This window comes from Chenopodium album, chromosome 7 (assembly GCF_948465745.1).
Source record: "Chenopodium album chromosome 7, dcCheAlbu1.1, whole genome shotgun sequence".
Lineage (NCBI taxonomy): Eukaryota > Viridiplantae > Streptophyta > Magnoliopsida > Caryophyllales > Amaranthaceae > Chenopodium > Chenopodium album.
Genome location: NC_137840.1, coordinates 30,549,364 through 30,621,452, shown reverse-complemented (window position 1 = coordinate 30,621,452; position 72,089 = coordinate 30,549,364). Strand labels below are relative to the sequence as shown.

At 35.0% G+C, this 72,089-nt stretch overlaps 1 protein-coding gene and 1 long non-coding RNA gene across 10 annotated transcripts in view; one reads left to right on the top strand and one right to left on the bottom strand.

The window, feature by feature from the left end:
- Positions 1–19,360: 19,360 nt before the first annotated feature.
- LOC145641019 (uncharacterized) lies at positions 19,361–48,029 on the top strand. Its single transcript, XM_081692220.1, has 2 exons — positions 19,361–20,573; positions 47,193–48,029. Exons 1-2 carry the CDS (start codon positions 19,607–19,609, stop codon positions 47,690–47,692), a joined length of 1,467 nt encoding a protein of 488 aa, XP_081548346.1. The 5' UTR covers positions 19,361–19,606; the 3' UTR covers positions 47,693–48,029.
- Positions 48,030–66,276: 18,247 nt separating this feature from the next.
- The window catches only part of LOC145638981 (uncharacterized), a 13,032-nt gene continuing 7,219 nt past the window's right edge, over positions 66,277–72,089 (bottom strand). Inside the window, exons 3-5 of one of the 9 annotated variants that reach the window (XR_014114771.1) lie at positions 71,508–72,089; positions 70,922–70,965; positions 66,277–69,928 (exon numbers count right to left, since the gene is read on the bottom strand). The exon at positions 71,508–72,089 is cut by the window's right edge and continues 308 nt beyond it. This is a non-coding gene — a long non-coding RNA (uncharacterized LOC145638981). The remainder of the gene's footprint in view (positions 69,929–70,921; positions 70,966–71,507) is intronic. The other 8 variants (XR_014114772.1, XR_014114770.1, XR_014114769.1 and 5 more) reach the window with 8 other exon arrangements.

Sequence of the window (72,089 nt, the reverse complement as noted above, 5' to 3'; positions counted from 1 at the left end):
TTGTATTTTTATGTTATCGTAAATTAATTTGATTGTTATTATTATGTTAGTGTGTGCAAGGGAAGTGTGATACCAATTTTGCGCAAAAATTCCGTCATTTTTATTGTTGATGGAGGATATTATCCGACTCTCTCCCCCAAAAAGAAAAAATAAAAAGGCAAAGGAAACGGAAAAAATGCTGGGTTTTTTTTTTTGAAAATTAATATAAAATCCAAAAAAGAAATAAAATTAATTAAAAAATAATGCTATATTAATTAATTATGAAAAAAGATAAAAAAGATATTTAGAAAAAATCAAACGGTGCCATAAAGTCATTAACCGACTCAAGTTCAATATTAAAAACGCAAACTGAGCACGCACGGCTGCCCTGATGACTTGGCGCCAGCTGGCGCCATAGTATGGCGCGTGGCGCCAGGCGCTACGCGTAGCATGTGGCGCCAGGCTCTGGAGGGTGGCGCCAATGTCGGGGTTTTGACGCCAATTGACGCTGACTCCGTATTTCATTTAGATTAAAATTCTTCGCAATTTGTACATAAATAGCCCCCTGCTCAGCCGATTCTTCTCATAATTCCAGTGAAAAAATTATTCTCCTCATTAGAAAAAATAATAATCATGTCTTTAGCCACTAAAACCTTCACCCAATACACTCATGAATGGTGTCGATCTCTTAATGTTAGAGAAAGAAAAGAATTAGATTTATTTCACTTGGGGGGAATTTATGGCATCAAAGGGGTAGATTTAGACATAGACTTCATACATACCGCTTTAGAATTTTGGAATATCGATAAACATTGTTTTAGAATAGGGTATGATGAAATTAGCCCTTTGCCAGAGGAATTTGGTGCTATCTTAGGCTTCCCTGCAATAGACCTCGTAGTAATCCCTAGAGTAGATGCATACTATTATAAGGATTTTGAGCGCTTCTTTAATTTGAAGGAAAGGGATTTGTCAAAAATAATAGATGGCAATATAGTTAATTTGAAAGATTTCGCACGCTATTATTTTGATAAACCTCTTTCTGAATCCTTTCATATATATAGAAGAAGGGCATTCTTATTTTGCATGCTTAATCAATTTTTTCTTAGTAGTGGTAAAAATAACCAGGGTCAATCAATTATCGCCACTATACTAGAACAAATTAAATTAGGGAGAAATCCAATGTCATTAATAGTTGGAGAGACTATGATTAGTCTAGATGAATTGAAAAGGGACCCAAAAGCGCCTCTTCGCGGCTCTCCAATTTTATTACAGGTAGAAAAATAATATTTTTAATTACAGAAATCAAAAAATATATTTTTGTATTGTAATAATAATTTATTTGCATTGCAATTTTTTTACAGATGTGGCTAATGGAGAGGCTAGGATTAATTAGCCCTCCGGACGACATTAAAAAATATACTCCCAATTTCTTCGTGAGAAGGAAGAAGCGCATCCCTAAAATTGGGCGCCATGGGTGGAGAAAAGTCTTTGAATCACGTGATTTTGCTATCAAGTGGGTCATCCCATGGTGGAGAATAGAAAAGATGGTTGGTGTTAACAAGCAACCTTTCTGCCGTCTCCCAAGCTTGTCTCGTGTAACATATTATTATCTCTGCAGGGTAAAAAGACAATACGGCTTGCTTCAAAATATTCCTTCCGGGGATCTTCGCCCTCCCTATGAGTACCCCGTATCTCAAGAAGTAGATAGATTCGACACTTACTGGAGCGCTAGACCTTTATGGGAAGTGATTACCCAAAAGGTTCCCCCTTCTTTACCTAATGATGTAAAGAAGTGGTTGCTGAAGAAATCTTCAATTGATCAGGGTAGAACCGATGTGAAGAATCGTCTAGGTGACAGGGTGACACCGGCCAAAGAACGCTTAGGTGCAAGAATTGAATTCAAAACACCTACAATGCCTGGGAAGAAGAATACTACTAAAGACAAAGGGAAAAGGAAAGCTAACACCGCGGACAAAAAGTCTTGGGTGGAAAAGAATCACGGGTTGCTAGCTGAAGGGGAAACAATCGATTCCAAAATTGAATGTAGGTCCTCTAAAGGATGCCTACTAGCTAAAGTAATGGATGAAGAGGAGGAAATAGAAAAGAATTGGAAAAGAGCTAAAAAGGAAAAGAAAGATTAAAAACATTGCTTAGCTTTAGATTTATTAGATTGTTAATTTTTATTAAAAGTTAATTTATTTCAGCCTTATTTAAATTCCATTAACAATGTAATTTATTTTATTAATGAAATTTCAGCTTTCAATTAAATTGTTACTTTGAATTTATTTTATTAAAGCAATGAAAATCGAAAAAAATTAATTTTCCAGAAATTCTTCGAGTACGAAAGTCAAAAAATTTCCGAAAAACACCGAAATTCGCCTCGAATTTATTGCTGAATTGGCGCCAGTAATTGTAGTTTGGCGCCAGCTATTGAGGTCTGGCGGCAGGCGCTAATACCATCGGCTGGCGCTAATGGCTTCTGGCTGGCGTCAGACTCTGTTCTGCGACGCCGATAATTTGCCGACTTTGTGATGTATTTTAGCTGATTCTGGAACGCGGAGATGTCAAAAAAATAAAGTGGCCATACCCGTAAAGGGTTGCCTACGTATCCTTTCCTAAGGAATCAGGCCAAACATAGCTCTCTTGAATGTCTTACTCAAGCAATTATGGGTAGTATCTTTTAAGTTGGTCAAGATTGGTCATGTTTGAGAATTCATTGCCATCCATATCAGTTAGTTTTGTTGCACCACCTGATAGGATTGTTTTGACAATGTAGGGGCCAGACCAATTAGGTCCAAACTTTCCCCTTGGATCTAAAACATTTTTCCTTAGTGCTTTTAATACCAAATCTCCTACTTTGATATTTCTTGTCTTGACCTTCTTATTAAAATGTCTAGCCATACGAGTTTGATAGCACTGAGTGTGATGTAGAGCTTCTAATCGTTTTTCGTCGAGTAGGATCACTTCTTCATATCGTGCCCTAGTCCATTCAACTTCATCAAGTTTACTCTCTAGCGCAATGCGTAGAGATGGTATATCTAGTTCGACAGGTTGTACGGCATCCATTCCGTATACCAAAGAAAATGGTGTATTTCCCGTTGATGTACGGATTGACGTGCGATAACCCCACAGTGTGAAGTGGAGCTTGTTAGGCCAGTCCTTATAATTTTCTGTCATTTTCTCGATGATAGTCTTTAAATTCTTATTAGCTGCCTCAACTGCTCCGTTTGCTTGAGGTCTATAAGGGGACGAATGATGGTGTTGGATACCATATTTATGTAGCAATTCTTCACATTCGGCTTGAAAGTGAGTTTCATTGTCACTTATCATTTCATGTGGGACTCATATCGACAAATGATATTTCTCTCGATAAAGAGTTCTACATGTTTTGCAGTGAGTTTAGCGTATGATTGCGCTTCGACCCACTTTGTAAAATAATCAATTAATCAATTGCTACTAGAATAAATTCGTGGCCTCCTGTCCCTGGGGGAGTGATTTTGCCAATTATGTCAATTCCCCATGTAGAGAATGGCCATGGTGATGTGTAGGTGTAGAGCAAAGATGGAGGAAAATGTTGTAAATTGGCATAAATTTGACACTTAGGGCATCTTTTCACGTATTGATGGCAGTCCCTATTCATCGTAGTCCAATAATACCCTTCTCGCATTATTTTCTGAACTAACATTTTGTCATTTACATGAGTTCCACAGATTCCTTCGTGAACTATTCTCATTATTCTTTGTTCATCCACCTTTCCTACGCATAGGAGAGCTCGACCTTTAGGTACCCTTTTATGTAGCTCGTTGTCTATGAGTACATATTGAGAAGCCAAAAGTCTCAATGCTCGCTTTGCTCTTTTGTCAGCATGAGGAGGGTATTCTCCATTGGTGACATAGTTGAGTATGTCTGTGTACCATGGTTCTTCTTCTTGTTCTTCTTCTTCGTCTTGGGCTGAGTCGTCATCTTCTATAGCATGTATATATGCTGGTTTGTGCCTTTTTTTAATAGTTAGAGGCATTTGCTCGATTTCCGTGGGAATCCTAACCATTGAGGCTAATCTTGCCAAGGCATCAGCAAATTGGTTTTCTTCTCTAGGTAGATATGTGTATTCTACCTTCTCTAACTGATCGGTAAGAGTTTCCAGATAAGTTTGGTAAGGGGCTAGGCTTTCGCTCCTTACTTTCCACCTTTTAGATATCTGATTGATAATCAAAGAAGAATCTCCGAATATCCTTAGCTTCTTTACTCCCAATGCCAGGGCTGTTTCAAGGCCTACCACGCATGCTTCATATTCAGCAGCGTTGTTGGTAACATCGAAATCAAGCTTTATTGAGATTGGGACGTGTTCTTCTTTAGGTGATACTAGTAGCACTCCGACGCCACATCCCTTTTGGTTTGAGGCTCCGTCGAAATACAAGGTCCAAGTATCATCTTCGGTGACCATCAAATCTTCATCTGGAAATTCATTGTCCTATATTGGTGTCGAGTCTTCTATTGGAAAGTCTGCCAGAAAGTCTGACACCACAGATCCTTTAATAGCTTTTTATGGCATAAACCGCACATCAAACTGGGCTAAGTTGACTATCCATCTTGAAATACGTCCATTGAGTGTTGACTTCTCGAACAAATATTTGAGCGGATCCAATCGGGATACTACGAAAACGGTATGTACCAACATGTAATGTCTCAACTTAGTTGTGGCCCACACCAAAGCGAGGCACAATTTCTCGAGCGGTGTATAGCGTGTTTTGTATTCGAGCATCTTCTTACTTAGGTAATAGATTGTATTCTCTTTGCTTTCTACCTCTTGTGCTAGCATGGCTCCCATTGTCTCCTTGGTAATCGTCAAGTATAACCTAAGAGGTATTCCGGGAAGTGCTGGCGCTAATACGGGAGGATTTGTGAGATAGGCTTTGATCTTGTCAAAGGCTTTTTGACACTCATCATCCCATATTACTAGTACATTCTTTTTTAGCTTTTTGAAGATTGGTTCACATATCGTTGTCAGTTTTGATATGAACCTACTTATGTAATGCAACCGGCCAATAAACCCTCGAATCTGTTTCTCGGTCTTAGGCGGTGGCATCGACATGATTGCTTTAATCTTGGTTGGATCTATCTCTATTCCTCTAGAGCTTATGACGTATCCCAAGAGCTTTCCCGAGGTGACTCCAAAAGCACATTTTGATGGATTCAACCTCATATTATATTTTCTTAGCCTTTCAAAAAATTTCCTTAAGGGTACTTGATGGCCTGGACGGTCCTTTGATTTCACAATCATGTCGTCGACATATACTTCGACTTCTTTGTGCATCATGTCGTGGAGTAAGGCAGTTGCTGCATGTTGGTAAGTAGCACCTGCGTTTTTCAACCCAAATGGCATTACCGTGTAACAGTAAGTGCCCCACGGTGTGATAAAGGTTGTTTTCTCCATGTCTTTTTCTGCCATGAGAATTTGATTGTACCCTACATATCCGTCCATGAATGAGAGAAGCGCGTGATTTGCCGTGTTGTCTACCAGAATATCGATGTGTGGCAAAGGGAAGTCGTCCTTTGGACTTGCCTTAGTTAGATCTCGATAGTCAACACACATCCTTACCCTTCCGTCTATCTTTGGAACTGGGACGACGTTGGCGACCCATTCGGGGTATTTGGATACCTTGATGAAACCTGCCGTTATTTGTTTTTGAACTTCTTCTTTTATTTTAAGTGCTACGTCGGGTTTCATTCGACGCAAATTTTATTTTACAGGTTTCATTCCTGGGATTAATGGTATAGTGTGTTGAGCTATTTCTCTGTTAATGCCCGGCATATCTTCATATGACCAAGCAAATACATCGATAAATTCTTTAAGTAAGTTAATTAAATCGGTTCTTTCTTGTTTATTCAATGTTAGTCCGATTTTAACATCTCTTTTATGAGTTGAGTCATTTGAGATGTCGACTGTTTCAGTCTCTTCAATTACTGGTGTTTTCTTTTCAAGTGTTTCCATTGCTTTAATAATTTCTTTATCTTTTTCATCGTTAGCTAAGCAATGCTTGTCATCTTGGGTTAGGGAAGAACACGAGAAATAAGGAGAACGAGAAGTATTATTATACTCTGAGATCATTACATCAAAGAGTGATATGTCCTCAAGGACTGGATCACTAACTATCCTAGGAGAAGAAATAGGAAGGGGAGGTATTATTGCTAAAGACTTAGAAGATTCTAAAGGGAAAGACTCTGACTCGGACTCTGACTCCGACAACTCTTTGAACATCGGCCCTTGCCCTATCGTGATTGATATCTTCCTTCCACTCGGAGTAGTCACCTTGATAGTCTTGCGCCACCCTTGCAATGATCCTTCGGCTGGAGTAATTAGCTTCAAGGGGTCGAAGTTTTCACTTTGTAGGACCGTTTGAATTAGTGAGGAGTTATCTTCCTCATAAGCTGACTCATTCTTTTCTCGCCCAAACAATAATCCCATGACGTTAAAATCAATGCATGGGGGTGCTTTATCCTTACGGACGGGAGTTGGGATTTCATCAGTGAAGTAGCAATCCATGAAAATCTCGAATCCCGGTTGTCGTATGCCATTTACAACGAATGGCTCGAGAAATTCATAGCATGGATAGTCCTCTCCTTCTTTTATAAACTGACCATTAAGCGTAAGAGGGTATTGATCCATTGGAATTGCTTTCTTTTGAATGCGAGCGTCCCTACGTGCTTTCAACTTGTCCTGGGCTCGCTTGAGATCTTTCCGAGTCGGTTCGAAACCAAGTCCGAAAGTATCTAGTTTAGGGAGGCCAGGTGACTCTATTGATTTTGCTATCTCCTTCTTCTTTCCTAAGGTCATCCCAGGGAAGTGTCCTTGTTTCTTCAGCATGGTGTTGATAATCATGTTGGAATGGGGGTCGTGGCAAAGAGATGTCCTTTCATCCTCTTGGATTAAGGAGACTTCTTCGTTAAATCCCCATAGGTCTTCGTCATCTTCGTCGTGCTCCACATTGATGATTGGATTTTCTATTGATTTAATTCTCATCGGCGAAGCGTCAATAGTGATTGGAATTCCTCCAACTATGGCTTTCACTTGTTGGTGGAGAAATGAAGGGACGGCCTTTAGATCATGGAGCCAAGGGCGTCCTAACAACAGATTGAATGAGGCTTTGATGTCTACCACTTGAAAAGTAGTAGCATGTTCTATTGCTCCTGCCGTCACATTTAGTGTTATTTTGCCAAGAGCTTGACGACGAGTATTACCGTAAGCTCTTATTCCTTGTGTGGACGGAGTTAAATCCTCATCCCTTATGTCGAGCATCCTCGCAGTCCTAAGTGGACAGACATTGATAGATGATCCATTGTCTACAAGAGTCATGGGAACATTCATCCTTTTGCAGACTACCGTGAGATTTAACGTCTTGTAGTGTTTGTCACCTTCTGGGGGTAAATCTTTATCAGAGAAAGTGATTAGATTAATCGGACTAGGGAGGTCACTTGTGAGGAAGTTAGCTAGTCCCTCAGGAGTGGTGTCAGAATCTATCCCAATTTTATCCAAGGCATTCATTACAGCCAACCTATGTTCTCGAGATGTTGCCAGGAGCTTCCATACATTCATCTCAACTTTTGTCTTCTTAAACTGTTTAACGATGTCGTTGTCTTCGATGATAGGTATGGGAACTTGTTGTACAGTAGGCATAGGTTGTGTTGAAACGGGACGTCTATTGATGAATCTTCTTCAGCCCAAATGTCGTTTGTGGTGTATGATACAGAAGATGAAGGTCCTACTATGTCCTTTAGGTAGACATCTTCTTCATCACTGTCCCATACTCCATTAACAGTTATGTCCTCTTCTTGTTGAACTTGGACTAATTCCTTTTCATCAATCATTTTCTGCACCAAATCCTTGGATTTGAAGCAGTTTTCTATGGTGTGCTCCCCTGACTGATGGTATTGACAGTAATATCTATCTGTCCTTTTTAATGATTCAAATGGTCTTGGTTCGAGAGGTTTGACCTTGCCACTCTCGGAGAGCATTTCGAACATTTGTGCATATGGGATCCCAATTGGAGTGTAAACTCTATTGCTCTTCATGGGTTTTTCGGTGACTTGTAAGGGAAAATACTTTGCCTCATAAGTCGTTTTCACTAGTGTGAATTCTCTTTTAGGTTCTTCCTTTGGACATGGAAGTTCATCATATTTCTTGTGAAGTTCGTTTACAACTTTGAGAGTTTCACGTAATAGTTGCGATGTCTCCCTCATAAACAGTGTGAGCAATTGTATGTCTTCCTTGTTTGCTGGTTCTGGAAGGTTATCTTTGACATCGAAAAAGATCTCTTCTCTTCCTTCTTCGACATTGGTTGCTTTGACAGGCTTAATGAGAGATGAGGGGTCAACTTTGCTTTCTTCATTGGAGATAGCCAAAGTATGAGCTAGAGGTGCATTGTCAATACTTGGCTTCCTACTGGCAGGGGGCAACGGCAGTTTGTTACTGTCAATTAGGTCTTGGATAGCTTCCTTAAGCTTCCAACAGCTTTCAGTAGAATGGCCCCTACCTTGGTGATATTTGCAATGTGCGTTGGGGTTCCAGTTAGGAGACCTCTTCTCAACTGGTGGATCCCCGAATGGTCCAATGGGAGTTATAAGACCTTTAGCATTTAATCGATCAAATGCGGTGTCATAACTCATGCCAATAGGAGTGAAGTTCCTCCTAAATGGTTTCTTTTGTCCTTGGTTGTTCATAGCGAGGACTTCTCCTAAATTAAAGGTGCTAACATTATTTGAGTGGGCAGTTTTGGAAGAAGAAGGATTGTCGTTCTTCTTTCCTTTCCAGCCACTGTTGGAGCTATTGTTGGCAGCTTTAGATTTAGTCAAGTCATCTTCAATATTGATCCCAATATCATAAACAACCTTAAAGGTATGAAGGTTATTTTGATATTTAAGATGTTTGGAATATTTTTCTTGAAGATTTTTAATGAATAGTCTCACGGACTCTTTTTCACTTGGTACCTCGATCATTTTGGCTGAGGTTTCTCTCCATTTGTTAAAGAAAGCAGTGAAGCCTTCATTCTCTTTCTGTTTGAGGATTTCAAGTTCTCTATGGTCAGTTTCGACTTGAATGTTGCATTTGTACCTATCAACGAAAGCGTTTGCTATGGATTCCCAGGTAGAGGTCTTTTCTTTTTCGAGAGAAAAGAACCATTGTTGGCAAACGGTCTCGAGAGATAGTGAGAACAGAGAAGGGAAGACTTTCTTATCGATACCCTTGATACTCATTATTGTTTCAAATGCTCTTAAATGGAAGTAAGGGTTGTCAATTGCCCTAAATTTTGGGATGTCGATGGCGCTGAACTTCTGCGGAAGAAGATCTTTATCCACCGAGACCCCTTGGGATGTGAGTTCTTGAAACTTGTAGACACTGGACAACTTGCTTAGGCTCTCTTGCATGAGGTCCATTTGTTGTTGTTTCACGGGATCATCGATCTTAAGTGCGAGAAGCTTCAGTGTCTCAGTTATAGTAGCCAGTTGGTTCTTGAGATCATTGACTTCTTCTTGAGTTGCCATTATAACTCTTGCTTTCCTCTTGCGGGCTATAGGTCTGTCGAAAAGTTGGACTTGTACGAAGAGGTTATCTTTGATTAATCGTCCTTCCTTTCTTGACCACGCGCTGTAAATTAAGCCAATTTGCATTTTAATTACCTGACTCGAATCAACTTGACTTTATGGTTTTTGTTTTTTTTTTAAAAAAAATGTACATATTTTTAGGGAACTAAGTATTATTATTTATTGGAGGATTAATATCCGACTTAACCCCTTAAAAAAATGACGAAAAAAGCGCGCACACAAGACTCTCTTAATCATGGTCAAAACATGTGTATTGGTGTGTGCATTGAGTGTGGTGACATGCTTGGACTCTTGTGTAAGACCATGGGACTTAGTGCCTAAACTCGAACATTAATTCAATTAAGCATTCTTGTCAGCAAAATTAACCGAATTAAACAGAAAAGTGATTAATTAGATATTAGGTGATGACTCGACAAATAATCTGAACTGTCGGCCAAGCGACACGACTGGCGTCGCATTATGGTGATTGGCGCCAGGCAATTTAGTAAATGTCTGGCGCTACACACCATAATGTGGCGCTACAGCTCAGACTTTGGCGCCAATATTGGAGCTTCGGTCTGGGACTGTTTTCGGTATTATTAGTCAACTGGGGTATACCTAAAGTCGTACTAGGTCAATTCCGATTAAAAAAAAAGACTTTATTGACTCAAATTAATTAATTGATTGATTAATTAGGCAAAGTTCTTTAAGTCATTAATTCTCAACACAAATCAACAAACGGTTAAGAGAAACATAGGATATATATGCACAACAAATAATGCACAATTAGTCAAGTAGGCACAATATGATGCAATGAGTTTGCAACCTAACCATGGCTCTAGTTCTCTAAAGTTCGGGATATGGTTTAGTCAATAGAGGGTCCATGGTTAATTGTCCAGATGCACCGCGCGGAAGCCTAACCGTGAAGGGTTGGCGCGAGTGGATAGGACACCGCGAGTTTTAGAAAAAACTCGCTTCCATGGTTTAGTGAATTCAACATTCTCGGATGTACCCTTTGTTAGGAGCATTCAATCGGGTAGATGGAGCATGAATTCCCAGAGGGTTATGTCCATATGTAGAACACATATGGGTTTCAGAAAAGTGAGAAAAAATTCAATCAGGAAGTAGGATCGAGCAAACAATACAAAAAACCGGCCGAAATTAGAACGCATATTTCTGGCTCGGTATTGGGGGAAATTGGCGCCAGCAAACAAAGACTGGCGCCAACTTTTAACTGTAGCGCCTGGCCCCAATACTGGCGTCTGGAGCTACGGCTAAAAGTGTGGCGCCAAGCTCTGGCCCCTGACGCTACTTCCCACATGCCTCAGCAGCTTTCTGTGCTCGATAAAATCTTCCAGTTTCGCGTGGTGTTATTTCAGTCCTAGTTGTGAAAGATATTTCTCAAATTTCCTACGTGTAAAATCCTATATTTTTTACTCATTACGGATGGTCTTTCCAATGAGAACCTTTTTATGCATATGACAATAATGTTAATCAAAATTACGCGCATGTAATACTTAGAACTTTTCGAGTCTCATCCACTCATTCTAAATCATTGCCGAAACAAATTCAGGAATTAAAATAGAAATCCTCCCCAACAGAGTCGCCAAAAACTGTAGGGAATAATTCAAGCCTTTAATCCCACTAGCTTGAACCCCACTGTGATCATACACTAAAGTACGGTGGCGTCCAAATGGGAAGAAGATAGAGCAAAAGAGTCGCCAACAAGTTTTTTAAGGAACTTGTAAACCGTTCATAGGATGAAGGTTACACCCCTTAACGATCCAAGAGATCGTCAACTCCATAAGGTCATGAACCAAATAAGGGTTCGGGGATGATGGTACAAATCCAACCTAAAAGAGATTGAACCTGCCCTAATAATAGGCCTCTACTTTATTCTGATCGTATTCATGTGCGCTTTCTGATTAACATGCAATCAATAGGATTAACCTTAAACCTGTTTATCTATGTTGGTTGAATTTAATGCACAAATAAACTATTATTGGCGATCACTTGAATTATAATCACAATAACCCTAACAAGATTATTAATTATCTTATTAAGCGTGATTGTAAGTACCAAATTCCCTTTAACATGCATAAAGGTGATCAAGCAACAAATAATAAGCATCAAGCAACATAATAAATAATCAACATCATTAGGATAAACATGAATAATAAATATAATAATCATAAATACAATAATATTCATGTTAAAGCATAAAAGCAAGATCCTAGGCATGATACTAACAAGATTAATAACAAACCCTAGCATGTCACTAAGCAATAAAAATCAAATCTTTAACCCTAACATGATACAAACAATCATAAATATTAGGAAGAGAACAAAAGGCATCATAGCAATCATATTTAATATCAAAAATACCCTAGAAATGATACTAGGAATATCATAACAACAATATAAACATGATATCTACATCACAATATCAATAAATCAATTAAAACACTTACTTTGATGCCTCGTACCTCTTTCTAATAACAAAATACACACGTTAGTAACTTCAAAGAAAATAATAATCAAAACAATTAAATTAAATAATTGAAAGAGAGATTTGGGACCAAACCCTCATAAATTAAAACCTTTCACGTCTTGGGCGAAGGCAACTTCGAATATGGCTAGGTGTTTCTAGATCTTGTGAATGCGGAATTTTGTATGAAAATGCAAGGAAGAATTGAATGCTAAAGAATACTTGAGAATGAGAGAATTGGTGAATGTAGATGATGAAAACGTGAAAATTGGTGAATGAAAACGGAGTTTTTAATACGATATTTATAGAGAAAATCATCCAAAAAAGATAATTTAACAAAACAGAGTCTGACGATCGCAAAACAGGATTGGCGCCAACCCTGGCTAGCTGGCGCCAGGCACCAGTGGCTAGCGCCTGGCGCCAAGGCCTGGGGTTGGACGCCAAACTGGATTTCAACGCGTTTTCGAAAATCTGATAAATTTCCCGTACTGGAAGATAAAATAATATAATTCCTTCGAAAATGCTATTTGATCTTGATTAAAACTCTGAAAAGTCAACAAAGTCAACTTATCAATGCTAATTGAATTAGGAATGAAAAGAACCTTCTAGAAGATTCTAGAAGACTAAAATCATTCCTAATTGCATTATGAATGATAAATCATATTAGGCCCTCCCCTAGATCATTGGGCCATACATAAAGCTCAAACCGGGCCCAGTTTAGTAAATTGGCCATAACTTCCTCAATATTCATCGGAATTGGGTTTATAATATATCGCTGGAAAGGTCTTTGCAAGCCCCATCCAACTACACCACTATTGGACCCATATCATGGACCAACCAAACTGGATTGGCAGTTTTCTTAAAATAAAGTTTTCCAAAACAGGGAGAAGAGAAAAGAAATAAAACTTTCCGCAACACTAGACCTTTCCACACTTTCGTTTCATTCGATTATGATTCGACATGAAAGGTACTCATCACTGGGTTTGGTTTTGGGGAGACACAAATGGGTGTCTACAATAGTCAATATGCGTAAATGCAATAGGCTAACTGATACCACTGGAGGGAATTATAGGTACTACGCAGCGGAAAAACATGAATCATTTTCACACAGTACCTAATCCCAAGATCTAATGCATAACACATAAAGAACATATAATCGTACCTTTGTAGCGTGATTCCACGTGCGATCGAGCAAGAACAATGGGAGATAAAGAACCCCAAGCGTGATTCCTCTACTTGGTCCACGGGCACAAGTTAAACCTCAACTAATGCTAGTTAGTTGTGATTGAACGCTTCAATCAACCTTCAACGGAGAAGAGAGACACGAGCTAACCACAAACCACCACCACGAACACTACGAGCCACCACTAGGGGGGCGCCGCACGTACGGACGTGAGGGGAGAGGGTAGGGCCATGAGGTGAGGAGAGTGTATAGGGTTTTTGGGACATGGTTGCTTTGATGTCAAACTTACTGTAAGTTAATTATGACTTACTGCAACCCTAGGCATGGATCTTATTTATAGATCATATCTCTAAATAAGAGTCCATGTCAAGCCCAAACACCTTATCCCAAACACACTACTCTAGCCCAACACTCTACATGGTATGTCATAATCTCATGAGGCCCATTAATGGGCCTCTTACTTGTTTAACCCAATACCCTTGTGTGTGACCTCATAGGATCCATTCTATTCTATTGGGCTTTGGACCATTTAACTAGCCCAAAGATCATTTGTCATATCTAGCAACTAACAATGACTACCCTATAGAATGAACTAATTATCTCCATAATCGTGATCCTTGATATATCTAGTAATTGCACTTATCGAAGACATAACTCCTTCAATAAGATCAGTTAGATGTGATCCTTGATATTTAAAGGGCTTGGGCTAAAACTCCCTAGCTGGAACTCCAATTTGAGGAGTTTCTTGCTCAGTTCCTTCACCATCTGCTTCATTTTTCTTTTCCTCATTGACTTGTTCTTCATTTACCTGTTCTTTTAGAATTTCCTCTTGAGGAACTTTGGCATTTTCTTGATGATGATTCTCTAGAACTGCTGGCTCTTCTCTGGTTTGCTTTTGATTCACTTTTTCTTCATCTTCAGTCCTGTTTCTTACTAATCTAATTTCAAAATCATATTCTTCTTGTTCCGTAGCATTCATAAACAGGTTAGATTCATCAAAAATAAGAGGAATGCTTTCTTTAACACACAAAGAGTTCTTATTATAGACTCTATAAGCTTTACTATTTGAGACATAGCCAAGGAATATGGCCTCTTCACTTCTCTTGTCAAATTTTCCTAGGTTCCTATTACCATTATTGTGAAAAAACACTTATAACTAAAGGATCTGAAATGAGAGATGTTTGGTTTTCTCCCTTTGAATAACTCATAGGGAGTCTTGTTGGTGATTGCTCTTATAGTTATCATGTTTATTATGTAGCATGCTGTATTGATTGCTTCATCCCAGAAGTTCCTTTGCAGGGAGCTGATTGTAATCAACATTGGTCTTGCCATGTCTTCCAGTGTTTGATTCTTTCTTGTAACTACTCCATTCTGTTGAGGAGTTCTATGGAAAAAGAAATTGTTATTTATGCCTTGATCCCTGCAAAACTCATCAAACTTTGAATTTTTGAATTTTGTACCATGGTAAGATCTTAAGTGGATTATAGAGAATCCACTTGTTTTCTTCACATGCTTAGAAAAAGCTACAAATTTATCAAAGGTCTCATCTTTACTTGTTAGAAATATCACCCAAGTATATCTAGAGTAATCATCTACAATAACTAACACATATTTCTTACCAGTTCTACTTTGAACTCTCATGGGACCAAACAAATTCATATGAATCAATTATAATGGTTTTGTAGTGCTCACCATCTTTTTAGCTCTAAAAGAATTTCGAACATGTTTTCCTTTTACGCAGGCATCATAGATTTTATCATTCAAGAACTTGATAGCGGTTAATCCAACTTCCAAGTCCTTTGACCTGAGTTTATTAATTAGAGAGTAGCTAGCATGACCGAATCGTTTGTGCTAGAGTAAAGAGTCATATTCAATAACACTCAAGCATGTAAGGCTACTCTTTGGGATTGAGTCAAGGTCTACAACATAGATATTTCCTCTTCTCATTCCTTGTAGAATAACCTTTCCTGATTTGTAATTGAAGATGTGGCATTTATTAAAAGTAAAGCTTACTAAATTACCTTTATCACAAAATTGTGATATGCTAATTAGATTGTGCATCAAACCCTTGACTAAGAACACATTCTATATTGCATGGGAGGTTGACTTTCCAATTTTTCCTTTAGCAATGATTTCTCCTTTCTTGTTGTCTCCAAAAGTCACTGTTTCTCCTAGATAGGTCTCTAGAGAATGGAACTTTGATTTGTCTCCAGTCATATGCTTTGAACAACCACTGTCGAGGTACCACAGGTTGTTCCCCCTCACTAGGACCAGCAAGAAAACTTAAGCGTTAGTTTCAGGAACCCCGGGATCCTTGGTTTCCTTTGAAGTTGAGGCAATATCAGTTTTCTTTACCCAAACTTGCTTAACATTTCTTTTATTATGTTCCATTTACTTTCTACAATCAGGATGCAAATGTCCAGTTTTTCCACAAAAAGTACAAACTTTGCTACTTGGTAGATCTACATATGTTTTCTATTTACCCTTCCTTTTGGATTCATACCCAAGTCCTTTAGTTCTCTTGACTTGAGCATCTTTAATCAATTTAGGAGTAGCAGTAGGATCAATACTTCTACTTTTTCTACCTTGCAGTTCCTTTTCTAATCGATCCTTATGAATTTTCAAATTATTAAGATCTAGCTTGAGTTTTTCAAAATCGGCATTGAATTTCTACATTGAATCATTAGAGGAACTGCTGGAGTTAATGTCAGTATTGACAAGTTTATCATGTAGTTCTCAAAATCTAGTTTGAATATCATTTGCTGTTGTTTCTAACCAAGCACTGTGAACTTTCCAGATTTATGGAACCTTTTGACATTCATTCTTTTGCATGCATTCATCACTTAGATTAACTTTCATTTCAACAATTAGATCAATCAATGCATCCTTGGATAAAGTTCTAAGTTGAGCAGTATCAAATTTACTTCACTTACCTCCTTTTCAAGTTCCTTGAGGTATGCACGCCTATCATTTGATTTGACCATCAAGCACAGATTTGCAACTTCCTCTTCTAGTTGATCTTCATCTTTTTCACTTTCAGAGGCTCCTCATGCAGCTATTATAGCTTTCTTGACATCAGTCTTTGAAAAGGGAGTCTTGTATTATTCTTTCCCTTGTTCCTTGTTCCTTGGCCTTCCCTTTTCCTTTCTCGATGTCCCACTGAGGACAGTCTCTGATGAAATGATATGTTGATCCACATTTGTGACATTCGTAGTCTGGCTTGGAGTTGGAGGATTTCTTTTGAAAGTTTCTGGAGTTCTGACTGTTTCTGTTGAACATTCGCTTATAATGTCTTACCAGCATTTCAACCTCTTCTTCATCTACTTTAAAATCCTTTTGATCAGCCTTTAGAGCCAGCCCTTTGTTCTTGTTTCCTTCACTACTGCTAGTTCCTAGATGGAGCTCATGTGTCATAAGTGAACCAGCAAGTTGTTCAATGTTGAATGTTGTAAAGTCCTTTGTTTCCTAGAGGGCAGTCACGTTGGCTCTCCAACGTTCATCTTGAGGCAAGCTCCTCAACACTTATCTAACCTGTTCATATGTAGGAATTTTTCTACCAAGAGAAACTAGCTCATTAATAATGTTAGTAAATCTAGGAAGCATTTCTTGAATAGATTCTTTGGGTTGCATCTCAAAACGTTCATATTTGGACATAAGCAAGTCAATTTTTAAACGTTTTACTTCATTGGTTCCTTCATGGGTAACCCGAAGCAAATCCCAAATTCCCTTAGCATTCTTGCTCCCCATACACGATTGTGCTCATGTGGTTCGAGTCCACAGTGAAGTAACTATCCATAGCATTAATTTCTATTTTAACAAAGTCTTCCTTCTCAAATTCAGACATTGGTTTAGGAATTACCTCATTTTGAGCATTGGTTTTGGTTACTTCTAAATCTCCAACCTCGATGACTCTCAAGACTTGATAATTTTCTACTTTAACGAAGATTTTCATCCTATTCTTCCAGTATGTGTAGAATTTCCCGTTGAACATAGGAGGTCGTTGAGTAGAGTATCCTTCTACGAATTTTTCAAGAGTATTCATCTTGTGCTAAGATTCTCCTCTTCAGGGTGTCCTGATTTCGAGAAGATTAGGCTCTGATACCAATTGTTACTGTAGAAGAATACTACAAGAGGGAGGTGATTTGTAGTAAGAGAGAATTTAGCTAACTTTTTGCAGAATTGATAAAACTAAGCTAAAGGAACTCAAAATTCATACAAAGAGATTTTACGTGGAAAACCTCTTGGCCCTAACAAGAGGAAAAACCACGACCAGTTGGGATTTTAGAAAAGATTCTTCACTATAATAGGGCAAACAACCTATTACAAGCTAAAGGATCTAGCTTCAAGTTCCTCTGCGAACTTAGAGTTCCCTAACAGCAAGTCCCTCTACTTGTTGCTCTTCTCTTCTCTCTCTTTCTCTACTGACTTCTCTTAGAGTTCACTCAAACCTTCAATTCCCAATTACAACATTGAAAAATAGTACTCTAGTGAAAGTAATTAGAAAAGTTAACAACTTAAGTAGAATGGGACACTTGACTCTTTTTTAAAACAAGAAAGATAGAAAGATATTATTGAGCAAGGTGAAGTTTTCCAAAGAACAACTTCGATATTTATAGGAAAACATAGCATGATTAAAACTTCACAACTTCCACCACTTACGCCACCACTGCTGCACATCAACGCCACTTTTATGCACCACTACCAGAGCTTCAATTATGTCCTAGAAACTAGGACACTTTGAACCTCTAGAAGCATTTTCTTCATTAGTGGAGAAGACTGATTCAACCGTTAGTTGCACAAGTTTAGGTGGTTAGTTTATTCAATCTTTTCGAAGATATTTTTTCTGAAATAAAAGGATATCAAATTGAGATAAGATTAGAAAAGATATTTTCTGAAACCATCTTTTCTAATTTTTAGCAACCAAAGAAATTCAATCTTTTTAAACAAAATTAAAATCGCATTCCACTTATCATCAACTCCTAATTATTCTCACTTACATAAAACCTGAAATATAAAATATTTTAGACTTTAATTCTCTAAGAAGTCTCTGCTCCGAGTCTTCTTTTTTAAGCTTTTGCTCCGAAGCTTCAGCTCCTTTACAGGAACACTACAACAAGTTTCTAATCCTTTAGCTCTTGTTCTTTTGCCTCGAATTACTCCTGCACTTTAACATAAGCAAACTACAAAACTTATCAAGGCATTAGTCCATTGACTTGTGTTATCATCATCAAAACATCAAGGGCAACAGTTCAATTATGGAAAGATAAATGTTCAAGTACGTATATTAGAAAATTTACACTTAATGGAAAATTTTTGTGCTTATTTGTACTCCCTCCGTCCCCGAATGATAGTCACCTTTGGGTGAAAATCACGGGAATTAAGGAGAAATAAATAAAGTACATGGAAACTAAAATCCAGTCATTTGCAAAACAAAAAGAAGAGAGAGAAACTCATTGTCATTAAAAAGGGAGACAACTCATTCAATTAAGGCACAAGTACAAAGGCAAATATGAGGGTATTTTGGGAAGCACATATAATACATCCAAAAAAAAAATGAGGGTATATAGGTCATTTTATGTTATTGTATGAGACTTAAAATTGTGAAATGTGACTAACATTTTGAGTGTCTAAAAATAGAAATAGTGACTATCATTCGGAGACGGAGGGAGTAATAGTTTATGCAAAATTTAGATGAATATTATTAGGCTTCGTTGAATGATAGAGAAATTAATGATGTTAAAATGGAAGTTTTGAATTGAGTAGAGAAAAGGTGAAGAGAAACATTGGAGAGAGAAATAAATTTGAAATTAAAAGTTTTTGAGGATTTATTTTATTAAATAGTACAAAATATTTACGTTATTTTGTTTTAAATATACATTATTACGTTACTATGGTATTCCAAAAGTATATAATACTAGTTATTAAAAATGAAATTGAAGCAAGGCTGAAGGCCTGAAGTCATTTAGTAGGTTCATACATCAATTACGCAATTTTAATGTACCCAAATAAAATTAGAACAAACATGAAGCACGCAAATTCAAAAGTGCAAAGGGTGCCGGCACCGTTAAATTAATGAATTTTGTACATCATAACATACACCATAACAAGACTTGATCAATAATTTACAATATTTTTGGTCCCAATAAAAAAATACTTATAGTGTCAAACCCGCATGTATATTTCTAGAATCATGACTTTGATGATTCCTTTAACTTTCCTACCTTTCTTGAACAATTCTTTAGTCCACGTTTTGTCTCAATTTTCTTCACAAATATTCCTTTGCATATATTATTGTTTTCTTTGAACTCCTTCTAGTTTTGAAAATTCCACTTTCTCCCTTAAACTCTATCCCCCGACCACCTAAAGGCTGATAACCGATGATGTTTGGTTGGCGTGAAGCGTTAATTACTGCGATTTTCGCCGGACTTATGGTGATCATTTTCTTGATTCTGATGATTCGTCGAAAGTCTAATTTAAGGAGTGTTGCAACAGAGCGCCATGAACAAGAAGTCAGAGGAGTCGAAACAGAGGTTAAAACGACACCGTTACAGACAGAAGAAAACAGCAAAAGAAGGCTAAGTTCTCATTTCTTCCGCCGTGGTTCGTCTACAAAATCTTTCTTCAATTGGGCTGATCATCCAGCTTTGATCACCGACGCTGTCGAGAATGGATGGTCACGATTTGCCTTTAATAGTTACGTGTCGAGTTCTCCGTCTGTTAGATCATCTTTATTTGGGAGTCTGCGACTTACAGGGGATTTTTACAGCAGCAGAGAAAATAGCAGTAGCAGTATTAATAACTCGACTAGTATTAATGAGGTCGAAGAGAGTTGGGAAATTGGTTCAGGATCAGTTGATTTTATGCAAAAGTTGTCCTTCAAAATAAAAGGCTTAAACCATGGTGGTGGAGCCGTGGCTGCAAGTTTATCTTCGGTGGCGAAATCAGTGGTGAGGATGGCGTTACCTTTGCCAGGGCCACCAATGGTTCAATCCTTTCCGCAAGAGGCGTATTTTGAGATAAATGTTTTGAACTCAAATGAAGATAATGTTAATTTTACTGGTGAAGGTGAAAAAACGAAGCTGCTGTTTCAGCGGAGTTTTTCTTCTACGGCGAGTTCGGGGATTGGTAAGACGCAGGAAGGGTTGTTTCATGTGAGTAGTAGCCGAGGGTCTCACTTGTTAGAGGAGTTGAAAATCGGTGGCGGTGGCCGAAGAGGAGGAGGAGGTGGTGGTGGTGTGAAGATATCAATAGGACTGACTGTTGGGGGTTTTGTAACGACTAGGATTCCTGGGAGCTATCCTGGCTCTATTGGATTCAATTCTGATGGTTCTGTTTTTCTTGGAGGTATGTTTCATTTGTCTTGTTTACTTTATTTATTTATTCATTTATTATTATTATTATTATTATTATTATTATTATTATTATTATATCTCAAAAACAAAAGTCATACAACTTGCAATAAATTAGTGGGAAGTCGAGTTACAATTTGGGCCCCCACTCTTCTAGTTATAGCAAAGCCTACCATAGTGAAGATATGAGCTGCAAGCCTGCAACACGAGCCTCAATGTCTTGCATCGTCGAGAACCTCTGAATCTGCTTCAGCATCGCAACAGTCTCCTTCTCTAATTCCGCAAGCGAAGAAAAGGAGAAGGGAATAAAACCATATTCAATCGCCCGACAACGAGCTTCATACTTAACCCGCTTCCAATGAGCCGCATCTGCCACAACCCGTCCAGGAATAAAGTCAGATAGCCTTGTCTGTGTCAAAGGAGAAGACCCTGTGAAGTCGACACATACATCACGACCACGATCCCATGAATAAAGTAACACATCGGCAGGTCTGAGGGCCCCGTCATTCTCTCCAGACAATCCTATGCCAACCTCCTTTCTAGCTGTAATCCCTGATAGATAGCAAATATCAACAAGGGTATCCCAAACAACATTAAGCCGATGTTTAGTGCCTACAATGCCAGCACACGTCACCACGTGATCGCCGAAAATATCTCCAGTAAAAACCTTTGAACAAGCAGAGCACGGCGTCGAGACAAAGAATAAAGGAACACCCAAGCAGTAGTACAGCACACATCAGTATGTCTTTGCGTTAATCGACTAACCTGACCCAGAATTATGAACTGCCCAAAGCCAAGTAGAGGTGTGATCTCCTTGCTGCGATTTCCACAATGTTGATTGACGAGGAGATAAAGTGAAGGCGGATTCTGTAGATGCGATAACCTTTGTGAAATATATATCTGCTAATTTCTTCATAAGTTTAGGGGCAGAGATCTCAGTACGATTACTCAAAATGTCACACCCTACCGTTCCATTAAACAAACTTACCGCATAACGATACGCTCCAAGGAAGATCGAAGAGCCTCATCAAAAGCGCGTTGAGCCACCTCAAAAGTATCAGGAGGACAATTACGCAAGGAAAATTAAAGTCTGGAAACTCCGGTACATGCCCTAGGCAACAACAACTCACACTGGGGATCATTGAGCTTAGCAACCCTATCCATTAGAGCAATGGTCTTGGTCACCCTCTACATTATAAGGTCACCTCCAAAAGCGGGATCAGAACTAGCGGGATCGCCAAGCAGCTTCACACCATGTGAAGGTCGAGTAATATGAGGAGGAAAGACACCCACGAGCCTACTTCGAGGGTCCACTGAAAGCCAAAAACTTCAGTTTTTTACACATTGAGGTATAACCCAAATCGAGGTCCTTCCTCCATAATCAAATGCAGAACCTTCCCCACCACCAAGATGTCACCAATAATAGTGTCGTCATCCAAATACCACGCCTAAAGACATAAGTCAAAAGCATCTCTGATTTTACAAACCAGAGGCACTCCTTAACAAGGGGGTCAACTTGCTGCACTCCTTGACACGACCATAAGGATTGGTCCCCATAATATAATATAGCTGCATTAGAGTAGCAGAATTCAACCCACCGCGAAATGCCCGAAAAACGACGACAAACTTCACGTAACATGACCGTTCGATAAAAAAGATTAAAGGCATTTTGAAAATCCACCAACAACGATTCACAGCATGAAGAATTGCCTCACCACCTGAAGAAACCCCAACATCAAATTGAAGACCGTCAAAGTAACTTTCTAAAGATTAGCCAACCATAATAGCACCCACCTTCGAAACCAGATGCCGCCAAATAGTACCCACAACTATCGGACGAATACCACCACCGGACTTGATAAGTGGTGTAAGAGGAGCACTAGCAATATACTCTCCTAGTTTCATAGGACAATTTCCAGCTAGAAAAAGATTAAGCACCCCGAAAATGGATTCAACTAATTCATCTGATACAGCCACAGCACCACCAATCAAGCAATCCATAAGGTGCTGAGCACGTAAACTATCCCTTCCACATGATGTGCCGCGCGGAAAACTCTTAATCCGATCCAAAACTACATCACAAGTAGTAACGAGATAAAGGCTATCAACAGGTATATCAGGCAAGGATGGAGTTAGAGAAGTAGGGTGTTTAGACTGTAAATCCGCAAGAGTGGCGTCATCATAAGGAGCAACGCCTGAAGAAGAAAGAACCCGAACTGCAGCAGTGTAATGACCATCACAAATCTTTCTATGACATTGCTTGATATTACGCTCCTCTATATCAAGGTCCTCATCATCAACCTTTAATAAAGTATGAGAATCCTCTGCCAATGTATCCCTCACAAGTAGGGATGGCAATGGGTCGGGTCCACTGAGACTCAGACCCGGAATTTTAAAGGTGGAACCAGATCTGACTCAGTCCCACTAGGTCTAAAAAAATCAGACTCGGCCCATATCCATCGGGTCTAGCGGGTCTCGGGTCTAAAACGGGTATAACTATGATTTTTATTAATATTTTATAATTTTGAATATATATTATAAATATATAATTATACTACTACTTCAAAATAATAAAAGGACACATTAAAAAAAATTGTTCATATTTTTGACACACTAATAATTTGTTTATTAAAAAGTAAAGACAATGTAAGAAAAAAAAATCATATTATGCTAAAACTTAATTTTTTGGTTACTTGCTGTTTTATTTGCTCACATTCATAAAAGTCTATCTTCTCAACCTCTAATTACGTAGTATATTAAGTTATTTTTTAATAATATTATAACTAATATATATTAATTATTTATAAAAAAAATAAAAAATAATAAAAATGGGTCCATGCATGGGTCGAATCTGGGCCGGGTCTGGTCTACAATTTTTAGACCCGGTCCCAGACCCAGACCCGATCCATTAAGCTTAGACCCATATCCGACCCAGACCCATAAGGTCTAAAAATTAAGGACCCAAACCGTAAAATATGGGTCGGGTCCAACCGGGTCTGGGTCGGGTCGAGGACCCACTGTCATCCCTACTCACAAGCTGCAAATTACCACCTGGTGCACTCCATGAAAAAATAACACGGGAGATACTCTCTTCTTGATGTCGACGTTTTACCGAAGACCTAGACTCTTAGCTGATTCGCGAGCGAAAGGTTGAGACCCAACTAGAAATATCATCAGGCCTAGAGATCACCTTATCAAGGGCACCTTTGGAAACCCGAGAAAACCCCAAACGACACTTGGGAGGTATAGACTTCACAATACGAAATCCCTTGGAGAACAAACCATCAAGAAAAGCCACATCAAAACCACAATGTTGATCTTACATGCATCCAAGCTGAGCTTAAAAAGAGGGAGCTTGCGGCTTGGAGAAACCATGAAGCACAAAACGAACTATACCATCTCTTTCATTTGTAGGTGACACAAACTCAATCGGACTATGACGACACTTAGTACGATGTGTATGCATTTTGTAGCAAACCCCACATAACCAAATACCCATACGTAAAAAAGTAACTTCAGCCTTATTATAAATAGTCAAATTAGAAGTAAGAAATGACGTGTCCAATATAAAAATGACGATCACTAAGATGCTTGAGAAGTAAGGTTATTGCCACTTCCATCTTGACAAGAACTAATAAGACCCACAAAGGGGCAATGAAACTTAACCGGGCAGCCGACATAGCTACACACAGTCACCACCAGAGACTACCCAAGCTGCTAACACCAACAAAGCCGATACGATACAAAACAACGAAGTACAACAAATCAAATTATGCTGCAAAAAGCTTCCAAAACTGACCAGAAAATAGCACGAAGCTTACACCAAAAACTACCAGCACCCTAAGCGCAGCAAAACTGACCAGAAACTGCCCAAAAACAGACCTAAAACCAGAGCCAAAATGCACAAAAATAGTCACAATCGAGCATGAAAACTGACAAGAAAAAATAGTCGCCCGAAATTAGTGTAACCTGTCTAAAGCCAATCCAAAAAAATGCCTGAAAACTACCCGTGAAACACCCTGAAAACTGCCTTTTACACGCCTGAAAATAACCCAAAACCACGGAAATTGCACCAAAAACTGCCCCCAAAACCAAAGGGATATTGCCTGAATAGCCAGCAATTATACCCAAAACACACACGAATAACGCCTGAAAATCGCCCCAAACCACACCTGAAAATAGAGCAGAATGACGCCTGAAAATCGCCAGAACGACGCCTGAAAACAGAGCAAAGCTTCGCTTGAAAATCCACCAAAGCACCTTAAACCGTCTGAGACCAAACGCCAGGAAAACCTAATAAATCAACGGGAAAACTTGACCAGAATGCAGGAAGAAATGCCCTAAAGCCACGCACACTCAACCCAAATAAGAATCCTTTACGAAGAGATCTTTACGCTACACCCGTACGACGATGGAACTAGACGACGACAACGATGATGATGATACACTCGCCTAAGAGACTGGAGAAAATCCCCGCCTGATACTCCGGAGAATGTAACCGACGCCGGAAAATCCACCCCTCAGCCCTAACAGAATCATCTAACGGGAGAGAATTTTTTGCTATTATTATTATTTAATTAATTTTCATTAAAAATTATATCTATCTATAGTATATCTATAGTACTCCCTCCGTTTCAATTTGTTAGCCCCATATACTATTTTGGGCGTTTCAAAAAGATCTACTTTTAACTTAGTTTTTATTTCCTATTTTATACATAATAAATTTTGATTGCTTAGATTAATTGATTGTGAATTAATGAAATGACTCTAAGTAAAAAAATTACTCCCATGATTTATGCAATTATAGCTAATGCTTTCCTAAAAAATATTAAATAAGGCAAAACTATTTGTGAATTGTTTTTACTTTAATGCTAGATTCCAAATATTCTTATTTTCTTATTTTACAAACTCTTAAATAGACTTGGTTTACACTAATTTATTATGAACCACTTATAATAGAGATAGTATGGTCGTTTTATTAATTTAATAAAAAGGTCACTATGTTAAAATAATAGTCATTATGTTAAAATAAAAGTGATTGTGTTTTATAAAGGTCATAAGAGATAAAAAATTTTAAATGAAAATTTTAAAATACCGGACAATATGAATAATATAAGTCACTAGGTTAAAATTAGGATCATAATATCATACTTCTGTTTGCAACAATATTAAAAATCACACAAATTTTATTAAAGGTTACTATATTAAAATTAAGGTTACTATATTTAATATTAGAGTCACTATGTTCAATACAAAACCAATTACGCACATGTAGAATTTCGGGTCCACAATAATATTATGTGATTGATTCCATATGAGACTATCATATTGAAACGGAGGGAGTAATATATAAAGTGAAAGGGGGTTTTGGGTGATAAATTTTATTTTCCCAAAATACCCTTCTCATCTAAAAAAATTACCATTTTTTTTAAATGTAACTACCATCTTAAAAAACTACCATCTTTTTTTTAAAAAAAAATATTTTTCAAGAAAAATCTAATTTTATTATTTAGCCTACATGACACCATCAATATAGAGCTTGGTAGATTACTTATATTGCACACGCACGCATTGTGTGCGTCTCTTAGCTTGTAATATATAAAGTCAAAGGGGGTTTTGGGTGATAAATTTTTCTTTCCCAAAATATCCCTCTCATCTTTTATTTTCTTAAAAAAAAAAAATAAAAAAAAAAATTAAAATAAAAAACCTTCATTTTTTCTGAAAATAACTACCATCAATAAATAAATAAAAAAATAAAAAAAAAAAAAACTACCATTCTTTATTAAAAGTTAAGAAAATTTGTTAATTACTACCTCAAAAAGGGGTCCTTTGTGAATTACTACCCCTAAAAAAAAGTTGTTAATTACTACCCTAAAAACAGATTAATTCTAGTAACTACTATCTTTTTTCTTAATCAACCTACTTAAGCTCTTAATGACATCATTATTTGTCTAAATTTTAATTAACAGCTTTTAAACCTTAATTAATCAGATAAACCCTTGTACCACCTACCCACCACCTCTGGCAGCCCTCCTTTACCACCTCTGGCGGCTCCCCACTACGAAATCCACTCTCTCTTTGTCATCCACCAAAAAACTCACCTCCACCGCAATTACCGCCCCTTCCTTTGCCCCAAACCTTAAAACCCACCCTTCCCCTTTCCTCAACCCTGATTACCGCCTCTTCCCTTCTTCTAGCCCCCGAAAATAGCCCATCCACGGGATAGGGCTTTGTTTCGTTGTGGGGAATGGTAGGGATGATGGGTTTTGTGGTGATGGAAGGTGAGGGGGTGGGAATTGTGTGCCGAAAAAGCGATATAGAGATGGAAATCTGGTGGGGGAACAGGAAGAGGGTGGATTTTGTGGTGAGGGAACGTGAGGGTGGGTTTTGTGGTGGCCTGGGGGATTGAGTGTAGGGAGTGAGTTTCATGGTGGAGGAGCTGTCGGAGGTGGTAAGGGGCCAAAGAGGGGCCGTCGGAGGTGGTACAATGGTGGTGGGAAGGTGGTGCTAGGGTTTATCTAATTAATTAAGGTTTTAGAGCTACTAATTAGAATTTAGATGAATAATGAAATCATTATGAGGTTAAGTAGACGGATTAGTAAAAAAGGTAGTAGTTGCTATAGTAAATCAGTTTTAGGGTAGCAATTAACAACTTTTTTTTAGGGGTAGTAATTCACAAATACCTTTTTTGAGGTAGTAATTAACAAATTTTTCTAAAAGTTAAAAGCTAACTATTTTTTTTATTTATTTTAAAGGAAGTCAAATCCATGATGTCATCAATTTATAAAGTCACTAATATATTTAGAATTTGGAAGATAATATTTCAGAAAATAAAAATAAAAATCGAGCCATATAGTTTTCTTATCTTGCATACACAATTTTGCGTGTGTCTCCTACCTTGTACTAGTAATACAAAGTATGTGTTTCCCTAGTCATTTTTTAAACAATCCATTAAAAAAAAAGTAAGGCTCTCTTAGGTAGAATGTTCAAAACTCTAAGGGCCTGTTATTTTTGTTGATCTGATCTGATTGTCTGATTTGACCAAGCTTTAACCTTAAGTGTATAATAATTTATAAGGAAAAAATAATCAAATGGAGTCTTATTAGATACGTAATAATGTGTATTTTATTAAAATGTCATTTTCATAATCTTTTTAAGAAAAGTGTTATATAGAACGGACTCACATAAGTCCAATCATACAAAAAAAAAATTAATTGTTAATAATTAGATAATAATGGTTCGATATCAGATAATAAGTATCAGAAATTAGACAATAAGTATCAGAAATTAGATAATATTGGTCAAATATTAGATAATAAGTATCATAAATTAAATAATATTAGTTAGGTATTAGATAATATTATTCATGCATTAGATAATATTCGTTAGGCATATATATTGTTGTTGGAGCTTTCTGAAATTTGTTAGATTTAGTTGCAGTGTTAAACACCCATTAAAATACCTAGTTTTTCATTTCATAAATGTCAACAAAATGGCGAGCTTTACAGCATCGCCATCGTTTTACCTACAGTGCTGTAAATTTCCCATAATCATACATGAATTCAATAACCTTATTGCGATATAATGAATTGTGTCAAAAATTTTGCACTTAATTAACCCATCTGGGTTCCCTTAATTCCATTTATTCCCAAGTTAATCATGTTAGAATGTTGCTGTTTCAATCAACTCCAACCTTCTCTCTGGTAACTCGTTAGATTGAGAGCGGTGTTCGTCCCTTTCTTCATCGAGGGCGGCGGTGGCAGCAGTCGTCGTGGTTTACATTCAATTGAGTCTGTCATTGAAGAAGAAAGAGGAAGCTTCTACGATGAGGTAAGGATCCGAATGAGTAGGAGAGAGAAAATGTGAAAAAATGGTGATGAATGAAAGATTATAAAAATGGAGGAGAGAAGAAATAGAGGTGATGTGTTTGAAGGTTAGAAACTGGACTCACGTGAGTCCGTTCTATGCAAAACCTTTTCATTTTTTTTTTGTTACGGAATTAAAATGATTAGCAATAAAAAACTGCACATAAAATAATGATCTGATCTAAACTTAACTTATTTTTTCTGATTTGAACTTATTTTTTCCGATTTGAACTTATGTTTTCTAAAATACGTAAAAATAAGGTGAACTAAACAAGGCCTAAATAGATCATTTCTATAAGGTCTTTATTAGGGAAAAAAAAGAGATGAAAATAAATTTCCCAATAAATATAAACCATCAATAACTTTTCCAATAATTATCAAACATTAACATTTTAACATATAATTAAGGATTTGCCTAATGCGTTAATAGGGATGCATTATAGTATGATAGGAAGTATAAAAATTGATAGGAAATTTTGTCAAAAACCACCTATTAAAAAAACTTTTTGTTAAAAACCACCCGAAAAAAAAAATTGTTGTCTAAAACCACCCAATTTTAAAAATTTGTTGTCAAATGCCACAAGAATCTATTTTGCATTGACCCATAATTCCGGCATTGACCCTGCCCACATGCCTTGGACGTGACTTTAATATACCCCTCCTTCCCCTTTATTTCTCGGAAAATTAAAATTTGGATTTCCCTTCATTATCTCTCTCCTCTCTATGTTCAATCTCTCCCCTCTCTTTGCAAGCTCCATTGTTATTGACTAAAAGGTCTGAAATTAGTAAGACACAATTTTTTAGAGCAACAACCTTAGATTTTCCCTAATTTGTAAACTACTGCCTACTAAAACTACATTAGGCCACTAAATTCCAAAAAGGAAATCAATTGAAGAAAAAAATCAGACTGGGTTTAAGCCATCATATCATCATCATCTTCATCATCAAAATTCAAGAACTCGGAAGCTACAATCTGGTGTGACACAGTTACACCTTGACCCTTGTTCTTCAACTTTCACGGACCTTGATTTTGGGGATCTAGATGCTTCTTGGTTCGGCCGCCGCTGCCGTTAACTTTCCCGACGACCGGAATATTCTCGTATTACGACTGAGCTTGTTCGCTTTACTCCTTGTACGATACTTTCCACCTTGAGTGTTCTTATTGCACTCTATTTTTCCTCTTTGTTTTATAATCTAATATATAATTTAAGAGTTTTTCTTTTCAACTTTCACTCACAAATCACAATACTCCAATTCTTGAATGGAGAGATTCTATACATTCTTTTTTTTTTTTAAATTTTTTTTTTTATTAACTACCTCTTTAACTTGCATTACAATAACTTCCATTTCTCCATTATTTCAAACAAAAAAAATAAAAATAAATCTACAACTACCAATTAATTTTTCCTTTTAAATATACATAAATGCTCCAAACTCGCTTATGAGTTTTCATGCATTTATATTTTTTTATATTATTTTTTAAAAAAATTTAAAATTAAAAATAAAAATTAAAAAAAAACAAACAACAACTACTACCCATTCCCAAAAAAAAAAAAAAAAAAAAAAAATCAATAACTACCATCCCACAATTTTTTTTAATTTCTTTTTTTTTTTTCGTATTTTTTACAAGGTAATATTACTAATATTACACTTTTTTGTAAGTACACTAATAACATTTCACTTTGTGTTATTCTTTTTTTTAACGTAGTATAATAGATGACATGCAGTACCACGAGTATATAGTTCATTTATCAACAATTCACCATAACACTCAAAATCCTCAACCATTCGATTATATGTATTTTTTTTAGGAAATACATGAACAAAAAAAAATATATATATATATACAACACGTTTTTTGCGAAACTGGTCTCATCGAAAAACTGTTTGCAAAAGAACAAAGTAACTCCTACATCACTGAACCAAGTTACCTCGGTAACCTCTATAGCTTTGACAAGGTAAATCCCATAATTACTTGCCACATTGCGTGACCACCGACATATAAGAGTAGACCCTGTTCTTTTAAGCTTTTGAGCAGGGAAAAAACATAAGATTTCAGCATAGCAATTAGCAGGGAAAACCAAGTGTCAACAAATTAATAATATTTAGTAGAGCAGAGCTAAGCAGAGTTCAGCAGAGCAGACCAAAACACAAGTCCACAACAGCTCAAAAGAACGGGGTCTAAGTTACAACATTAAAATCAACTTCCCGTATTCTAAGTAAATTTTTTCTTATAGTATATATTTAATATCTTTCTAATATAATATATATCCCGTGCATTTTGCACGGGTACACTCTAGTAACAAGTAATTAAACAGAAAATAGAGGCGAAGAGAGAAGAGAGATAAGAGAGAGAGTGTAGTAACTCAAAAAATTTCAAAGGAAAAAAAAGAAAGAAGAGGGAGGGGGGTCATTAAAAATCATGTGCAAGTCACATGGGGAAAGTCAACACCGGAGATTTGGAGTCGAGTGGCATTTGACAACAAAATTTAATAATTGGGTGATCCTGGACAACATAATTTTTCTCGTGTGGTTTTTGACAAAAAAATGTTTTTAACGGGTGGTTTTTTGACAAAATTTCCAAATTGTTATTTACATTTTCAACCACGTACTACAAAACTAGCTTTTTAGACAAGATAAGGATGGACAGCTCATTATTCATAAGTATCATCCTCCATAACATATAAGGATTTCTTAGCAAAATTAATGCAACAATATATATGTTCAACGGAAAATATACTATTTTTCATAAAAAAAATTAGTCAAGTATTAGTATGACTATTCAGAGTTCAGTTTAGATAGTATCAAATTAAAATTCAATCATATTTTTTGTAGTTTAATGTGGTTTATAATTTTAAAATTGTGATGCTGACTTTGTCATTTAGGTGCGGTTTACAAAATTTTTGAAACCACATAACAATGTAATATGATCTGTGACTCAGACTGCAAATTGCAAACCATAAACCATATTTATAATGTAGTTTTATAAAAGGGCCAAATTTTTTAAAAAGGGTTTTAGCGTTACCATACTATTTCAATGAGCCATATCTAAGGAATTTTAGTGATTTAGCCATAATATGCTACCATACTATTCATCTGTTGAAGAAATAGAACAGACATCAGGGTGGAAGAGTACAAGTTTATGCAATATGGAGCAACACAAACTAATGAGATACACATTAACAGGGACAGAGTTTTATATACTTCCTCCGTTCTTTTATTATTGCACCACTTACTTTTTTAGGAAGTTTCACAAATATTACATCATTTCCTCTTTAGGAAAAAAATTATTTGTGTTCACACTACAAATACTCAACATACTTTTGCTTTTTCACACTTAGTTTTTAGTTTATCAATGTCACATGGACAATTTTGTATTTTTACCTTTCTCTCTCTTACTTTTTTCCACTACCAAAATATTTGCACCAAACTCTTATGGTGCAATAATAAAAAAACGGAGGAAATAGTAGATTTGAATTTTTAAAATTTTATGTAAATGTAAATTTTAGGTAATTAAAAAATGATTAAAAAAAAAAGTAATAATAAGAAATTTTTTTGTATAAAATTATAGATAAGAGAAGAAAAAAGTTAAAAAGGTGTTAGGCCCCGTTCTTTAGAGCTGCTTTGCTCTGCTCTGCTTTGTTGAAATCTGTTCTGCCCTGCTTCAATTTGCTCTGCTCTGCTTCAATAATAATAATTAATATTTAATAAGAATAATAATAAATAATTAATATTTAACAATAATTAATATTTAATAATAATTATAATTAATATTTAATAAGAATAATAATAACAATAATTAATTATTGATATTTAATAAAAATAATAATAATAATTAATAATATTTAATAATAATAATAATAATAAATTATTATTAATAATAATATTAATAATAATAAAAATTAATATTTAATAATAATAATAAAAATTAATATTTAATAATAATAGTAATAGTAATAATAATAGTAATTATACTAATAGTAATAATAATACTTATAACTAATAATATTAATTATAATAACAATAATTGATTTTTATAATAACAATTAATATTAAGATAATAACTAAAATTTAAAGATAATACTAATTATTAATTTTTAATAATAATAATAATAATTAAATAATATTTAATAATAATTATAATTATAATTAATATAATAATAATAATAATTAATATTTAACTTTAAAAATTTAATGATTATAATAATAATGCGATAATATTAGTAGTATTAGTAGTAGTAGTAGTAGTAGTAGTAGTAGTAATAATAATAATAATAATAATAATAATAATAATAATAATAATAATAATAATAATAATAATAATAATAATAATAATAATAATAATAATAATAATAATAATAATAATAATAATAAAAAATAAAAATAAATAAATAAATAAATAAATACTAATAATAATAATAATAATAATAATAATAATAATAAATATTTAATAATAATAATAATAATAATAATAATAATAAATATTTAATAATGATAATAATAATAGTAGTAGTAGTAGTAGTAGTAGTAATAATAGTAGTAGTAGTAGCAGCAGCAGCAGTAGTAGTAGTAGTAGCAGTAGGAGCAGTAGTAGTAGCAGCAGTAGTAGCAGTAGCAGCAGTAGCAGTAGTAGTAGCAGTAGTAATAATAATAATCAAATTTTCTCTGCTCTGCTCGGCTCGGCTCGGCTCTGCTCTGCTGAAATCTCTCTGCTCTGCTTTGCTCTGCCCAAAAGCTCAAAAGAACAAGGCCTTAGTAGAGTATGAGTGAGCACTATATAAGGAAAAGTATATAATATATAATGTTTTCAACATACTCTTGAGTTTTCTTTTTTATTAACTATATATTATTGAAAATTTTCAAATACAGCATATACCCTAGAGTTATTATAAAATTTTACCGTATACTCCTAATGAACAATCAGTGGAATTTGATTAATTATGTATCAAAACCACCTTAGATGTCTTCCCCGTCATTAATGATTGACGAAGTTAATAATCATTAGTCATCATGGTATATGGTGTATTTTTGTAAAGCTCGAGGTCATATGATGAATTTACAAAAGTTAAGTTGTACATGATGAGTAAACGAAAAAACTCAAGGGTATATGGTAAAAAAATCAAATAAGAAAGTAGTATATAATATTTTCATTTAACAGAATGTTATAAATAACACAAATTCTTATATGTGGTTGGTCACACCGGACTAATTCATTAGTGTTACAAGTGGGGTTTCTTGATTATTGTTACTGTGATTACTTCGTCAGTGTTATAGAATATAACTTGATAGATATAACTTGATAGGTACATAGGGGGTTAGTTGGTTAATATTACAAGGGTTACTTGTTCTGCGTTGTATAGAAAACTTTTAAATTTTACAAGTGGAAACATGGCATGTCCAGTCGCATACAAAATGTGTTTTACAAATAAAATATGGATGATTATAAAAAGTGTTGCAATTGTAATATATATATATATATATATATATATATATATATATATATATATATATATATATATATATATATATATATATTGAAAAGGGGGGGGGGGGGGGGGGAGAGCGTTGCTAGCTTATTGTTTTCCGTAAAATGTAAGAAAATTGGGTGTCTATAGGAAGACCAGAGATTAGGGATGGCAATGGATCTGGACCTGACCCGGATCCGTGGATCCAGATCCGTTTTTCACGAATTTGGGTCTTTGAATTTTGGACCCGACGGATCCGGGTCCTGCTGATAAAAACGGATCTAGATCTGGGTCTAGGCCCTAGACTCGGATCCAGATCCGTGGACCCGTTTTTTTAAATTTTCCCATTAAAAAAACTAAAATTGTTTGTTTCTTTATTTAAAATGTTGATAGTGATAAAGATTAACCCTTTCAAGAGATGAATTTTGGATGCTCATATTATATATATTATCGTTGTTTTTTCAACAGCTCATATGTAACATCGTATTTTTTTTTTGTTATTTATAATTTTAATTCAAAATATGAGTGTATAAGTTGGCTAATTTGGGGTTGAACTTAATAACCAACAATGTAAGTTTGAAGTAAATTTTTTGACCCGAACATTACATTTATTGCAAAAAATTACGCAAAATATATTGGACCCTTTTTAAACCCGGATCCGTTGGACTCGACAGATCTGGATCCGAGTCTTCATTTTCTAGACCAGACGGATCCGGATCCTATATAGAAAAACGGATCTGGATCCGGGTCCGGACCCGGTCCAGATCTGACCCGTTGCCATCCCTACCAGAGATTCGATAGTCCCAGCTCAAATATGGAGTTGTGAGATAATAATGTCGAAAAGAGAAACATTGATTAATTGGTAGGTTTGATACAGCGAAATATGTTACAAGGCCTAAAATAGAGAGTAGTATATGACAGATCTAAGAGACCCAAAGTGAGTATCACCTTAGAGGCGTCAATTCGGATAATCGGATGGAGTTTGGGTCGGGTCTGTTAGAGTCATATATATTCGGTTCACAATTACCCTTTTAATCCGCTTCAGATCGGATAGGATCACTTTTCGGGTTGGTCAAATTCGGGTCAAGATCCGTGGAGTCCAGATAGGGTTAGGGTTAGGTCAACTTTAGATCGGTTCATATTCGACTCGGATACAATAAGACCGGGTTTAAAACGAGTTTGACCGGGTTAATCTCGAGTCGGATAACTATGGATCGGGTTAGTTTCGATTCGAATGATTTTGATTCGGTGTGTGAGAGGCACTCTAAGACTCCTGTCGTTCTTGTTGGAGGGAAAGAAAGCATTCTCAAAAGGAGTGAAGCTCGGAACTGTGAGTCACGCCAGGCTTGGAACCTGTAAGTAAGGCTCCCCTCGCCTCTCGGAAGCGAGATAAGTGTTTTTTGATTACTAAAGTTGACTCAGTAATCTGTCAATTCTGATTTGGAAACTTTTCGTGTTTGGCTGAATTTTGATTGGTTGGCCAATCTTAATATTCACATAAGTACATTGTTCAAATTTGAGTAATTATTGAGTTTTTTTAATCTTGTTATTGGGTTGATATCAAGTTATTAATGTGTCATTTTTCAATATCGTGTCATTTTTCAATATCGTGTCATTAACACATGTTTAAGTAAAAAATAAGGTAAAAAATAAGTTAGGTTAAAATTATGGTTAGTTTGAAATCATGTCAAGTCAAGATCAGCTCGGGTTAAAATAGGGTCAGGTTAATATCACTTATGATAAAAAAGATTTGATTGACTCAGGTACATGTCGTGTCAATTTCGATTCGGATTGAGTCCATGTCGGGTCAAACCAGTTAGATATGAGTTCAATTTGAGTTAAATTGGTTTTGGGTTGAGTTCAAATAGGGTCAAACCGATGCTAGGTTCAGTTCAAATCTAGTGAAATTCAGATTTGGGTTGAGTTTAGTTCGGTTACAAATCGAGTTTGGTTGTTGAGTTTCACGGATCAAATCAGATTAGTTGCAGCTCGAAACGGATGGTTTTCTTTGGTTCGGTTCGGTTTTAACACCCCTAATCACTTAATCACCATTATTTATTTAATTTTTTTACCCTAATTTTTATTTAGTACCTCCGGTTTAATTTACTCGCAACAATTTCCTTTTTTGGGTGGTTTAATTTACTTGCAACAAACCTGTTTCTTTCCTTTTTTAGTATGTTTTTGGGTGGTAATTGACCAATATACCCTTACTCTTTTTTAAACAACCTTATTAAATTACAAATCTAATTTTATTATATTATACCCTAAGCTTAATTAATTAAACCCCAAGCATAATTAATTAAACCCTCATCCCCTTTAATTTTCTCTTCTTCCTCCAACCCTATTTTCATGGTGGCTTTGTGGTGTAAAGAGCGGCGGGGGTTGCAGACCGACGGTGTCGTGGGTTTGATTCGTGGGTCGGGTTTCCTGGGTTTGGTTTTGTGGGTAGGTTTTGTTGGTTAGGTGGGTTGGTGGATCGGCGGTGCTTGGTTTGTGGTTGCTGTAACACCCCCAAATCTCCCTCTACGGAAATATCAGTATAATACGTATAATTATACCGTAGAGATAGACTAAGGCGTATTACCGCCGCGTGATTACGCAAGGCTACTCAAACTTACCAAAATAAACTAATATTTTGCAGCGAAAACTTCAAAACTCTTTTTATTTAATAATAGACTAAAAATAGTAACCAATGTTATGAGTACTCAGATGTAAATACAAGAACTAACACATCCTAATCTTGGTGAACCATTCCCAGGACTCCAAATACTCATTTATGACTTCACCTAAAATTAGTCAACACTGCTTACCATTAAGGTAAACAGGGCGAACCAAAACAAAATAAGAAATACGGATTAGCAAAATATGCTAAGTACGATAAGTGTGAGATAATTAAACTCAATTTATTCATAAACATGCTTTTGAAATCAATTCCGTCCATTCCAATAACTAATCAATAATTCCAACTCAAGATTCCCAAACCAATTTCAATATCAAATAAATTCAATTCCAATTACTTTAAAACCAATTCCAAATAACCAATTCTAATTACTCAAAAACCAATTTCAATTCCTCTCCTAAGTGTGCACACCCCCAAGCTAGTCTCCTTATGTTACAATGCTATTCTTGAGGAAAGACTCGGTCATACAAAATCCAAAGTCTTATCAAATAAACCAAATCCGCATAGTGGGATTACTAACATGCTTATAAAGCTTTAATAATAATAAGTCAATAAATCCTCTTTAAATCCAATACATCCAACTTTTAATAATAATTCCAAAACTCCCGTATATTAAATTCAACATGCTTTCAAAATAAAACCCTTTTAAACATGAATAATAAATAATTCATTTAAAACATAATATAAAATCAATACTCCAATTTATTTATTAAATCGAATTTATTTAAACATACTTTTATTTCATAATCATAATCATAATCATAATTCAATTCAATTTAATGCAATCATCAAAAGAAATCATTCAAACATGCTCATTCAAACAATTCTTTTTCAAGGTATCTAACCATCTAACGTACCTTGATCCTTGCTTATTATAACACACAAACGGAACCTCAAGATTCTTGTTCGAACATAGCCTACAAATAAATATAACCTTAATTAATATAAGGTTAACAAATAATCACAATAATTAAACTAAAAAACTCCCAACTATATGTACATGAACCTCTTAAATTAATTTATCATCAACACCATTAAAAATATGATTTTATAAATATTTTTTTTACAAATTACCCCATAATAATATAATTAATTGAATAAGAGAAAATAAGAAGAAAAGATAAGAAACCAAGGAGAAGAGAAAGAGGAGGTGGCGGCAAGGGGGGCTGCCGGCGGCAGCAAGTGGTGCTAGAGGAGGAGGGCGGTGGCAGTGAGCGGTCAAAAGGTGGTGGTGCACGGTGGAGGTGGTGGTGCGCAAGGAGAAAAAAAAAAGAGTAAGAAAATTAATTAGAGAATTTGTTAGATGATTATGAGAATTTATGTGAGGTTTGATCATGAACTGAAGGTGTATTTATAGGCTAGTGTAAGCATGATTTATGATAAGGAAATGTAGGAAGAATTATGGTAAGTGGGGTTAAAGGGATTACTTGGAGAAGTGAGTAAAAGAATTAAGAAAAGTTTGGATATTAAGGTGATTGTGTATACTTGAATATGGAAGTTATGTATGTCATGAAAATAATAAGGAAATTAGAATTACTTGGGGAATAATTAAGAAGAATGAATGACAAGAAAATATGATGATTAAATATTAAAAAGATGGAGAATTAGAATTAAGGAAAATAAGAGATTTTGGGAGATTATTAAAAATATAATTTTACCAATTAAATTCCCCCAAAATAATTCAATAGGGCCTAAAATATTGAGCTAACCATAGCTCAAATTTTCAGACTCCTATAAAAATATTTAGGAAGATTTTGCTCGATTTTTTAGAAATAAAATAATTGTATAAATAATATAAAATAAATAATTAAATAAATAATTGATTAAATAACAATTAATTACCATTAAATAATCAAGAAAAATCAGATTTTCCATACATGGATAATCTGAAAATCATAGCTAATTATTAGAAAATTTCGGCCATAATAAAATTAAAAAAAAATATATATATATATTATTTTGCTTTAATTAAAATATCCGAAATATGTAAATAATCCGGATTTTAAAATAAGATAAAAGGATAATAAATCTTATCCAAAATAATGATTAGTTTTCAAAATACTTTTGGCGCCAAAATTCAAATATTATTTTGGCTCCAAATAATAAATTTACTAAAATACCTTTTTTATAAAATAATTCCTAATTAATTAATTAGAAAATAAGTATGAAAATACGGGGTATTACAATTGCAGACCGGTGGAGCTAGGTTCGTGGTTACAAGCTCGAACGTGTGGTTTTGGGTTTCGAGGTTTGTGGGTTCTGGGTTCGTGGGTGCTGGGTTCGTGGGTTGCTAGGTGCCTGGGGTGGTGATGAGTCGGCACGTTGCTGCGTTCGTGGGTTGCTGGTGGTGGGTTGGCGGGTTGCTGAGTGCGTGGGGTGCTGGTGGTGCGTCGGCGGTTTTCTGGGTACGTGGGGTGGCGGTGGTGTGTTGATGGTGCTGGGTTTGGTACTGGGTGGTGGTGTGTGGTTTGGGTGATGCTTGGTGGTGTTGGTCGTGGTGGGTTATTTTAATTTAATTAAGGTTGAATTTGTTTTTTCATTTTTTTTGGGCTGGATTAATATTTAAGCATATACCCTTATTTTTTCATAATCATGTTTTCAATCTTTTGCCTTGGTTTCTGAAAACTTGTACTTTGTTGCGACTAAATTGAACCGGAGGTAGTATTTTTATTTATTTATTTATTTTTTAAGGCAAGGAGAAGGGTCATGGCAGGGTTGAAATCTCTTACAGGTCCAACCCGACCCGAGTTAGCGGGCTAGACGATTTGGAAGTAGAGGGAAGAGTAAGGGAATCCCCACCTCAAACTGCATCTAGTGGGGTTTGATCCCACAACTTTTTGGTTGTGAGGTGACCAACCTTATTACTAAACCAAGCTTAGCTTGGTTATTCACCATTACTTATAGTCTAAAAGTAATAGTACTAGACTACTAGAGTATACTTTCTTCGTATCCGATTAATTGTACTCTCTCTGTCCCATTATATTGACACAGTTCCCATTATACTTGACTTGATACTAATATGGATTGAGAGCACTAATAAAAAAAATATTTTCCTATACTCTCTTTGGGACCACAAACCTCAAAACCCAATTAAATCTTACATATTCTCTCTCTCTCCTAAGTACCCCCACGTACCTTAATTTGTGCTTTCTTATAATATAAAAATACAAATGAGAATCCTTTATGTAATTAACAAATTTTTTTAATGGATCCACTTATAGTTTTCTTAAACTACATGTCTACTCCAACATCCCACGTATTATGAGACGACTGAGTAACATTTTTTTCATTCATTTTTTCTTTTTAAATCATCCCTTATATTCTTTTTTTTTTTTTTCTTTTTTTTTTCCCTTCAATATACATTTCATTTTGATATGTTCTATTTTCAATTTTTCACTTTTGTTTTAAACTTTTTATGCTAAGAAAACTTTCATCTTTTATCACTCTTTATCCCATTACATAGTCTACAGAGTATATAATAATATTAATATATCCATACAACTCTCTCTTTCCATCCAAAAAAAAAAAAAAAAAAAAACAACATTAACTACTATATTTTATACTTTATAAAAACAGAAAATGGGAAATATTAAAAAAGAACGGAGTAAGTATATTATTTCTCTTTTCCATTAACACTACTTTCACTAATTTTACACTAACCACTTTTGCACACAACCTCTGTGGGGGTACTTTGTGTGGTTGGCCACATTACAAGAGTAATTTATTCAGGGATTACTCGTTCGGGTAGGGATTAATCGGTTAGGGGTTACCTATTTTGGGTTTACTTTGTCAAGGTAAGGAAATTACTCGCTCGGTCAGGGGTTACTCGCTCAAGGGTTACTTGGTTAGAGTTTATTTCTCGATTAAGATTACTGAGACGATTAGAGGCCCTAAAAATGTTGAAGAATTTATTAGTGTCATATTTGTCATCAATCAATAATCACTAAGGGTTTACGATATTTATATAATCATATTGCATTAATTATTGAACTTATTTTTTTGACAGTAATTAGTTAACTTAAATGTACGGAGTAATCAATGTGTAAGGACTATGTAATTAGAAAGAATAAGATAGATATACCATATCTATGTAGCTTTTGGAAAAAAAAAAAAAAAAAAAAAAAAAAAAAAAAAAAAAAAAAACAAACTATGTTATAATATTCTAAAATTGGAAATATAATACTTAAAAAAAGACCTATAAAATTTAAAATTTAGGCAGAGTATGTAACTTTAAAAAAAGTGTCTATAGCAATGACAAATTGACAACAAATTACGCTAACAAAGTAATTTTGGTTGGAGAGTGAAGGATAGCTCAATTGGTTAGAGCTCCCCTTCTGGTCCGGTTTCAAGAGACTTTGCGATTGATTCTCACTAGAGTGTACCCGTGCAAAATACACGGGATAAATATTATATTAGAAAGATATTAATATATACTATAAGAAAAAAATTTACTTAGAATACGGGAAGTTGATTTTAATGTTGTAACTTAGACCCTGTTCTTTTGAGCTGTTGTGGACTTGTGTTTTGGTCTGCTCTGCTGAAATCTGCTTAGCTCTGCTCTACTAAATATTATTAATTTGTTGACACTTGGTTTTTCCTGCTAATTGCTATGCTGAAATCTTATGTTTTTTCCCTGCTCAAAAGCTTAAAAGAACAGGGTCTACTCTTATATGTCGGTGGTCACGCAATGTGGCAAGTAATTATGGGATTTACCTTGTCAAAGCTATAGAGGTTACCGGGGTAACTTGGTTCAGTGATGTAGGAGTTACTTTGTTCTTTTGCAAACAGTTTTTCGATGAGACCAATTTCGCAAAAAACGTGTTGTATATATATATATTTTTTTTTTGTTCATGTATTTCCTAAAAAAAATACATATAATCGAATGGTTGGGGATTTTGAGTGTTATGGTGAATTGTTGATAAATGAACTATATACTCGTGGTACTGCATGTCATCTATTATACTACGTTAAAAAAAAGAATAACACAAAGTGAAATGTTATTAGTGTACTTAAAAAAAAGTGTAATATTAGTAATATTACCTTGTAAAAAATACAAAAAAAAAAAGAAATTAAAAAAAATTATGGGATGGTAGTTATTGTTTTTTTTTTTTTTTTTTTTTTTTTTTTTTTTTTTTTGTGGAATGGGTAGTAGTTGTTGTTTTTTTTTTTTTTTTTTTTAATTTTAAATTTTTTTAAAAAATAATATAAAAAAAAAAATAAATGCATGAGAACTCATAAGCGAGTTTGGAGCATTTATGTATATTTAAAAGGAAAAATTAATTGGTAGTTGTAGATTTTTTTTTTATTTTTTTTGTTTGAAATAATGGAGAAATGGAAGTTATTGTAATGCAAGTTAAAGAGGTAGTTATTAAAAAAAAAAAAAAAATTTTAAAAAAAAGAATGTATAGAATTTCTCCATTCAAGAATTGGAGTATTGTGAGTGAAAGTTGAAAAGAAAAACTCTTAAATTATATATTAGATGAGCCGCCCTTGTGGCTCTCTAAACACCAAAAAAAAAAAAAAAAAAAAAAAAAGTTATGTTGTTTAACAATAACTGTTCGAACTAATGTGGGAAAGAGGGATTAAAAATTATGCGAAAGAGATTAAATTAATTTTCTGTTCTCATTGGAACAAATAACATTTTCTCATTCGACCTTGTAATTTTGTATTTTGGAGGTAGTTATAAGATCTCTACTCTCTAGGTGGGTATGTTTGTAGGAATCATGGGGTATCTGCATATACCTTTTTTTTAAAAAAAAAAAAGAAAAGAAAAAAAAATAAAAATTTTCAACCACTAATTTTGATTCTCTTAGTGTTAGCAGGTGTAATCTTCTAAATCTCCATGCTATGTGCAAGCATAATTTCTTATGACATAATTCAAATCTTTGTATACAAAAATTGTTACAAGTCATCTATAGAGATGTCAAAAATCTACCTCACTAACTTGACCCGAAATCAATCCAAAAAAATCCAATTCAGATATGACTTGTTTGAACACTATAATTTGGTATGATATACTCCCTCTATTTTAAGCACATACTCCACCTTATTTTTTCAGCCGATTTTAAATACTTGTTCCATCTCCTTATTTAGAAATATTTTACAATATTTAATTCATTTCTCTTACCTTGTTAACCCAACATAAATCTTAGTTTATAAATTTTTTATTCTCTCTCCTCCACTTATCTCCACTACTTTTGCTTCTTACAATTTTTCATTCTTCCACCTATCCCACTACTTCCTTATTTTATTACTTTCTTCGATTTCTCCCAGGACTCCGCACATGGAGAAATGGATCAAGTATTTAAAAACGGATGGAGTATCTAAGAATTATAGACATGACAATATTTAACTTTATGTACTTCTTTCGTTTCTTTTTAGTTGCTATACTTTTCTATTTTGAAAATTTTTAATTAGTTACAACACTTTACATTTTTGACATTCTTTCCCTCTATCTCTCTCCTACTCACATGAGTCCAAATTATTTTTCTCTCTATCTCTCTCCTCTTAAAACAATTATTGAAGAGACCTTGAAAATAAAGTATAGCAACTAAAAAAAAAATGGAGGAAGTATATAAAGCATTGGTCAAAATGGTCTACATGAATAGTACAAAAGTCAAAATGAAATTACGTATTTATTAAAAAATGGAGAGAGAATATCTAAAAAGTTATACTCCTTCCTTGTTTAAGTAAGTGTTAGCTGTGTTTTTTTTTTTTTTTAATGTTACTTTTTTTATAAGAAGGAAAAAGTTCGTATTTCATTAATAATAGATAGTCGAACGACACTTACAAACAATTTTTTTTGAAAACATAAGATTCTAATACAAGTACAAATCACCATAGAATAAGTTGCGTCACAGATTCGATCAATGACTGCCTTAATAAAAAATTCACCCGAAACAATACAATATGTGAGTTAGCACTAATTCAGCTTGAGATTCACAGATGAATAGTTGTTTGAGTGAAAATACTCATATGGTCTTTTAGATACTTTACGAGATTATGAAACCCTAAATCTTTAATCTTTGGCATACGATCAAAAAATAAATTTAAGTCTAATTGATGAATAACTACCATCATAAAGATGAGATCCATTTATTGAAAGCAATTAAAAAGTATTTGGGGCTTATCACCGGTAAAAAAAAACACAGGTGAAAACCCTACAAATATTCATAGTTGAGACCCGAAGAAAAGAGATAGAAGAAAAACCGAGAAAAGGGGAAGAGCAAAGAAAGACCTTAAAGAAAAAAACAAAAAAATTTAGCAATGGAGGCTAGATAAACCAGAAAATCCTCCTAGGGTTAAGTCCTAGAGGGAATCGAGCTATTTTTTTGGTTAATTTTAATTTGTTACACTTTTTTTTACGTAATATGCTACATTTTTATATTATATCTTTCTATTCACATGATCCAACCCAACTACCCAAGTATATTATTACTTTTATTATTGTTGTTGTTGTTGTTATTCATCGCTAATAATGTTACTAGTTCTATGATTTAAATTACAATTTTATAGGTCCTTATTTTTTCCCCATTAATAATAAACTCATTAATCTATAGAAATACGGTGCTTTTTCTTCGTGGCTAGCCATATTGCATGGCCGGGATTATTTATAAGGCTTACTTGTTCAAGGATTCCTTATCTAGGGGTTACTCATTCAGTTGGAGCGTTTTTTTGACGTGGGGAAAAACTAGGTAGTTGACTAATCCTTCCTAAGTCAAACTAAATTTATAAACACTTAACAAACCTAAATACAAGTACAGAGGTAAGTCAAGGGCCGAACCCAAAGAAACAGTTATGTTTAAGTGCTCTCAATTATGCGCCTAAGCTTGGTCGAAGTCGAAGGTTAAGAAGTAACACTAACAACTAACAAATAAACACTAGAAACGAGGATCGACAAGTAATCATGACAATTGCTACAATTTGGGAAGAACCTGCCAATCAAGGTTGTGAAGCCTAATGATAAGAGCTATCAATTGGAATCAAAGAGCTATCTCCTAATCGTTAAGCTAGATATCTCTACGAATAACAAACTAAGAGAATCACAATCCAAACCAATCGATAATTGCAATTCCCAAATCAATTGGTCGTATCAGATCATTAGCATTTACAATGTAATCTAGCATAATTCTCAAGGCATAGTCTAATTACACATATGCAAACTTACATTAATCACTTTCATCTCAACAATCAATCAACACAATTCCCAAATTAATCACAATCAATCATACCAGTTTCACCTAATCCCTAGCTAAACAACTACTCAAGAATCATCATCTAATAAAAAAACAACCAAGAAATCAATAATCAATAAAATATGAAGAACAATTACACTAATGAAGATCAAACAAAATCAAACCAAACAAACATGAAATTAAACAAATCAATAAAATGAGATGGAGTTAGAAATCCTCATTGATTGAATATAGAGATCTTCAATACAATTTTCACCTTGAATCTTCAATCCATCAAATCCCAATGAAATTCCTCACTTTCGCTCTCTAACTCTACTCCTAAAACTAAACCTAGATCTAGAGAGAGAAACTCTCAACTAAGCTAAAATAATGATCAAAATTATGTCTAAAAACTTCTTACAAAAAAAAAGTAGGGTTTAAAATAGATATTTATAAGCGGCAAAAAATGAGACCGAGAGAAACCGAAAAACTCATGCTTGCGAGCCCTCGCACAAGGCTTGCGCGCCCGCGCAAGGGAGGTGCTCGCCCGCGCCTTTCTGGGTTTCTTCGGACTTCTTTAATGCTCAATGCGTTTGCAAAAGGGGTCTTCGAGTGCACGCTGTATGATGATGATAGACACTAAGCATGGCAGATTAAAATGAACTCCACGGTGGGTTAAACAACACTTCATCATTGGAGCACGGCTTGAGAGCGCAAGGGCTAGAACTTGGAGCATCCACCTCCTTGCATCTTGAGCTTTCCTAGTGCTATGAGCTTACTCCAAAAGCATCTTCCAACTTAGAAAATCACCATTATCGAGACCCAAACCTCGTTTAATACTTACAACCACGAAAAGAGAAGAAATAAAGAAAACACAAGAAAAACCATAAAAACCATAAAAACACAAAACAAGAGAGAAAAGGGGAATAAAGAGAAAATGCATAAAACTAAGCATTCATTAAGAAAGAAAACTATAAAAATAAGGTAAAAACAACCTAAATACTCATCAAATGAGTGTCATTAATGACACTCATCATTTTGCCGGGTTATATATTTAGGAATTACTATGTTGGTCATGGGTTACTTATTTTGAATTTACTCAGTCGATTAGCGCGTTTTCAGTGTGAGAGTAATTCTTGACCAACCGAGTAACTCCTGAATAAGTAACCCCTAACCAACCGAGTAACCCTTAAATAAGTAACTCCAATTATGTAACCTTAGATTAAGTTATCCATATAAGTAACCTCGGCAAAAAATGTGACTAGCCAAATATAAAAATTTGTGTTATAGATAATAAAGTCATTTCAAATATTTTTAGATTTACCGTGTATATTTTATTCACATAAAGTTTTCATAATTTTTACACGTATACATTTTAAGTCGAGTCTTGAAGATTGTAAAAAGTCAAATACATTTTTTTTTAAGAAAAAGAATAATTGGAGTATCAAATGAAGAGTGTTATTATATGTAAATAATCAATTACTCCTTGGAAGAACCTTGACACATCTAATTGTAAACTCCAAGTTACACCTTGGGGTATCTTTAACTCATATATATCAACATTTAAAATAAAAAGTGGGTTTTTTTTTTTTTTACTTTTACCGCCAAAAAACTTCAAAAAATTGTTTTTTATTACCAAAACTCTTAATTTTTTTTTTTTTACCACCAACCAAAAAATTTAATATTTTTTTTACCACCTAACGTAAAAAACCTAACGGAATTTTTTAATTCTTTGTTTTTTGTGCGCAAAACATGTTCTTCATATGTTTAGGGGGGCATTTTGGTTCAAAGGGACCAATTTGAGGTTAGAATTGACAAAAAAAGATTGAAAATACCTTGTTTTGCGCGTTTAAAAATATCTTGATTTGCATGAACACGCAAAATGAGGCATTTTCGATAATTTTTTGTTAATTCTGATCTCAAATTAGATTATTTAGGCCAAAATGCCCCCTAAAACCTATGATTAACAGTTTTGCGCACGAAAATCGATTTTTTTTTTTAAATTGTTAGATTTAACGGTTTTTCTTGACGGTATGTTGTAAAAACAATTTTTAGAATCTTTTTGTGGTAAAATAAAACTTTTAAAAGTTTTGGTGGTAAAAAACAATTTATTAATTTTTTTTTTGGTGGTAAAAGTAAAAAAAGACATAAAAATTGCATAGACTATTACTTTAGGTGAATTCAAGAGACATCAAACTTTTTAGGACTTTTTGTTTTTTTTGTTTTTTTTGTTTTTTTAAAAAAAAAGCAAAAAAATTACTAGGACTTTAGGAGTTGTGAATTATATGATATGTACTCCGTATGTTTTATATTATTGTAACCATTAGACACTTGCTACTCACAGTTTATGTCAGATCGTGACAAATAATATGAAACAGAGGTATTATAAAACCTTTCTGATTTACATATGATTAATCTTTGACTTATCAGGTATGAAACTTGTATTTGAATCTGAAAAAGAAGATTGGGCTAAAACTGGAAAGGTAATTGGTTGCGGATTTGATCCAAGAAAAAAGGAGGTTTACTTCACAGCCGACTCAGAGCTGGTGCATCTAATACATTGCAAGTCAGAGGATTTTGGGAGGCCATTATATCCTGTTATGGCTACGAACATTGGCATAACTATGCTAGTGAATTTAGGCCAAAGCAGCTTCAATTATCTTCCAGCAAATGCACACAGGACCCCTAATCCATGTTTCATTGGTCCCGTCGTAAACTCATCTGCAACAACGCTTGGATACGAAGATAGCAAAGAGTTGTTTTCAATGGGAAGAATCGATGCTGAGTGGCATAGTCATAGTGCAACAACTAAAAGTACAGTTTGCTATAATAGTGACCTTTACAACACTAGGATTAACAAAATGGACGAGTATGAGGATGAAACAGAGGCTGAATTTATTGAAATTGTTTTAGATAGCACAAAACGGTGACCAGGGATAGTATAAGCAACACTATGACATTAACATCACAAATTTTTTGCTGACATAAGTTTATGAAAATATATGATCTGCAATTTCATTATAGAACTGAGTAGGAATGCACCTTCAATATTCACCATATGACGCAAGACAACTCAAACACTTGAATGTCTTTCATTAGTTTGCTATAAGACATTGTGATGCCACACATAATAATTTTTTTTTTTTGTCTTGTATACTTGTATGCATGAATATAATAAGATAGCTTTGAGCAAGTAATATAACTGAATCAAGGTGTAATGAAAACTTCAATTACCTACTTCATCTCAAATTTCAATGTTCATAGAGTGGTTCATAGTGAGGTATATAGGCTGCTCAGATTGCCATAGAGTTGAGAAAATATTGAAACAAGTCTCGAAAGCAGTTCCCCTCCCTCTCCCTCTCTGCCTCCCTCAATTCTCTTACTTGTTTAAATTGGCCAATTGGGTTTAGTTCAATATCACCCATGCAATATCACCTCTGCCTCCCTCAATCATGGTTATTAACATAATCGATATGCTCTCCCTCTGCCTTTCTCTCTTCTCTTAGTTGTTTAAATTGGGTATTCTTCAATATCACCTCATGCATATGTATCATCTTTATCATGGTTAATAACGTAATCTGGTCCATAAAAATCAAATTCAGGTGGAAATGGAGTTGTGTTTTTACTAATAACCTCAAATTTTATTTTTATCAAATTCCCATTTTTTTTTCTTTTTTTTTTTTTGTAATTTTATATTACAAAGAGTTTATAAAACGAAAACCAAAATACAACTAACATACAAAGAAAAAATAAACTGTAAAACAACAAACCAAACACCAAACCAAATTCACAAACCAAACAAGAAAAAAAAAAGACACTTGATGAACCACAACGGAACATGTTAGTTGAGACGAACACTACAAAAGGGGGGTGAATTGTATGTGAGTTTTTATGGCTACTTTTTGCGGAATATAAATAAACTGTAAAGGAACTTGCAATGCACACAGATTTTTACGAGGAAACCTTCCAGGGCCCAACTGAAAATAAAACCTCGACCCTTCTACAGGATTTCCAAAACCAAATCACTTCACTATAATAGGGCAATCCCAAATTACAACCTGTAGACACCTAAAAACGTCTCCCCAAAACCAAACCCGATGATGAACAACCTTTTACCGCCATTATTGGTCGGGTTGAGTATTTAATTTTTGGAGTGCTTAAATCCATATTTCCATTTCATAAACCAACCCAATTCCTAGCCCATTTCCCCAAACCATAACTTATTTTCCTCTTTTCGTGCCTTTAAACCCAAAATAATTCATTTCGTGTCCTTTAAAATCATTCATTTCGTGTCCTTTTTATAAAAACATTTGATCCAGTTTATTTTGGTCCATAATCTGGGTCCAATGATTGAATATTTGGATGGGTCTTGAAAAGATCTTTCCAACGATATATTATAAGCCCAAATCAGAGTTATAACGAATAAGTTATGGCCAAAATATTAAACCGAGCCCAAACCAAACCTAAGCCCACCTTACCTACGACCCAATGATCATGTGGAGGGTCCAAATTATTGAATCCCATTCCTAAACCAATTAAGATTAATTGGAAGCTTCTATAAGTTTCTAAAAGATCTTAATTATCCTTTTTGAAAAGATAAGATTAAATAGTTTGAAATTGAATAAAACTCCTTTTTTTTAAAATCCTATTTATATCCGAATTGAAAGACGTTCAAAGATAGACATATATTATTTTCGTGCTTCATATTTTTTATCCAAATTTTATATGGTTGGATAGCCCTTGAAATTATCTTTCCAATGATATATTATAATATCAATTCCGAGCTATAACAAAAAAGATATGAATTAAATAAAAAACTGTATCCAAAACTGACACCGTCCCACTATTTCTGCCATATCTTTACTTCTACAAAATATTTTAATCTGATTCAAATTGGGTTAGAAAGTAGACTTCAATATATTTCCAACAGTATCTTATTTATCTTATTTAAATTTATGGATCAAAAGATATGATAAAAACAAAAACGGCAAAAACTGCTGTCTATCGCAAGGGTTTTATCCGATTCGAATTCTTATCTTTTCTTGATTCGACCCCTCTTTTTTCCCTATAAATAGAGGTCATATCTTTTCTTTTTCAATCATCAACAAGCTTGATCACAAATTTATTCTCTTCTCCCTCTTTAGCCTAAACACTAGCCTCCCCATTCTTTCATTATTCCTTCCTTTAAGCACTCTAAGGAGTCCATACTTAACCCAAAGTTCTATACTTAAAACCAAGGTGTGAAAAGGTCGAATTAAATGAGGGTTTGGACTAAATCAACTCTACTTTTTATTTAGTTTAATTGTTTCAATTAGATTTATATTTTAATTGAAGTTACTAACAGTTTATTCATGATGTATCAATTTAAAGGAACGTGCGGAATGTGAGTAATTCATTAATTTAATTACTCTTATTTTATTTTTATATTGCTAGTATCATGATTAGGTTATTTTATATTTGATTTGACTCACATTATTATTGTTAAATTAATTCCAATATTAATGTTTATTCTATTATTTTTATGATCACCATATTGCATATTTAAAGGGAATATATAATTGAAAATCACGCCTAATAAGATAATTTGGACAACCGGTTTATGATCCTTTTTAATCTTGTTTTTAATTAAAGTGATCACAAATATTTTAGAATTATATGTTTCATTAATATTCAACCAATTTAGCATAATAATAGTTTGGAGCAAATTGAATTTTTGTCTGTATGCCTTTGAGAACGCAGGAATCACTTTTCACTATAAGAATCGAGTAGAGGCCAATACGGGCGAATGTGACTCCATGACTGACTTCGTACCATCATCCCCGATCCTCCTTTTGTGGTTCCGAACCATATGGAGTTAGTAATCTCATGGATTATGAATGGGGTGTAACCTTCACGGGTCAATCGTTGTTGCCTTCGTTGTCCTTTATCGTGGTTGCCTTTTATGATCCGTGAACGGTTTACAAGTTCCTTAAAAACTTGTTGGCGGCTTCCTACTTTCCTTGTCCCTAATCGTGTTATGTCAATTCCCATTTCCTATGAGTGCCAAGCATATTCACCACATGCTTTTAACGTAGGCGCACTTCGAGCGACGCCTACAATTTGGCGACTCCACTGGGGAGGATTTTTGATTATTTATCGATTTGAGTGATCGGTATTTAATTAAGATGAGTAGATGAGACTTGAAAGATTCTTGAAAAAAAATTCTTGTGATTAATTTGGCAATTTTGCATATGCATAGACGTTTTAACGTCGCATTTAGGTCTGTCCCGTAGGAAAAATTGAATAACTTGATTGCGTACGAAGGAAAATAGGGCACCAGTCAGATTTTCTGACTGCCGTGCCACGACAAAATCTGCTGTGTCACGGTACAGTGCACCGTTTGACGGTGTGCAGTACCGTGGCACGGGAATTTTTTCCGTGTCACGGCAGTCCTAAAATCAGTCCGGTGGCTTATTTTCTCTTCTCACAGTCAACTTCCTTCGATTTTTCTGAAAAAACGTATGTGTTCTACATACGTCTTAGCCCCGGGGGATTTAAGCTCTATCAACCCAAAAACGCTCATGGCAATAAGGGTTCATCCGAGTTATTAAATCCACCCAAACCATGGAGTCGAGTTCGATTTCATCACGAACTCGCGGAGCCGCCCGTTGGCATACACCCTCAAGGGAGGCTGCCTTGCTAACGCGTCCAAACTCTTAACCATGGTACCCTATTGACACCAAATAAACTTGACCATAGTCGAACATAGAACTTGACCTTAGGTTGCGAAATATTCTTTGCATCATTGTGCCTACATGTTTTATGTTTGGTCGTTTTGATCCTAACCTTAACGATCTTTCTTTGTCTATGATGGATTATTTTATGACTAACGATTGCCAATGGAACGTACTCACTTAGTAATTAGGAAAAAAAAAGGGAAGGGTTGCCGCGACACGGGACTGTCCACCGTGTCACGGCACAGTCCACCGTGGCGTGGTGGACCTGCAGCGCAAAAAAAAAAAAATCACGTGCCACGTCAGCATCCACCGTGGCACGGGAATGTTTACCGTGGCACGGGAAAGTTCACCGTGTCACGGAAATTTTCACAGTGACACAGTGGATTTCCAAAAACAAAAAAAAAAATTCCCCGTGCCACGTCAGCATTCACCATGGCACGATGGAGTTTCCCGTGGCGCGGTAAACATTCCCGTGCCACGGCATAGTCCACCGTGGCGCGGTGGACCTACAGTAAAAAAAAAAAAAAAAAAAAAAAAAAAAAAAAAAAAAACCGCGTCAGTCAAGTCTCCCGTGTTAATTTGTTTCTCGCGTCAGTCATTTTGGTTATTGTTCACATGTCTAGCCATACGATCATACCACGAGTCTTATAACATCACTTAGTCACTCACGAGTCAAGTATAGTCAACACACTTTCTTTATGTTCCGACTCGAGTCGTGCACCAGGTCGTTTATGATCGTATATTAGGTTCATGCACCCTTTTTTCGTCATAATAAAAAAAATGAGTGGAGTTTTCTCACCTGTTTTTAAATGTCTATTTTTTTTCTTCCTTTCCTATCTTGAGCAATGAGTCAATCAATTAAGTGAATTATTTTATTTCACAGTACTTGGTCAAGGAACAGGGATAGATTAATACGGTTCGAGTCATTACCGCAATAATTTCTCAGATCTAATAGGCGTTCAAAGAGAACTTTTCCATCTCCATTACGCATCACCTTTCAATGGCCACTAAAGAAGATATTGAGAACATCAACAAATCCATCGAGTCACTGTCTGCCATGATGCAAACCCTTACCACTAAGGTCACTACCATGGAACAAAACAAGGTCACTGTTTCCACCCTTGACAAACTGAAGGAACAAATGAGTAAGATTTCTGAGGATTTCACTTATGTGGAACGGCCTCCCACTCCTTTGGATGTGGAGGACAAACTCCCTGAAAAGTTCTCCACTGCTGATATTCCAAAGTTCAAGCCTACTGACAATCCAATATTCCATTTGAAGGCGTTCTCTACAACCATGGCTCTTAAGGGATTGGACGTAACACTTTTCCCTACGATGTTCCCTCTCTCCTTAGAACATGCTTGCCAACAATGGTTTTATTCCTTAGATGCCAAGCATACTGCGACTTGGCAAGATGTCACCGACAGTTTCATGAATCGTTACAAGTGTAACATTCAAACTAAAACTTCTGAACGTGAACTCTCCATTCTCAAACAGAAAGAGAATGAAGGCTTCACCGCTTACCTGAACAGGTGGAGGGAAACAGCTTCACTCTTGGTAGATCCCCCCAAAGAAAGAGAGATGGTTCGCCTCTTTATTCAAAATTTGACTCATAAATATAGGGAATATCTCAAATTTCTTCCACTGAACACTTTCGAAACTGTATAAGACATCGGCATCAATATTGAGGATGAGCTAATAAAGACTGTTGGTAGTAACAATAATAACACTTGGAAAAACAAGAAGAACGACCATCCTTCTTCTTCGTCTTCTAAGCACGAAAATACTGCCAACAATATAAGCCAAGTTGATCTCAATGAAGTGTTAGCTCTTGATACACCATTGCCCAAGAAGAAAAGAACTTATACTCCTTTAGGAATGACTTATGATGTGGCCTTTGATCGCCTTTACAGTCAAGGCTTGATCACACCTATTGGGCCATTTCCAGAGCCAAAACCTGAAGAAAGGAGCGCCAAATGGAATCCCAATGCCCATTTCAAGTACCATCAAGGAAGGGGCCACACTACGGAGCAATGTTGGAATTTGAAGGACGTCATTCAAGACTTGGTGGATGCAAACAAACTTCCTGTCCCTCCAGGCGGCAAGAAGTAATGAACATAAGGCGCACAGTAGATCCTTCGTGCAAGATTTCATGATTTCTTTCTTTATCATTCATCTCCATTCCCCATTCATGTCTAGCATAGGTTTTCCATGTTTCATGTGTTTCGTTCACCTTTTCCATTAATAAAATGAGCAATTTTCCTTTACATCTCGATCATAGAATTTTTCATTCAATCATTCATTCATTCTCAATTAAAAAAAAAAAAAAAAAAAAAAAAAAAAAAAAAAAAAAAAAAAAAAAAAATCAATTACCGAACTAAACCCAAGGTACACCAATGACTTGAGGCACCTTTGCAACCCATTCATTCCCCATTAACCATTCAATTACAAACCCATTTTTTCATCAACCACTTTGAGCCTCGTCTAACGTTTGGCCTTCATTTCTTCAACCCACATTCACTTAACCCTGGGATTGGAAGATGTGTAATTGTATAACATTTATAAAGCAAGTAAAAAAAAAAAGCAGCAAAGCAACAATAAAACAATATCTAAAGGCAAGTGTTCCAATGTCTTTGATATGAACACGTCTCAAATTGCGTCACAAGAATGAAAAAAAAAAGAAGAAAAATATATATGTTGAAAATAAACTTGCAAAATTCAAAATTTTCAAATTCACAATTACACATCTTGGGGGCTTTTCTCGGGTCTTGAACCTTTTACCCCTTTCTTCCTTAAACCATCAACTTAATCACATTACAACCCTTAAAAGACCTCTTTGAGGTGTACATACACTTGTGCAAAGTTCGGTTAGAGCTACGTTCGGCCTGATTCCTAACGGATACGTAGGCAACCTCACATCGAGGTGCGGCCACTGCACATTCATATTCATATCCATGCATGATCGTGTCAAAGAATATCCAATGCTTACCCTTACCCATTTAGAGCTAGACTTGGGGGCTTGAGCCCACATAATTTAGCCTACCTAGCCTAAAGAGTCATCATCTTTGACTCTTCTCACATCTCTTTCCATCGCCATAACCTTTGCAGCCAGCCTTAGTATCACATTCACACACTTCACTCACACATCCATATCCATATCCATATCAATCATCCTTGCCTTTAAGAGCCCTTTATCATGAAATCTTGTTTCCCTACCGCGCATGCTTCATCATCTTTCAAGATAACATTCATTAGAAGAAACGTTGTATACTTGCTTAGCTTCCTGACCTGAGCAATGTTCATTGTTTCATGCATCGCATAATGTGCTGAGTAACATTTCTATATCAATGATTTTTAATAATACAAAGCATATCGTTCTTAGCTCCTTGACCTAAGCAACGTTCATAATCACTTCATCTATATATGTGCTTAGCTTCTAGACCTAAGTGACGTTCAAGATCGCTTCTTTACACCATATATGATGCTTAGCTCCATGACCTAAGTTCATTCATCTATCGTGTCACATGATGTAATTGTCCTTAGCCTCCTAGCCTAAGAACATTCATCATGCATACATTATTTTCAAGACAAGCAATTCAATCCATACGATTCATTTCGTCTTGCTTAAGGAGGAAGTTCAAAACTTCCTCCCTTTTTCATTATTTTCTTTTGGGGAAGTTCAAAAACTTTTTCAAAATTTTTATCGAGGGAAGTTCAAAAACAAAACTTCATTTTTCACGTCTTTCTTTTTCGGGAGAAAGTCAGTACCTTCCACTCGTCTGATGACAAAAATTGACGGAAAAGTTTTGCTTTTTCATCTTCGTTTAATTTGCTTGTGTCTACACACACACATATACACACACACACACACACACTCACAAGTCATACACATGTCATGTCACATCAAGTCAAACTTGGTCAAGTCAGTGGTCAAGTCAATCACAATATATACGAGTCCATTGGCAAATTTATTTTTGCAGGTCTCATCTACAGCCCACGTCCGGGGATAAGCGGACCATCTACAGCCCACGTTCGGGGACAAGCGGACCATCTACAGCCCACGTCCGGGGACAAGCGGACCATCTATATCCCACGTTCGGGGACAAGCGAACCATTTACAGCCCACGTTTGGGGACAAGCGGACCATCTACAGCCCACGTTCGGGGACAAGCGGACCATCTACAGCCCACGTTCGGGGACAAGCGGACCATCTACAGTCCACGTCCGGGGACAAGCGAACCATTTACAGCCCACGTTCGGGGACAAGCGAACCAACTACAGCCTACGTCCGGGGACAAGCCTACCATCTACAGCCCACGTCCGGGGACAAGCGGACCATCTACATCCCACGTTCGGGGACAATCGAACCACAATCATTTCATGACGCAAGGTTCTCGATACACAGAGATTTGCAATCTCATCATCTGTCGACTTTCCTCAAGCATGGAAAGTATTATTTGGTGGGTTTCTTCAAGCATAGAAAACCGCCAAGTCGGCTTTCCTCAAGCATGGAAAGCGTTATCGGTGGATTTTTCTTTAAGTATAGAAAACCGCCAAGTCGGCTTTCCTCAAGCATGGAATGCGTTATCGGTGGATTTTTCTTCAAGTATAGAAAATCGCCAAGTAGTCGGCTTTCCTCAAGCATGGAAGGCATTATCGGTGGAATTCTTCAAGCATAGAATGACACCAAATTCATACGTCGACTTTCCTTCAGCATGGAAAGTGTCATCCGGTAGGTTTCTTCAGGCGTAGAAAGTTACCAAACTCATCTGTCGGCTTTCCTCAAGCATGGAAAGCGTTTCAACATACGTCATCCGGTGGATTCCTTCAAGCATAGGAAGCTGCCAAACTCATTTGTCACCGATACACTGGTGCCAGATACGTATTATATCCCTTTACTCTTTTATCTGTAGAACTAACATTTTTCTGCAGGTATCGGCGTATACAGAATGATTTAGGATCGCAGAACGTCTTAAATCATTCTCCGTCCCTAACAACTAATTTGAATATCGTTTTTGAAACTAACGTTTCTACAAACTCAGTCAAAGTGGGGGATTCTGTAGACACCTAAAAACGTCTCCCCAAAACCAAACCCGATGATGAACAACCTTTTACCGCCATTATTGGTCGGGTTGAGTATTTAATTTTTGCAGTGCTTAGTCCATATTTCCATTTCATAAACCAACCCAATTCCTAGCCCATTTCCACAAACCATAACTTATTTTCCTCTTTTCGTGCCTTTAAACCCAAAATAATTCATTTCGTGTCCTTTAAAATCATTCATTTCGTGTCCTTTTTATAAAAATGTTTGATCCAGTTTATTTTGGTCCATAATCTGGGTCCAATGATTGAATATTTGGATGGGTCTTGAAAATATATTTCCAACGATATATTATAAGCCCAAATCCGAGTTATAACGAATAAGTTATGGCCAAAATATTACACCGAGCCCAAACCAAACCTAAGCCCACCTTACCTACGACCCAATGATCATGTGGAGGGTCCAAATTATTGAATCCCATTCCTAAACCAATTAGGATTAATTGGAAGCTTCTATAAGTTTCTAAAAGATCTTAATTATCCTTTTTGAAAAGATAAGATTAAATAGTTTGAAATTGAATAAAACTCCTTTTTTTTAAAATCCTATTTATATCCGAATTGAAAGACGTTCAAAGATAGACATATATTATTTTCGTGCTTCATATTTTTTATCCAAATTTTATATGGTTGGATAGCCCTTGAAATTATCTTTCCAATGATATATTATAATATCAATTCCGAGCTATAACGAAAAAGATATGAATTAAATAAAAAACTGTATCCAAAACTGACACCGTCCCACTATTTCTGCCATATCTTTACTTCTACAAAATATTTTAATCTGATTCAAATTGGGTTAGAAAGTATACTTCAATATATTTCCAAAAATATCTTATTTATCTTATTCCAATTTTTGGATCAAAAGATATGATAAAAACAAAAACGGCAAAAACTGCTGTCTATCGCAAGGGTTTTATCCGATTCGAATTCTTAACTTTTCTTGATTCGACCCCTCTTTTTTCCCTATAAATAGAGGTCATATCTTTTATTTTTCAATCATCAACAAGCTTGATCACAAATTTATTATCTTCTCCCTCTTTAGCCTAAACACTAGCCTCCCCATTCTTTCATTATTCCTTCCTTTAAGCACTCTAAGGAGTCCATACTTAACCCAAAGTTCTATACTTAAAACCAAGGTGTGAAAAGGTAGAATTAAATGAGGGTTTGGACTAAATCAACTCTACTTTTTATTTAGTTTAATTGTTTCAATTTGATTTATATTTTAATTGAAGTTACTAACAGTTTATTCATGATGTATCAATTTAAAGGAACGTGCGGAATGTGAGTAATTCATTAATTTAATTACTCTTATTTTATTTTTATATTGCTAGTATCATGATTAGGTTATTTTATATTTGATTTGACTCACATTATTATTGTTAAATTGCTTCCAATATTAATGTTTATTCTATTATTTTTATGATCACCATATTGCATATTTAAAGGGAATATATAATTGAAAATCACGCCTAATAAGATAATTTGGACAACCGGTTTAGGATCCTTTTTAATCTTGTTTTTAATTAAAGTGATCACAAATATTTTAGAATTATATGTTTCATTAATATTCAACCAATTTAGCATAATAATAGTTTGGAGCAAATTGAATTTTTGTTTGTATGCCTTTGAGATCGCAGGAATCACTTTTCACTATAAGAATCGAGTAGAGCCCAATACGGGCGAATGTGACTCCATGACTCACTTCTTACCATCATCCCCGATCCTCCTTTCGTGGTTCCGAACCATATGGAGTTAGTAATCTCATGGATTATGAATGGGGTGTAACCTTCACGGGTCAATCGTTGTTGCCTTCGTTGTCCTTTATCGTGGTTGCCTTTTATGATCCTTGAACGGTTTACAAGTTCCTTAAAAACTTGTTGGCGGCTCCCTACTTTCCTTGTCCCTAATCGTGTTATGTCAATTCCCACTTCCTATGAGTGCCAAGCATATTCACAACATGCTTTTTACGTAGGCACACTTCGAGCGACGCCTACACAACCGATTATACACAAACCTTTAGTAACAAGTTCCACACTGAACTTGCTACACAGTAGGACCCTATCCTGCCAAATCTAAGTCCCAAACTTAGATTCACTTGTACTCTCAAAGTACTCTCTTCGCTTCACACTAGAAACTTACACACTGTATGCAAAATATAATTCACACACTCACCCAAGAACCCAACCAATACAAAATATATGACACTAATATATGATAGGCAAGCTACGCATGAAACCGGAAACTAATATGACAAAGTTATAAGCTTGGTAAACTTATACAATTAAAGAACAAATGATTTCTTCACGCATAAACTCACAAATACTATGAAATGAGATTTCTACTATTTATACAAGCCTACTTTGTATAGCAAGTAGGGTTTTCAAAAGATAATTATGTTAAATTAATTAAATCTCAAAACACGATTTTAATTAAGTCGTTTTCAAAGAAAATCTTTTTCGGAAAACAAGATAAAGAAAGATTATAAAAAAAGAACAATATCTTTTCGATATTCAGTTCTTAAGAATAAAATCATTTAGAAAATCTTTTCTTAAAATCTATCTTTTTATCTTTTTCCGTTTTAATATATTTGCCAAGCCTTTGTCATGCTTCTAATAGATTTCATGCATATCTGTAGGCGTCGTTCGAAGTGCGCCTACGTTAAAGCACGTTGTGAATATGCTTGACACTCATAGGAAGTGGGAATTGACATATACGATTAGGAACAAGGAAAGTAGGGAGCCGCCAACAAGTTTTTAAGGAACTTGTAAACTGTTCACGGATCATAAAAGGCAACCACGAATAAAGGGACAACAATAGGCAACAACGATTGACCCATGAAGGTTACACCCCATTCATAATCCATGAGATTACTAACTCCATATGGCTCGTAACCACGAAAGGAGGATCGAGGATGATGGTACGAAGTAAGTCATGAAGTCACATTCGCCCGTATAGGCTTCTACTCGATTCTTATAATGAAAAGCATTCCTGCGATCTCAAAGGCATGCAAACAAAATATTCAATTCGCTCCAAACTATTATTAGGCTAAATTGGTTGAATATTAATGCAACACATAATTTTAAAATATTAGTGATCACTTGATTTAATAACAAGATTGAAAAGGAACCTAAACCGGTCGTCAAATTATCTTATTAGGCGTGATTTTCAATTACATATTCCCTTTAAACATGCAATATGGTGATCAATAAATATAATAGAATAAACATTAATATTGGAAGCAATTTCACAATAATAATGTTTGTCAAATTAAATATAAATAAACCTAATATGATACTAGAAAGATTAAAATAAAATATGAGTAATTAAATTAATTAATTACTCACATTCCGTGCGTTCCTTTAAATTGCTACATCATGAATAAATTGTTAGTAACTTCAATAAAAAAAAAAATATAAATCAAATGGAAAATAAATGAAATAAATGTAGATTTGATTTGGTCCAAACCCTCAGTTATTGGTACCTTTCACGCCTTGGTTTAAGGACGGAATCTCGGGTGTTGTATGGACTCCTTGGAGTGCTTAAGGGAAGAATGATGTAATTAGGAATATAGGTTTAAGGCTTAGAATATGAGAGAAAGAGAGAGAAGAGAATGATTTTTGGTGTAAAAGAGAGAAAGAGATAATGATTTGATGATCAAGCTTGTTGATGATTGAAAAAGGGGAGATATGACCTCTATTTATAGATAAAAAAGAAGGGTCGAAGAATCAAGGTAAGATCCGAATTAAATCGGAATAAAACTTGATAGACTGCAGTTTTTGCGTTTTTTGTTTTTATCATATCTTTTGATCCAGAAATCGGAATAAGATAAATAAGATATCGTTGAAAAGATCTTGAAGTATAATTTCTAACCCAATTAGAATCATATTAAAATATTATTTAGAGTAAAAGATATGGATGAAATAGTGAGACGGTGTCAGTTTTGGAAATAGTTTGATATTTTATACATATCTTTTCCGTTATAGCTTGGAATTGATATTATAATATATCATTGGAAAGATAATTTCAAGGGATATCCAACCATTTATTATTTGGATCAAAAATATGAGGCACGAAAATAATATCTGTCTATCTTTGAACGTCTTTCAATTCGAATAGAATTAGGACTTTCAAAAAGAAAAAGTTTTATTCAATTTCAAATCCTTTAATATTATCTTTTCATAAGGGATGATTAAGATCTTTAAGAAATCCTAATTGGTATAGGAATGGGATTAAATAATTTGGACCCTCCACATGATCATTGGGTCGTAGGTAAGGTGGGCTTAGGTTCGGTTTGGGCTCAGTTTAATATTTTGTTATTCGTTATAACTCGGATTTGGGCTTATAATATACCGTTGGAAAGTTCTTTTCAAATCCCATCCAACTATTAAATCATTGGACCCAGATTATGGACTAAAATAAACTGGACTAAACGTTTTTTTATAAAAAGGACACGAAATGAATGATTTTAAGCGACACGAAATGAATTATTTTGGGTTTAAAGGCACGAAAAGAGGAAAATAAGTTATGGTTTGGGGAAATGGATAGGAATTGGTATGGTTTATGAAATGAAAATATGGATTTAAGAACTCCATGATTAAATAATCAACCTGACTAATAATGGCGGTGAAAGGTTGTTCATCATCGGGTTTGGTTTTGGGGAGACTATTTTAGGTGTTTTCCGAAGCCCCCACTTTGACTGAGTTTTTAGAAATCGTAGATTTAAGACGTTCGGCGATCCTAAATCACTATGTATACGCCGATACCTGCATAAAAATGTTAATTCTACATATAAAAGAGTAAAGGGATAGAATGCCTATATGACACCAATGCATCGGTGAAAAATGAGTTTGGTAGCTTCCTATGCTTGAAGGAATCCACCGGATTACGTTTTGTTGAAATACTTTCCATGCCTAAGGAAAGTCGATTGATGAGCTTGGTAGCTTTATATGCTTGAAGCAATCTAGCGGATGATACTTTCCATGTTAGAGGAAATTCAACAGATGATTTTGGAAGCTTTCAATGCTTAAAGAAATCCACCGGATAATACTTTCCATGCTTGAGGAAAGTCGACAGATAATTTTGGCAGCTTTCTATGCTTGAAGAAATCCACCGGATAATACTTTCCATGCTTGAGGAAAGTCGACAGATGAGTTTGCCAGCTTTCTATGCTTGAAGAAATCCATAGGATAATGCTTTCCATGCTTGAGGAAAGTCGACAAATGAGTTTGGTAGCTTTCTATGCTTGAAGAAATCTACCGAATGATACTTTCAATGCTTGAGGAAAGTCGACATATGAATTTGGCGGTTTTCTATGCTTGAAGAAATCCACCGGATAATACTTTCCATGCTTGAGGAAAGTTGACATATGATGTAATCGTTGACTTCTTCGCTTTAAGAGATGACAGCGACCGACAATTTTCCATGCTTGAGGAAAAACTTGTCTAATAAGATTGCAAGTCTCTATGTATCGAGAACCTTGCGCCATGAAATGATGGTGGTTCGATTGTCCCCTAACGTGGGCTGTAAATGGTTCGCTTGTCCCCGAACGTGGGTTGTAGATGGTCCGCTTGTCCCCGGACGTGGGCTGTAGATGGTTCTCTTGTCCCCAAACATGAGCTGTAAATGGTTCGCTTATCCCCGAACGTGGGTTGTAAATGGTTCGCTTGTCCCCGGACGTAGGCTGTAATTGAGACATGCAAAATAAAATTTGCCAAGGGACTCGTATAGACTATGATTGACTTGACTAACTGACTTGACCAAGCTTGACATGACATGACATGTGTATAACTTGTGGTTGTGTGTGTATATGATGTATGTATGCAAACACAAGCAATAGTAAATGCAAAAGCAAAATTTTCCGTCATTTTTGTCATGAGATGAGTGGAAGGTACCGACTTTCTCCCAAAAAAGAAAGACGTGAAAAATGAAGTTTTGTTTTCGAACTTCCCTAGATGAGAAAATTTTTAAAAAGTTTTTTGAACTTCCTTAAAAGAAAAGACATGAAAAAGGGAAGAAGTTTTGAACTTCCTCGTTGAGCAAGAAGAAATGAATCATATAGATTGAATTGCTTGTCTTCAAAATAATGTATGCATGATGCATGTCCTTTGGCTAGGAGGCTAAGGACAATTACATCATGTGACACGATAAATGAATGAACTTAGGTCATGGAGCTAAGTATCATATATGGTGTAAAGAAACGATCTTGAACGTCACTTAGGTCTGGAAGCTAAGTACTTATATAGATGAAGTGATTATTGCATAATGAACGTTGCTTAGGTCAAGGCGCTAAGGACGATATGTTTTGTATGATTACAAATCACTGATATATAAATGTTATTCAACATATTATGCGATGCATGAAACAATGAATATTGCTCAGGTCAGGAAGCTAAGAAAGTATACAATGTTTCTTCTAATGAATGTTGTCATGAAAGATGGATGAAACATGCACAGTGTTGAAACAAGATTTCATAATAAAGGGTTCATAAAGGGAAAGATGATCGATATGGATATGGATGTGTGAGTGAAGTGTGTGAATGTGATACTAAGGCTGGCTGCAAGGGTTATGGTGATGGAAATATATGTGAGAAGAGTCAAAGATGATGACTCTTTAGGTTGGGTAGGCTAAATGATGTGTGTTCAAGCCCCCAAGTCTAGCTCTAGATAGATAGGGGTAAGAATTAGATATTCTTTGAGTCAATCATGCATGGATATGAATATGAATTTGAATATGAATGTGGTCGCACCTCGATGTGAGGTTGCCTACGTATCCATTAGGAATCAGGTCGAACGTAGCTGTAGCCGAACTTTGCACAAGTGTATGTACACCTCAATGAGGTCTTTCAATCGTTGTAATATGGTTAAGTTTATGGTTTAAAGAATAAAAGGGTACAAGGCTCAAGACCCGAGAGAATTCCCAAGATGTGTCATTGTGAATTTAAAAATTTTGAATTTTGCAAGTTTATTTATTTATTTTTTCTTTTTCTTTTTTTTTTCCATTCTTTTGAATCAATGTGGGCAATCTCAGATCATGTGGTCCATCACTCACTTAGCATTCATGTTTCTCAGGCACGGTACCAAGCACTCGACGAGAGACGCAATTTAAGACATGTTCATATCAAAGACTTTGGAACACTTGCCCTTAGACATTGTTTTATTGTTTCTTTGCTACCTTTTTTTTTTCTTGATTTTTGAATGTTATACAATTACACACCTTCCCATCCTAGAGTTAAGTGAATGTGGGTTTAATACAAAAGGTTAATCATTAGACGGGGCTCAAAGTGGTTGATGAAGAAATGGATCTGTGATTGAGTGGTTAATGGGGAATGAATGGGTTGCAAAGGTACCTCAAATCATTAGTATACCTTGTGTTCGGTACGACATTTTTTTTTTTTTTTTTTTTTTTGCTAATCACATGATGGAATGTAAGAAAGGAGATGCTCGTTTATGAAGAAGGTAAGAAATGTGACACATAGACACATGGATAAGGAGAACCTATACTAGACATTTTAGTGGGAAGGGTTTGAAATAAAAGAAGAAGAAAACATGAAATCTTGGGTGAGAAGCTTGCATCGTGCTTTGTCTTCATGGCTATTTATGAGTTACTTCTTGCCGCCCGCTGAGGAAAAAAGTTTCTTGTTGTTGATTTTTTGATTGGTTTAGGAATGAGATTAAATAATTTGGACCCTCCACATGATCATTGGGTCGTAAGTAAGGTGGGTTTAGGTTCGGTTTAGGCTCAGTTTAATATTTTGGCCATAACTTATTCGTTATAACTCGGATTTGGGCTTATAATATATTGTTGGAAAGCTCTTTTCAAACCCCATCCAACTATTAAATCATTGGAACCAGATTATCGACTGAAAGATACTGAACTAAACGTTTTTTATAAAAAGAACACAAAATGAATGATTTTAAGGGACACGAAATGAATTATTTTGGGTTTAAAGGCACGAAAAGAAAAAATTAAGTTATGGTTTGGGGAAATGGGCTAGTAATTGGTTTGGTTTATGAAATGAAAATATGGATTTAAGCACTCCAAGATTAAATACTCAACCCAACCAATAATGGCGGTGAAAGGATGTTCATCATCGGGTGTGGTTTTGGGGAGACATTTTTAGGTGTCTACAATATCCTACTTAACATATTTAACAACATATCTAAAAGATAAAATCTTAACTAAACTAATTTGCTACGCCGTTTATTCTATACTCAAAATATTGGTTGGGCTTTACGCAGACCAGGATCAAGTTCCTGCTGTCTTCAAATTCCTGTTAGGGAATGTTCTTGTTAAGGAACTTAGATAATTCTTGTTAGAGAACTAAGTTCCGGTTAGGGAACTCTTCTTTTATCTTGTTTAACCTTCTTAAGGTATTCTCTTCATGTCCTCTTAGATAAGGTTACTCTTCCACCACCAAGGTCCACTTCACCTGTTCTAACCATACACTTAAAGAAACCTTTATTAGTAAATTTTGCTTGATTTTAAGTCTATCATCATCAAAACCTTTAAGCTTCACTAATTTTCCCTTCTTTGATGATGACATACTTAAGCAAACTCTTTAGAAAGTTAAATAAAACAAAAGGTTGTATTTTTTCATTTTTGATTTTATCGACTAAAAATAACACACAACAGAAATTAAAGACAAAATAAAAACAAGAATAAGAAAAGCAAATAAAACAGAACATAAAAGAAAACTAAACTAACGAACTACTAGCATCAATATCAGTTTGAAAATTTTGATACTTAGAGAAATTTTTGATACTCTCTTGCTTCTTCTTTTCCCCCTCTTGACATTATAAAAAATTCCTGTTTTTTCAAGGTTATTAAGCATCTAGCCACAACCCCACAAGAAATTCATCAAGTGTGGGAAACTAAAGGCCGTATTGCTAACTTCCCTTAAGTTAGTTCCACTTTCCTGCATAAGCTTTCATAACATACAAAGACACACATTGATACGTGTCGTTTCCCGTATAAAATTAATTAATAATTTACCTTAACTTAAACCTCAAAAATATTAACAATAGTGTAAGGGTCGAACCCTCGAGGAGATTAATAACTCTATAACCTCAAAATCAACTCAAAATGTTAACTATATTTACACTATATACATGAGAATGGGGGGTTTAAATGATAATAGTTAACTAATACTACTATAAAAAATAGGATCTAAACTACGTACTATATACAATTGATGACACTCTTAACCAACTCTATTCAGGACTTTACTCGAATTAAACTATTGGTGATTATAATTTATAGGCCTTGCACAATTAATCAAATTAATTACTAGACTAACTGTAGAGACTTTAGTAACAAAGACTCTCTATCTCCCTTATTTGAAACCAATTCTGAACTAAGCCAAAATCGACTCTAAACCAATCTAATTAACACAAGTATGGTCGCAACTTGCATTGAATCAGTCTTGGCAACATTAATATTTAGGAGACCTCATTAGTCCTAACTAATCTAACCACTTAAATGTCAGATTAATTAGATTGAAATTGCTTTCTCATTTAAACCAAACCGTAATCGCAGACTCGATTTAAAATTAGGGACTACTCTCCTATACGATTCAGACTAAGCCAAACCATATAGATAGCAATAATTTACAACTAACAACTTGAAAGATAACAATTAATGCCGAATTGCAAATTTAATAATTAAGATAAGCAAATTTAAATAATCAGTAAGTTGAAATAAATTATGCAAATAGATTATTAAATCAACTACAAAATTATCACACCAATAATCCAATCAAAGTAATTAATCGAACTTAGCATAAATAATCCAAAACAACGGTAAAGTGGAACAATTGAGTAAGAAGACTTATTAACTATACTCCCAAGAACATGCGGATAAACCCGGCTTCGAACCCGCAATTCACCTTCGTCCTCAATCAACCTTGGACTCGAGACTAAGCTTCCCTCCAATGGCTATCTTCTCTGCTCAAATTGCCCAATTACGAGTCACTCGAACTATCTCACTCTTTGTATAATTGTTGGCTAAATTATCTGTTTTATTGGAAAAATACGGGTTGTATTTATAACCAATTGCATAAACTGAATTTGCGAATTTTTCTTGGCCAAAACTCTATCTTGTGAATCTGATCTATTCATCATACTGCTCACCGAAGGATTTAGATGGAGTTGCAAGATTAATGGAATTTGGAGATTATCTTTTCTTTGTTATTTTTGGTCTTCTACTGATTTCACGCTTAGCTTCTTCCTAACTCCTTCTTTTCCTTTTTTTTTTTATTATTTTTTTTCTTTTCTTTGCTTTTCTTTTTATTTGATGATGAAAACATGTGATGCTTTTGTTGCTTGGAGTAGTAAAATGGGCTAACTTCTTTTTATTTGATCAAATCCACTTTCTTTTCCTCTTGCTTTCCTACCAAAAACACATAGTATAATATTAAGTATCAAATATTATAAAAAAAACTATAAAATAAAATACTAACATAAAATAAGAACTAAAAATATTAAAGTGACTAATTTCATAAAATAACTAATAGAAAACGATTATAAGACTAATATTAGGGACTAAAACTATGGTATATTTTGCAGTTATCAAATTCCCCCACACTTAGTCTTTGATCGTCCTCGATCAAAATTAAAGCTTATAATTAAGTGAAAATCCAAACCAATTGATGAATAAGTTATTTGTCAAGTATAACTGAATTTTCTTTCACAAATTATTTTGATGTCAAAATTAACAGCAAAGGACCATGATACAAAACAAGACTTTTGCACTTTCATTAACCAATCAATCTTACCGCTTCTCTCCCCTATGTTTGAATCCACCCTAGGGATGCTCAACCATTTAGCTCGAGCCTCACTTCGGTTTGATGACCCTCGTTAGGACTTGCACAAAATCTAACCCTCCACCGTTCGGAGACCAATAGTATGGAAAATCAAAAAGAACTTTTATTCCATTGTAATGGGACTAAGGTTAAGGGTAGGAAATTATTAGGAATTGTGGTGATAAAAGTGTTGTGCTAATAGAGCATTTAACAAATAAAACTCCGCCATTTTTTAAGTATAAATATCATGCACAACTCCAACTAGAATATCAAACCACACTCCAGACTCAAATGATAACCTTCTTATACCGCTAATTTTTTTTATTTTTTTTATTTTTTTTGTTTTGTTTGATACAGTTTAACCTTCTCATATGAGATTGTAACTGTATACTTTTTTTTTTTAAACTTTCGTATCTGTCTGCATTTCTTCTCAACCTTCAGATTTTTTCCAACTCATAATATTTCTACTTTTTTTTTTTTTTTTTTTTTCATGTAAACAATCTTTTCCCCTCTTTTCTTTTCATTCAACAACTTACAACACAACTCAAATAATAATACTCCAATTAGCACAAAATGGGTAAAAGGCCATAAGTTTGTAATGTAGGCAAGCCAAAAATAGGACATTTAGGCACAAAAGGGCTAAGCAATGGGAATAATTTGCAAAGTAAAATATATAACAAGCCTAAATTTCTGAAAGCTCTAATCAAGAAAAAAATATGCCTTTTATCATATTTTTTTCACACCTTGGTCATCGGCCTCAGGAAGCTAAAATGCAAGTCCCAATTTGAGCAATCAAGGAGGGTAAATGTGGATGAATTTGAGTCTTACAAGGTTTGTGGCCCTCCTTTCGGGTTTCATTGCACAAAGAGAAAGCAATCCATCTTACCACAAACAGTGTTAATGAAGGGATATACCATTTAGTGATCCAATGCAAGTCAAATAGTGACAAAAAGGAAAACTTCTTTTTTTTTTTTTTTTTTTTTTTACAGTTCATATTCATTGGTTTGGAACCTCACTGAAAAACTTATTTTTTTTATAAAGCATGCTGCCAACTTAAATACAATAGCAGAAATAAATTTTCGGTAGTATCTCCTCTAAAACATGACATAACTAAGTTTCACATAACCCCCCCCCCCCCCCCCAACTTAAGCTTTCATTGTCCTCAATGGAAAATAAATGGAGACAAAAAAGAGGAAGAAACTTAGCTGGTTAAGTAGGTAGTAGACTTTGAGCTTACAAAATGTTTGTGATGCTGCTGTCTTTCAATATTTATTTTTACTCTTCATACCTGATAGTTGCACCATTTATTGAATAAGAGCTCAAGGTAGCAGGAAGTCTGTCTGCTTATTAGCTAAATTGAATGGCTGCAGCAATGCACAAAGAGAAAATGAGACAGAATCGTTAGCATAACTCAGACTCTTAAGTAATCTGTTCTTGAAATATTAACGGCTCTAAGTTTAATGACTCATAGACACAAACTAGAAAAAGATAAAACTGACATGGCAGAATTGAACAGTAAAACAAAATATCAAAACTAAAAACAATAGTTTATAAACTAGGGAAAGAACAAAGATAGCCTTGGGTTGCCTCCCAAGTAGCGCCTTTAGTTTAATTCGTTGGCTCGACATTCATCTCTTCATGCTTGTTCGAAGAATATGTCTTCAACCATGGTCACATAAGCTTGGTCATAGAATGGTTTTAACCTGTGACCATTAACCTTAATTTTTGTTGGTATCAAAATCTGTGATTTCTACTACACCATGAGGAAAAACATTAGTAACAACAAAAGGGCCAAGCCATCTATTTTCCTGGAAATAATTTCAAACGAGCATTAAAAAGAAGAACTTTCTGTCCGACCTGAAATGATTTTCTAGCTATGTTCTTATCATGGAAGGCTTTGGTTTTGTCTATATAGATTTTGGCATTGTTGGTTGCGAATGCCACCGTTACAACTAGTGAAAATTATTCGTAACCGGCTAATGTTAGTTACAAATAATGTACTATTCGTAACTGGCTTAACCTAACGCCAGTTACAAATAGGCTTTTTTTCCAAGTTAGAAAGCATACTATTTGTAACTGGTGTTTAGTTATGCCGGTTACAAATAAAGTATTATTTGTAACTAGCTTAGCCAAACGCCAGTTACAAATAGCGTTTTTATTATAAAAATAAATATATAAAATGGTAGTAGCAAATTCCTCTACTGCCACCACCCATACACTACGTTTATATATTTTTTTTAAGTAAAGACCATTAATTGTTAATAAACTTTTATAAAATACATTAACTATCAATCTAACCAATATAAGCGACTTCTTGTAAATTATATTGAATTGATGCACTTGTAAATTACAAATATTTCTCTCGTAATTCACAATAAATAATACTCTATAACTAAAAAAAGCTAGTTAGTTAATTGATACAATGGTCAACCTTCAAATTTTGACAAGTTTGTCGATTTTGTCTGTGTTTGCTTCACAACTTTGACTGTTTTGTATGGGATAGCAGCAGACCAGCAGTTCACACTAAGCACTTGATATTGCAACAAAATTCTACATGGGAAAGAAAATAAACATAAAAAAAGCCAAAATTAAAAAGGGGTTGTTTTAGAAGACACCAAGTGAACTCTTCCAACATGGTCAATGCATCAAACTGAGGGGATATAAAAGAAAATAAGCATCAAAACTCACATGAAAAACTTCAGTCACTTATTAGACAAAACTAGTTACAAATAAATTCAATACAGAAATCAAAACACGTAATTTCACTTATTAGACAAAACTAGTCACAAATAAACAATACAGAAATCAAAACCCCACATATAAAATTCAACAAAAACATAGGGTAGCAGATGGCTTGGTGCCTGAACTAGCTCAATTTTCAGTTTCTTTTAGGTGTCCAAACTAGCACAATCTATTACATACACAAGCTAGGAGGTACCTAAAGTAGCTCAAATTTCAATCAAATGAGCATACAATCATTGGAAACAAATAATGAGCCTGCACTTGTAAATGTGCGACTTTGAGGAAGCTTTGTACTACGTGAGTTGCATTTTGCATTGTCTATTCTGAATTGATTTCGTAGTCATCTAACAGTTTCATTTTTCATGCTTACACCTATCGCATCAAGTCTGCTATAAGACTAAGCAAAGATGAACTAGTCTTACAGTCTATATTTCTAATGAGCTAATCTCCAGATGGGATTTTACATGCTACGTATGACATTTCGTGACATAATGCAGTCTGTATAACTTCAGAATGCTTTGTGTCAGCCTCAAGTCTAGGCCAGATAGATATAACGCAGTGTCAACAAAATTAAATTAGAACAGTTATCTCACTCCTTGTATGGTGAAGCTTAGTTTTTAAAAAATCTGCAATAGGGCATTATCATAGCACATCCAGTATTTCAAACAAATAGACAACAATTCCAATTGTGTTGATAAAAGAGATAAATATTGAGTGTTGACTAAGCAACAGATAAGAATTCCCAAACTTTCTTAGAACCAAACACAATAGAGAAGCGGGTTGGGTAAGCCCTTTGGGTACCTTAGTAAATTACCAAAAGAGCTTCACAACAGCAGCCATGTGACCTATAATTGTAAATATACAACCTAATTACTAGAGATGCACAAAAATTCAAGGCAATTTATCAAAGCTTAATTGTTGTTTCCATATTCCATAAGCCAGACACTAGCAGCCCATAGTTTGAGATAAGCCCTGATTCAAACAACACATGATTTGACAGTAAAAGCAGGACCCTGACATAGAATAAAATCATGGACAATAATAAATGGATTTAAAGGAAAGCATTAACCTCTAAAAGACATGGAACTTCTAATTATAACACTCCATATTTAGTAAGCGAATATGGACTAAGATTTTAATTATAATCACTAACTTTGCTCTCAAACTCTAAAATATCGAACCTCAAGCAAGTTGTAAGCTGATGTAAACATAATCAATATACTCAGCCAATTTAGACTAAGGTCAACCCGAATTAGATGCAACTAAAGTTAGCAGGAAGGTAATGCTTCATAGCCAAGCAACATCTCTAACAAAAACAAATCACATGAAAGCAACAAAAGGCTAAAGTAACAATAGACCAACCTAACATATGAAAAAACAATCTTACCCAAGCAACAAGATTCTGATCGCGCCCGTCTTTTGTGCTATAAATTGCTTTTCTTCCTGTGATAAGCTCCAATAAAACAACACCAAAACTGTATATATTTGATTTAAAAGTCAGCTGACCCGTCATTGCATAATCTGGTGCACAATAACCATATGTACCCATCACCCGAGTCGAAATTGTTGCACTTGTTTGTTTAAATGAAAGGCACAAATGTCTATTTAAGCCCTGAAATAAATTTCTTGCTATGCTTATGAAAGTTTATACATTTCACAGTAAAGCTTAATGAATAGAAGAAATAATATGAGTATGCAAACTGTTTGTTGTTACATAAATAGTAAATAAAATAATGAAAAGAAGAAGACCTGTATAGTTCCAGAATCATATTGCTGAAAAAGACGAGCTTTAATTCCCAAGCAGTCACAAAATCAAGCTGACACTTAATGCACGAGAATAATTATTGAAGTAGTCATGGATCGACTTTTCTAATCTAAACAGGAACATTATTAGTCTACCATAAGTTCATATTATCTCAAAACATTTACTGAACAAGAACAATTTCCAATTTCTACATGCTATTGTGCT

Excerpts from the sequence above, each read along its gene's own strand:
- LOC145641019 (XM_081692220.1), top strand. The coding sequence starts at position 19,607 with ATGATGTTTGGTTGGCGTGAAGCGTTAATTACTGCGATTTTCGCCGGA. Across the intron at positions 20,574-47,192 it reads TGGTTCTGTTTTTCTTGGAG|GTATGAAACTTGTATTTGAA; the intron begins GTATGTTTCATT and ends TTGACTTATCAG.